Source organism: Petromyzon marinus, chromosome 39 (assembly GCF_048934315.1).
Source record: "Petromyzon marinus isolate PM22_M1 ecotype Great Lakes invasive population chromosome 39, UKy_Petmar_22M1.pri1.0, whole genome shotgun sequence".
NCBI lineage: Eukaryota > Metazoa > Chordata > Hyperoartia > Petromyzontiformes > Petromyzontidae > Petromyzon > Petromyzon marinus.
The window spans coordinates 10,945,963-11,018,051 of record NC_133705.1 but is presented as its reverse complement, the minus strand read 5'-3'; the positions used below and the strand labels follow the sequence as shown (position 1 = coordinate 11,018,051).

The 72,089-nt window shown below is 49.8% G+C and overlaps 3 protein-coding genes across 4 annotated transcripts in view; all 3 read right to left on the bottom strand.

Moving 5' to 3' along the window:
• Positions 1-4,424, bottom strand: part of AP2M1 (adaptor related protein complex 2 subunit mu 1) — a 22,067-nt gene extending 17,643 nt beyond the window's left edge. Inside the window, exons 1-2 of one of the 2 annotated variants that reach the window (XM_032968286.2) lie at positions 4,284-4,424; positions 2,173-2,293 (exon numbers count right to left, since the gene is read on the bottom strand). In XM_032968286.2, coding sequence (XP_032824177.1) covers positions 2,173-2,246 — 74 coding nt within the window. In that variant the 5' untranslated portion in view covers positions 2,247-2,293; positions 4,284-4,424. Of the gene's footprint in view, positions 1-2,172; positions 2,294-4,270 lie in introns of both variants that reach the window. The other variant, XM_032968285.2, reaches the window with a different exon arrangement.
• Positions 4,425-7,211: 2,787 nt separating this feature from the next.
• C39H1orf50 (chromosome 39 C1orf50 homolog) lies at positions 7,212-16,395 on the bottom strand. Its single transcript, XM_032968287.2, has 5 exons — positions 15,755-16,395; positions 13,183-13,298; positions 11,415-11,501; positions 9,952-10,083; positions 7,212-8,413 (listed from the first exon to the last, which is right to left on the bottom strand). The coding sequence occupies exons 1-5, from the start codon at positions 15,789-15,791 to the stop codon at positions 8,102-8,104; spliced, it is 684 nt and encodes a 227-aa protein (XP_032824178.1). The 5' UTR covers positions 15,792-16,395; the 3' UTR covers positions 7,212-8,101.
• A 3,982-nt stretch (positions 16,396-20,377) lies between these two features.
• Positions 20,378-67,424, bottom strand: LOC116950492 (solute carrier family 2, facilitated glucose transporter member 1-like). The gene is made up of 11 exons (XM_032968289.2): positions 66,138-67,424; positions 51,998-52,093; positions 47,182-47,342; positions 42,084-42,208; positions 40,986-41,101; positions 39,877-40,039; positions 37,416-37,603; positions 35,339-35,443; positions 32,402-32,503; positions 31,324-31,527; positions 20,378-30,680 (listed from the first exon to the last, which is right to left on the bottom strand). Exons 1-11 carry the CDS (start codon positions 66,162-66,164, stop codon positions 30,471-30,473), a joined length of 1,497 nt encoding a protein of 498 aa, XP_032824180.1. The 5' UTR covers positions 66,165-67,424; the 3' UTR covers positions 20,378-30,470.
• Between the last annotated feature and the right edge of the window lie 4,665 nt (positions 67,425-72,089).

Below are 72,089 nucleotides of genomic sequence, written 5' to 3'. Positions count from 1 at the left end.
CATCCTACAAAGTCCCGTCACAATGAAGAAACAGAAACAAAATAGACAAAACAAAAAGTTTTGCCCGCATTGAAACGGCTGTACGCCGTATGGACCCAAAACACGAAATTTCCCTGTACAAAAATACAGGTAAACCGTATGGGTTGACAAGTATGGAGCCACAGAGAGAGAGAGAGGGAGGGGAATTGGGAGGAGATGGAGGAGAGTTGAGAGGGCAGAGATGCGAGAGAACCCGGGTTGACAGGAGAGGCAATGTGAGGAGAGGCAGGAGAAGGGTTGTGAGAAGCGGAGAGTTAGGAGAGACATGGGTGCGAGTCAATAGAGGCGAGAGTGAAGTGTGGAGTGAGTGCAGTTGGGAGGAAAGTCAAGAGAGATGAGGTAGAGTGGGAGAAGGGAGCACTGCCAGACGCAGCCCACACGAATGGACTCCCGCAGTGCCAATGCAGGAAACAGGAGGCGTGTTGCCATGACAACTGACCATTGCAACACAAAGCCGGGAAAAGGGGGGCGGGAGCGGGAGGAGACGCCATCTCCGTGAGCTGCGGTGCTGCTGACTCTGCTCAGCTGTGACAGCCCAGCAGATTCTGGGGGTTGTTTGTGTGGGAAAACGACGGGAAGCCGGCAAAAACCCTGCCGCAACCATCAGCTGTTTCTGCATCAACGAGCACTGAAGCTGGCGACTCAAGTTTGACGAATTCCGGTCACGGCTAACATCAGTGGTGAGCAATTTCTGAATTGATCCAGCGCCGTGCCCTTCAACAACAAGAGGCACCGCGCGGCACGCTGAAGAATGGTCAAACAACCCGGTGGGGCCAGGAGACGTCAACCACCTCTCACCGGCATACGGGAGGTCATGGGTTCCATCTCGACGTTTAGATTTCCACTTCACTTCGCTAAATTCAAGCAATGGCACGAAACGTTTTTAAATTCCAGTAAGACCCCCGCTCTGCGCGGGGTTCTGGATTTCCGCAGTTCTGCATACTCGCGAGTCACTAAATGCCTACCAATTCCTTATTCGCCAGGCTCCAGGATCCGCGAGGGTACGTCACTGTGTGCCAGACCACCGACAGCGGGGAGGTGCGAGGACACAACGGTGTCACGTATGAAAGCGTCTGCTGCAAAGATTAGGCACAGACCCCCGTCGGTTGCCCGTTTAGTCAAGTCTCTGCTAATATGATAACAGCTGTGCGGGCATTGTTACCAAACATCCCTGCGTCTCCCGAGGAATCATCCTCCCGAATTCTTCACCACCACCAAAACCCTCCATCGTCATAAATAATACACATCGTTATTCACGTATCGCAGCCATTGCTATTAAACATTTACCATTTCACTACCTATGTTCACTTGTACCAGGAACGTAACCCCATCCTTCCCATCGGAACAAGGTTTTCCACGCTCGCCAACTCCGCATTCGCGAGTGCTTTCAAGAACGTAACCATCTCCCACCCACCCGCGGATCGAGAGAGGGTCTACTGAAACAGCTTGTACCGCCACGTGATCATCTATAGGAGGGTAACACGTGGGAAACTCCAGCCCCTGGGTGAGGGTCACTCGAAGGGACCTCTATAGGGCAGGGTTGATGCACTGCTTACGGGCAAAAATTCCAATCAAGACGCTCTGCCTTTTCTTTGGTTTTTCCGTTAAAGTCACGTAGGTAAAATAAAAGAAAACAATTAAATCACGACGTTTCGGAGGCAACACAAGCTTCCGTCTTCAGGTGGAACAGTCACAGCAAGATCGCTGCATCAAGACGGAAGCTTGTGTTGCCTCCGAAACGTCGTGATTTAATTGTTTTCTTTTATTTTATTTTACCTACGCGACTTTACCGAAAAAACCAAAGAGTATGAATCCTTGCAGTCACGAAAGCTTCAAATCTAGAACGCTCTGCCTAGTCAATTGGGAACAACACGACAACAACAGCAAAAAGGTGTCACTGTTGCTGTGTCACAGCTATCTAGAGTGCGTGAAGGGAGGCAGGGAGGGGAGGGAGGGATGAAGGGGGTGAGATAGAGGAGGGGGAGGGAGAAGAGATACAGAGGGATGGATGTGAAGTGAAATTATCGTGAATTCTAACCCTGGCCACAACCCAAGCCCTAGGAGGGAGGGCAGAGAGTAGGTAGGGATACAGAGGGAGGGGATGGATGTGAAGTGAAATCATCCCCAACTCACCCGATGTCATCTCGGTACACGCGGGAGATGAGCACCTCTCCCTTGTGGTTGTAGATGAAGAGGCCCCCAATCATCTTGGCTGATTACAGGGGGCTCCTCATCCACGCGAAGCAAACACCTCCTGCAAACACGGTGTGGGGGGGGGGGGTGTAATTGTTGTGGTTGGATGTGGATGAGTGGTTTGGTGGTTGTGGGGGGTGTGGGGCGGAGGGAGAAGGGGGCACCCTGCTTGACCAAGTCTCCTAATGTCGCCTGCAAAGCCGCTGCCGACGAAGTCGACTTGACGCAAATGGGGTTGGATAGGACCCGGGTCAGGATTGCTACCAAGCGGACATTAATTCTCAATCAACCTGGGTCTATCGAAACTGTCTTAGGTGCAGTATACAGGACCGCACTAGCGTTTCAACGCGATGTCACAAATACAACAAAAATTATTCCTTCCAACCGAACACCACATAGCGGGTAACCTCGTTAGCTGAGGAGGCCTGGTGAGTAGAGAGGGGACCTGGTGAGTAGAGAGGGGACCTGGTGAGTAGAGAGGGGACCTGGTGAGTAGAGAGGGGACCTGGCGAGTAGCGAGGGGACCTGGTGAGTAGAGAGGGGACCTGGTGAGTAGAGAGGGGACCTGGTGAGTAGAGAGGAGACCTGGTGAGTAGAGAGGGGACCTGGTGAGTAGAGAGGAGACCTGGTGAGTAGAGAGGAGACCTGGTGATTAGAGAGGGGGCCTGGTGAGTAGAGAGGGGACCTGGTGAGTAGAGAGGGGACCTGGTGAGTAGAGAGGGGACCTGGTGAGTAGAGAGGGGACCTGGTGAGTAGAGAGGGGACCTGGTGAGTAGAGAGGGGACCTGGTGAGTAGAGAGGGGACCTGGTGAGTAGAGAGGCGACCTGGTGAGTAGAGAGGCGACCTGGTGAGTAGAGAGGGGACCTGGTGAGTAGAGAGGGGACCTGGTGAGTAGAGAGGGGACCTGGTGAGTAGAGAGGGGACCTGGTGAGTAGAGAGGGGACCTGGTGAGAGGGGACCTGGTGAGTAGGGAGGGGACCTGGTGAATAGAGAGGGGACCTGGTGAGTAGAGGGGGGACCTGGTGAGTAGAGGGGGGACCTGGTGAGTAGAGGGGGGACCTGGTGAGTAGAGAGGGGGCCTGGTGAGTAGAGAGGGGACCTGGTGAGTAGAGGGGGGACCTGGTGAGTAGAGGGGGGACCTGGTGAGTAGAGAGGGGGCCTGGTGAGTAGAGAGGGGACCTGGTGAGTAGAGAGGGGACCTGGTGAGTAGAGAGGGGACCTGGTGAGTAGAGGGGTGACCTGGTGAGTAGAGAGGGGGGGGGACCTGGTCAGGAGAGGGGGGGGGGGACTTGGTCAGTAGAGGGGGGGGGGGACCTGGTCAGTAGAGGGGGGGGGGACCTGGTCAGTAGAGGGGGGGGGGGACCTGGTCAGTAGAGGGGGGGGGGGACCTGGTCAGTAGAGGGGGGGCCTGGTCAGTAGAGGGGGGGGGGACCTGGTCAGTAGAGGGGGGGGGACCTGGTCAGTAGAGGGGGGGGGGACCTGGTCAGTAGAGGGGGGGCCTGGTCAGTAGAGGGGGGGGGGGGACCTGGTCAGTAGAGGGGGGGGGGACCTGGTCAGTAGAGGGGGGGGCCTGGTCAGTAGAGGGGGGGGGGGACCTGGTCAGGAGAGGGGGGGGGGACTTGGTCAGTAGAGGGGGGGGGGGACCTGGTCAGAAGAGGGGGGGGGGACCTGGTCAGTAGAGGGGGGGGGGGGGGACCTGGTCAGTAGAGGGGGGGGGGACCTGGTCAGTAGAGGGGGGGGGGGGGGGGACCTGGTCAGTAGAGGGGGGGGGGGACCTGGTCAGTAGAGGGGGGGGCCCTGGTCAGTAGGGGGGGGGGACCTGGTCAGTAGAGGGGGGGGGACCTGGTCAGTAGAGGGGGGAGGGGGGACCTGGTCAGTAGAGGGGGGGGGGGGGACCCTGTCAGGAGGCCCGGGGAGAGGCCCCCCGGGCCTCCCGCGGCGGCCGCCATACTGGGCCCCGCCCGTCGCTCCCCGCGAGCGGCAACAGAAGGCGAGGGGAGAGAGACAAACAGAAACCTCCCGGCAGCCTGCACGCACCTCGGGCGCACACCTGAGGCTCGGGGCTAGGGAGCGAGCGGCGTAGGAGGAAGAGGAGTCGAGCGAGGCGGCGGCGGCGGCAGCAGCAGGAGGAGGACGAGGAGGAGGGGGACGAGGGGCGGGGGTGGACGCCGCTCTCGCCGCTTCCCTCAACGGCGGCGCGGCAGAGCACAAGTGGGGGGAGGGGGGGAGGTTGGACGTGGGCCCCGGATCCTCGCGATTGGTCCCGCCCGCGTCACGTGCCCCCTTTTCCGCAGTCACGTGACAAATGCCGCACTTCCGGCAGCGCGCGCGAACTTGGGCGTGAGGGGCGGGGCCGTATGAGGGGCGTGGGCCACGTGAGGGGCGGGGCCCTACGGGGGCGGGGTCATATAGGGCGGGGTCATATAGGGCGGGGCCTTTCTTAAACCACAAACTCGCCCGATATATATACTCTTTGGTTCTATCCGGTAAAGTCACGTAGGTAAAAAATAAAACAACAAAAATCACGACGTTTCGGCCACAACACAAGTGGCCTTCATTAGGTGAAGGGGACCGTACTGTCACGAGGACAGCGCCCGATATATTTTCTGAGACCTTGCAAGCCATTCACTGGTAAGACCACCTCTTCTGTACTTAACTCAGCTCACCTGGTATCGTCAATTGAGGACATCTCACTGTCCCCAGGTGATTTGCTCGTTAGTTTCGATGTAGTTTGTTTTTGTTCACCAAAGTTCCTGTGCCCAATTACCATTGCAATCACTGAAGATTTGGTCCAACAAGGATTGAATGCTGATTGATGTACCGGCCCTGGTGAGACACTGCCTCACCAATACATACTTCACCTGGAATGGAACATTCTACAAACTGAAGGCACCCCAATGGGTTATCCCTTATCTCCGGTTGTAGCCAATGTTTTCATGGAGAAATTTGAGACAGACGCAATCCTGGCATCCACTCTACGCCCGTCCTTGTGGAAGAGATACGTGGATAACACGTATGTCATCTGGCCACATGGCCGACCAGCTGTGAATCAATTCCTCAACCACATGAATTCCATACACCCAGCCACCAAATTCACCATGGAGGTGGAAAATGATGGCAAGCTACCATTTTTGGATGTTCTAATCGAAAAGATTAGAACATTCGATGGGACACTGTCTACAGGAAGGCAACTCATACGGATGCCTACATAAAACCTGACTCCCACCACCATCCATCCCAGAATTCCCTCATCAAAACTCTTATTTATGTTCCAACTTACGAACGGGTCTCAGGAACGAATTATGCTCGTAAGTCGAAGACTTATTGTTTATATATTTTATTGTTTCCCTTCAACGTGACTTTACCGAAAGAGCTAAGAATATGAATTACTGCAGTCACGAAAGCTTTAAATCAAAATTTAAGTCGAAGACTGTTCGGACATTCGTTTCATTTTAGTAGCTTAACATGTAAACGTAACAATGCGAGAGTCGTGGTGTGGTAGTTAGCGTGACTGATGCTATGAACCCGGCAACCCGAGTTTGATTCCCGCTCACGGCCAACACCGGTGACGATTATCTGAACCGGTCCTGGGCCTCCCCTAGGTCGACTCAGCCTCAAATGAATGCACCTATCTGTATTGTTTTTTTACCAAGTATGCACGATTGTCAAATAATTAATTAATCATTAGTTTGAATACATAGGCTTTCGCGACTAACATCCATAATACAGGTTTTATTTACGCGATCATCGTTACTTTGAATGCAAAGTCTGCTTTTGCTTCACGAATATAATCTTCCAGAATGAACACCGAATTCGGGACCCCAAACATCGGACACCTCCTCGCTTTGACGTTCCTCCAAGGCACTGGTGGTGTCACCATTAACTGCATCGGAACATTCACAGGCCCACGTGCGCGTCACCCTTCAAAAGGGGGAACAATTAAAGACACAAGCCGCACGTGTGGTCGTACAGCCCACCCTGGATCCACGTAGTAAACCGCTGTGTAGTCTGCACTCCTTCCAATGCAAGAACAGCAAAATGACACGAACTCTCACCTGAAGCCCTCTCATCGTGGCCAGCGATAGCAGCAACAGACATCCTAGACATTGGTTGGCATTAAGCTCCTGAGCCCTGCCATCGTGCGCAAGAAAAGAATTGTAATTTATCCTGGATAGCCTCACCGAGTCCCATTAACTCCCTTCGGAAGGTTGTCCTGCATTTGGATGTTCAACCAATTGTAGTCAAAGGATTATAATTATGCTCTGATAATATATTATATATGTAGTGCATTTCACGGAGACACACACTTGAACTTGGCAACTACATAACCGGGTCAGGTCAGTAACGTACTGCCTGACCGACGATTCCGGACATGACGACCGAAGGTCAAGGAGACGCAGCACGGCGGGTTGATTCCAGAAGGCAGACAGCCGCGATTGCTCTCGGTACTTCCCTTTAATGCTCCCGAGCGTGGCCTCGCTCCACCTTCGGCCACGCCCCCTTCTGGATCTTACCAGAAGGTTCTCGACAGAGCATCACGTGTCCCTCAAGTCACCCTTTGGGCCCCCTCGCTACCCTGTGCCGGTCACATGCCCTCTCGGGGTCACCCAGACTGTCATGTCCTCACATGCCCTCTCTCTGACCGTCATCAGAACCATGCCCTCTCGGGCACGCATCCATGCCATACCTACTCTGGTGCCAGAGGGGCTCAAGACGCAGCGTTACACTCTTGTGACAGTAGCTGGCGCAAAAGCCATAGCGACGCCATTAACGTCACTACACATTATCAAAGCATGTCTTGATTGCATGTTCACCACAAGTACGTGTGGTTAATACAGACTTGATTCCTTGCAAAAGGTATTTATTTGATGTTTGTGATGGGGCTCTCGAATCGTAGCAGATCAACAGTCCGACACCGACGATGCAGCCTTCTGACCTCTCCGGCGAACACCGAATTACACAAAGCACTTTTCGTCAGTTCGCACCGCGTGAATCTTCCATTTTTATTAGTTTTTCGTCATGAGCAATGTACGTAGGTGCAGCATTTTTATCGCTCAAGTTGTTGTACGCAGTGTATAATGTACCGTATATTTTATTGGACACTGAAATCGAGCATGGCTACTTTTTTCGTCATGTACATGGGGCCGATCGCTGGACGAGTGGCAGTCTTGGGAGCATTTTTTTCCAGTTTTGCCAGATCGACCCGGGACCGCTGAATAATGTTAGGGGCCGGACAATCACACCTCGGATAATCTATGATCTACTGTCATTTGATTGTAGGAAGATTGCCTGTGTAATGTGCCGCATATTATTGACGCTGCATTGTCTGCAGGTACTATGATGCACGACACACAGTTTAACACTTCTTTCAAGTACATGCACAACATTATCTCGGTACACCGCATGCACTGGCAGTGGGGGAGCGAGCGATGGCGCAGTGCTGACAGTGCACTGCGTCTATTAGCCGTGGCTAATGTCGGTGCGAAGTGATAGCCGAACCGTTCCTAGGCCAGGTCCGCCTTCGCCAAGCGACACTGACAAGCAGCCTTCAGGGCGGTCAAACACTCCCCCCCCCCCCCCCCCGCTGGCTAGCATGGTGTGGGAAAGCTTTCGGTCCACACTTCTTTTTTCCCATATAGGCCCAATGAAGCAGCAAATGTTAGTAGAGGTTCAGTACTATGGAACGGGTCACATTGCATAGTGGTGGCCCATTACTCTGCCATATTTAATAAATTATCTAATGTTAAATTACGTTTAAGATTAAAATTTTTAATTGCTGCCCGCCAAGGGGGCAAGCCAAAGAGCCGCAAAAGGGGGCAGCCAAACAGCCGCATGCGGCTCCGAAGGCGCAGGTTGCTGACCCCTGCTTCAGTCCAAGCAGGCACCTTTCTCCAAGGGCAGCCCCACACAAGGGACACCTCCAGGTCCTCTGGGCAACTCTGCCGAGGAGATCCCGAGCGGGTCCTCGTCGCCCGGGGACTGCAGAGACTTGAGTGGCAGCGGAAGCGACGATGTCGCCAGTGAGAGAACCGAGGGTTCGGCAATCGTGTGGGCCACGAGCTGCCTGAGCGACGAGAGTTTCCCCTCCTTCTCTTCGGCCTCGTCGGCCGGTGTCCACGACATGTCCGCCTGCAGTTTGAACGCTCCCAGGAAGTCGTTCGGGCAGCGCGATCCCCAGTCCTGTATGGCGCCGGTATAAAAAACAAAGCATTGGCGTGGAACAAAAATAATACCGGAATTAGAACGCCAACTTTTTTTATTCCATTGTTAAAATAAAAAAAATGTATTGTAAAAAAATAACTCCGCCAAATGCGTTTCCCCCTAATGTTGCCGTGTGGCGTCACGCCCCTGAGATCAAGAATCGAAGTTCGAGCTCTCAGAGTGGCGCGGAGCGACGAGACACCCACCCCCCCCGCACCACCACCCCCCCTGGCCGTTCTTCACAGAGGACGGTTCGCGGTAAACAGGATGCAAACAGAACTACTTCCGAGATCCACCTTCGCGTCATCTCTGTAGAGGGGCAGCACTCGACACTACCCCAGCCTGCTCTGCCACACGAGAGTAGTGTTTCGTCGCAGTGGCAATCAAACCGTTTGTGTTCATTCCCCGAGCTGGAATTGAGCAAAGATGGAACCGCAGAACCAAATTTTTACGCGATTTTTTTTTTGCGCGCAATCATTGGCCACCGGCCGAGACCACATCAATGTCCTACACTTGAGAACCCAGTTTAATCGCGTGGTGGCTGTAACCTGGGATCGAACTCAGGATTCTACTGGAGATCTGTGCAAAAGAGCTTCACAGCTCATCCGATTCCTCCTCCAGTCTAAATAAAGATTGTAAACAAAGACGTCTCAGCTTAGCGCTCCGACCTTTGAACCACCAGGCCACCACTACCGATACTTTTCTCCCGGCGGTGGGCGGAAGATGGCAGTACAGCAAGTGGGTTCGTTACAACCCATCTGTGTGGACAACGTAGTCTCGCTTCCGCTCACGTGTAAATGCCCCTTATAAAATGGAATTGGCTGAACGTCCTAACGGTGAAGGCTCTTGAAACAACTTGAGACGGACGACGATGCTTCTGATGACGTTGGTAATGCAACTGATAATGTCGGTTATGCTACTGCCGTTGATAGTAACTATGATGATGTCCAGTATGTATGCTGAACTTCTTTCACACCGTACGTAGCCAATCGTGCTAATCGGAGGTGCGGGGAAGGACACCAAACTAAACGCTAAACGAAATGAGTTTTCAACCTCCATGATTTAAGAGTGCCTTGCTCCAGTGGCTTCCAAATATCGGAAGGGCATTCTTGTCCATCCCCCGCATCTCCGATTTTTGTCCTTCCCCCGCACCTTCGATTAGCACGGTTGGCTACGTGCGGTGCGAAAGAAGTTAAAACATGCACACATACAGACGGCCGCAGAAGCGCACGTGAGAGCGCGCAATGCGGTAACTGTCTTTTGATATGGCTGATTATGTTATCTTATCATACATTTACATAGCGCCTTAACCAAGGCGCTGTACAGTGAAATAACTACAAGGTCATTGGCGCGATGAAACGTGATGATTGGACAGGATGTATGTAAAGAGAGGTGCTGGTGACGATGCGTGGAATAAACGAGATGAGTGGATCGATAGTGGGCGATCCTGCTGCTGCTGATGTTGATGCTGATGATGCTGCTGTTATCCTGCTGCTGCTGCTACTATTGGTTGTGACCTGAGGGGAGAGGATAGAGAAGTACTGCTGCCCGCTGTCACGCTGGTACAGGAAGTAGGTGTTGCCCGGTTTCTTGACGACGTTGCAGGCGGCGCGGTGCAGATCGGCGTCGCGCACCGTCTCCTCCAGCACCTGGCGGGATGGGAGATCATCGAGGTGAGTGGCAAGACACGAGCAACACCACCAATAGATGAGCAACACCACCAACACGGCCGACAGATGAGCAACACCGCCAACAGATCAGCAACACCACCAACAGATGAGCAACACCACCAACAGATGAGCAACACCACCAACAGATGAGCAACACCACCAACAGATGAGCAACACCACCAACAGATGGGCAACACCACCAACAGATGGGCAACACCACCAACAGATGAGCAACACCACCAACACGGCCGACAGATGAGCAACGCCAATAGATCAGCAACACCACCAACAGATAGGCAACACCACCAACAGATGGGCAACACCACCAACAGATGGGCAACACCACCAACAGATGGGCAACACCACCAACAGATGAGCAACACCACCAACAGATGAGCAACACCACCAACAGATGAGCAACACCACCAACAGATGAGCAACACCACCAACAGATGGGCAACACCACCAACAGATGAGCAACACCACCAACAGATGAGCAACACCACCAACAGATGGGCAACACCACCAACAGATGAGCAACACCACCAACAGATGGGCAACACCACCAACAGATGGGCAACACCACCAACAGATGAGCAACACCACCAACAGATGAGCAACACCACCAACAGATGGGCAACACCACCAACAGATGAGCAACACCACCAACAGATGAGCAACACCACCAACAGATGGGCAACACCACCAACAGATGAGCAACACCACCAACAGATGAGCAACACCACCAACAGATGGGCAACACCACCAACAGATGGGCAACACCACCAACAGATGAGCAACACCACCAACAGATGAGCAACACCACCAACAGATGGGCAACACCACCAACAGATGAGCAACACCACCAACAGATGAGCAACACCACCAACAGATGGGCAACACCACCAACAGATGAGCAACACCACCAACAGATGAGCAACACCACCAACAGATGGGCAACACCACCAACAGATGAGCAAAACCACCAACAGATGAGCAACACCGACTCGGGCAATGTATGAAACGACTTGAGAATGACGATGCTGCTGCTGTAGACTGTGTTGCAACGTACGATGATGATGTTGGAAATGCAACTGATGATGTCGTTGATGCTACTGCTGTTGATAACGACCGTGTTGATGATGTACGTATGTTGAACTTCCTTCACCCCGTACGTAGTCAACTGTGCCGCATCTGAGATGACTGGCAGGTGGCAGATCACGCACGCACGCACGCATGCACGCACGCATGCATGTGCTATTAACAACATAATTGGTTGTGAGGTCTCACGAGGCCGTATGGTGTCTCACCGTGCGCGCCTGCTCCTGGAGGTACCGGATGGTGTCGGCGATCACCGACAGCTTGTTGCAAGCGTTCGCGCGGATGAACTCGTCAGCCTGTGCAAGACAACAAGACAAAGATACCCCCGCTTAGCACTTAACAGAGCTGTTGGGGGCTAAGCGTGGTTAGCAGGCACCTATGAAAGGCCGGCATGGTTGCACGAGGTGGTGGTGGTGGTGGTGTGGCCAACACCACACGCGGCCCGCCTTTGTCTCTTCACTGCTGATGTTTACACGTGATATGTACACATCAGAACTGTGCCGAGTCGACCTAGGGGAGGCCCAGGACCAGTTCCAATTTGCCGCCGCTGTGATTGATCGTCAACGGGAATGGAAGTCGGGTCCGCCAGGGTCCATAGCGCAGCGCACTCCAACAGCTGCACCACCGCTCCCCACGTGTTTAGACCATAAGAATTAGGTGGGCAATTCAACCAATCGGTGGGGTCCGCGACGTGGGTCACGTGACCATCAGTGATTGCCCAGTCATGATGGACCGACACCAGAAGACAGTAGCGGCTACGCCTGCTGCTGCTACTGCTGTTGGTGCTCTTCCTGTTTTAACTATTGCTGCCACTACACGGACTCAGTCTCGAAGCCACTGGAGCTGTGCACTTTTAAATCATCGAAGTTGAAAACTCGTTTCTTTTTGTGTTTAGTTTGTTGTTCTTCCCCGCACCTCACGATTAGCACGGTTGGCTACATATGGTGCGGAAGAAGTTCAACATACATATAGTACATACATGATGTTAATCTGAGGATATGCAGTACATATTGCCGGCTGGATTAGCCACAGTTAATCAACATGTGAACCTACATAGGCATGACATTAAACAGTGTATTACTTGATAGTACACTTCCAAGCAGCACTAAGCCTGCAGCTATCAAAACGGTACAAATATTTTTATTTCTCTCAATTTCAATATATGGATTCTGGCTTAGCAATCATTGGAAGGATTTGATAAACCATTTCGGGTCTTAATTGATTGATCACGCTTACGGTGGCTTTCAGACCGTACCCATTATTTTTCGTCTCCCCCCTCCTCTTTTCCGAACATAGATGGACTCGTCCATCTGAACAAACTGTCAAATCGCTCTCCGTGGTGTTAACTTTAAAAAAACCTCCACTTTTTTCAAATGTTCTTGTTGTGGTTTTCACACCTGATGATGACTGCTTGTGTTGAAGTCGAAAAGTCATGAGAATTTTATTGTTTTATATTTTTATTATTTTATTGTTTCCCTTCTACGTGACTTTACCGAAAGAACCAAGAATATGAATCCCTGCAGTCACGAAAGCTTTAAATCAAAATGTTTTATTTTACTAGGCAAGGCCCGCTGAGCTCTTTTTCAGTATCTGCCTGGTCACAAATGAAAGCTCAACGAAGCGGCTTATCCATGTGGAAACCTCTCACCGACAAATGCTCTAAATTGTTTTTTTTTTTAATGCGGAGGGAAAAACCGGAGGACCCGGAGAAAAATCCACGTGACCACGGTGAGAGAAACAAGCAAACTCCAAATATACAGCAGCAGGCGTCAGGGTCGGAATCGAACCCACGACCTCCTGCATACCAGACGAGGTAGTTAACATCTCATAGCCACCGTGGCACCCAATTGCTGCTGCTGCTACTGTTGCTGCTACTCCTTCCTGCTGTGCTTCAATGACTGCTGCTACTACTGTACTACTCATCCTGCAACTGCTACTACTGTGTCCTGCTTCGACCACTGCTGCTGCTGCACACACCTTCTGCACCTGCTGCGCCAGGGCGACGAGGTCCATGGGGTCCCCCGAGCGGTTTGTGTGGTACGGGCTCACGAGCCGCACCCCACTGGGGCAGGCGGAGGTCTCCACCAGACGAACTGAGGACAACATCAACATCATTACCACCATCATTACCAACATCATCATCACCACCACCATCAATACCATCACGATATCAACACGAGTCGCACCCCACTGGGGCAGGCGGAGGGTCTCCACCAGGCGAACTGAGACACCCACAACATCACCATCATTACCAACATCATCATCACCACCACCATCAATACCATCACGATATCAACACGAGTCGCACCCCACTGGGGCAGGCGGAGGTCTCCACTCTATGGTGCAATGACATCGTTATTACCATCACCTTGAACATCACGATCGACATGACATCAATAACATCTAAATCATCATGAACAAGCGTCACACCCCACCGGCACACCAACGTCATCACGGTTGACATCACGCTATCATTATCATCATCATCACACAATGACATAATCGCTGTCATCGACAACACGAGTCGCACGCCACTGAGGCAGAAGGAGCCCTTCTGGGTCCAGGAGACGCACCGCGACCATGACCAACACCAAGCCATTCGCCACTAAGTGATGGTGACGTCACCACGGCGCCTGTGCCAGGTTAGGTGCACTTCGAGGCCACGTGAAGTGTCGAAGGCTCGCTGACCGGAGGTCTCAGGCCAGACCCAGCAGGTGCCATGGGTTGACCGACTGAGATGACCGGTAGATGCACCACCAGCTGTACCCCCTACACAGCACGCATACGACGACCGTGTGGAGTTCTACTGTCAACTGTAGAACACATCAGAAAGTGCTTCACTAGCACTGCAATATTAATAGTTGGGTTTTTTGTAACAAATATTCTATTCTTATTCCAGCCATTCTCTTATCCAACAATGAACGTCTTTTCCATGACATGTCGGTGATGGGTTGACATGGGGGGGGGGGGGCGTGGGTTGACCATACTTCACCACGCTGGTGGGTAAAGGGGAAGACGAGAGAGCAAGAGACCGGTTGGGATATCACTCCTCGCCACTCACGGCCACCTAGATCGGAAATCCAACTCGGGTGGGCCCAGGTTCAAAACCACTGCCCCGCCGTTCCACTTATGCAATTACAACTTTGGCACCTTTCTTGCCTATATCAAAGTATAAGAATAGGATTAAAAAATACATATATATATAACTCAGTGAGCCTTAGCTGGTAAAATAAAACAAGTTGTTCGTTTTGTCATCCCTATGAACACAGCTGGCACTGTGCACTGATTGACAACTCTGTGGTGAACATGCAAACAAAAACGTGCTCTGATCACGTGGCATTGTCTATGGAAACTGATTGGTCCACACCAGAGACAGCGGCCTTCTTGAGGGCCTCGTCGCAACCAGTGTTAGACCAGAGGACAACGCCGAAAGGCGAACAGCAGCACAAGGACAATGCCGCTACCTGGGAATTTATAGCTAGGGGTGAGCATGCAAACAAAAGCATGCTCCTTGCAAAAGGTCCCTGTTTGGCGTTTGAACATCTTAAACGTCCCCTGTAGTATTGACAGAAAGGGTAAAATCCCTATTATTGTACTTAACACCATTGCATGTACATCATTGGACGTCCTTAGCCAGTACAAAAATATAATAATAGGGTTTTTCCCCTTTTTCTGGCAACAAAACTTAAACCTTTTTCTCTTTGGTTCTATTCGGTAAAGTCACGAAGGTAAAAAATAAAACAACAAAAATCACGACGTTTCGGCCACAACACAAGTAGCCTTCTTCAGGTGAAGGAACAGAACTGTCGGGACGACAGAGCTTCAATGAACGCTGCTAAGATTCGTAGACTCGTAGCGCCGTGATTTTTCTTGTTTTATTTTTTACCTACGTGACTTTACCGAATAGAACCAAAGAGTATGGATCCTTGCAGTCACGAAAGCTTCAAATCTAGAATTAAACCTTTTTTTTTTACAAGGATTCATGTCTGCATTAACCACAATACTTGCAGTGAAAACGCAAACAAAAAGAGATCAGGCTCTAAAGAAAAGCTGTCTCTGGTGTGGACCAATCAGTTTCAAGGACAATGAAAATATTATCAGTGTGTTTTTTTCCCTTGCGTTTTGACTGCAAGTATTGTGGTTAATGCAGACATGAATCCTCCTAAAAAAAGGCTTCAGCTTTGTTGCCATAAAAAAAAGGTGGAAAAACCCCTTTTATTACCATTGCATGCATTTATTTGCAGTGACTTGCATACCCTTTCCTATACTTTGCACCCCACATCGCTGTTTGTTGTCGTTGTTCTAACGCGCTGACCCACCCACCACCCCCACCTCGCCTCGACTGGATATTCCGCGTGAAAAGAGCTTTGCAGCTCATCGGATTAGTCCAGGCTAAGGACACCGATTCCCTCGCAACGCTGCTACCCTATCGGTGTTCGCAGCACGGCGATACACGAATCGCCGATGCTGGCACGTGATATTATAACGACAATAACAATATTATTACGAGCGTCGGAGTTAAAGCTTTGTCTTATCAAAGGAGTCTCACCTGTCGCGGCTTCGGCTTTCGTCGATTCCAAAGCCATAGGTGAGGTTGCCGATGAGTGTTTTTTAGTTGTAAAGGTAACGTTCCCTTGACTTCTTGGCGAAATAACAACCCGCACCAACTCGAGACTCGGCAGTGTTAGGGACGACCGATGGCTAATAAACGCGAACTCCGTGGAACATTGGATTCCTGTGTCCGCGCGCGTGGCTAGACGTTTCGGGACCTAAACCTAACCTGTGGCAGGAACGCCAAACCTATGCGCACACCCTGTACAAAAAAAAAACTTGCGTGCGATTTTAATTGTTCGGAGGGCAGAAGGAACGCTTCGTGACAGCACTACATTAGCAGGAGGACGAGGATAACAATCGAACACAATTGATTATTAAACAAGACTTGGCGCAAGGACTTAGTTGTTGTGTAAGTTCGGTACAGTCCGCTGTACAGTAGCAAATGTACTATTAAAACACGTTCAACAATTCACGTTAAAAGTGCGTGGGTGACTGTGCGCTTAACCGTACTATGTAACTGTGTTGCAAACTTTGGTTGTGCTATCGCAAGCGTTGTTGCATTGAATTGAACTAGTATGCATAGCCAATACCAACTCTGACACAATCCAAATGAGCTAAGGACCCCAGCGACCGTTGATTTCATAAAAACCTCGCTTCACATTTACCACTACGTATAAGTACAACGGCCAATCAACTGAGCGATGTTTTTTTTGTTATAGCCAATCGCGGCCAAGCTCACGACTTATCTGTATTAGTAAATATAATTATAATTATACTCGGGATTGGGATGAGGTGTCTTTGTAGGTGCCTGTGTGAGGTGTTGAGAAGTGTCTTTGTAGGTGCCTGTGTGAGGAGTTGAAATGTCTTTGTAGGTGCCTGTGTGAGGTGTTGAAGTGTCTTTGTAGGTGCCCGAGTGAGGTGTTGAAGTGTCTTTGTAGGTGCCCGTGTGAGGTGTTGAAATGTCTTTGTAGGTGCCCGTGTGAGGTGTTGAAATGTCTTTGTAGGTGCCTGTGTGAGGTGTTGAAGTGTCTTTGTAGGTGCCCGTGTGAGGTGTTGAAATGTCTTTGTAGGTGCCCGTGTGAGGTGTTGAAATGTCTTTGTAGGTGCCTGTGTGAGGTGTTGAAGTGTCTTTGTTGGTGCCTGTCTGAGGTGTTGAAGTGTCTTTGTAGGTGCCTGTGTGAGGTGCTGAAGTGTCTTTGCTGGTGCCTGTGTGAGGTGTTGAAGTGTCTTTGTAGGTGCCTGTGTGAGGAGTTGAAGTGTCTTTGTAGGTGCCTGTATGAGGTGTTGAAGTGTCTTTGTTGGTGCCCGTTTGAGGGGTTGAAATGTCTTTGTAGGTGCCTGTGTGAGGTGTTGAAGTGTCTTTGTTGGTGCCCGTGTGAGGTGTTGAAATGTCTTTGTAGGTGCCTGTGTGAGGTGTTGAAGTGTCTTTGTAGGTGCCCGTGTGAGGTGTTGAAGTGTCTTTGTAGGTGCCCGTGTGAGGTGTTGAAATGTCTTTGTAGGTGCCTGTGTGAGGTGTTGAAGTGTCTTTGTAGGTGCCTGTGTGAGGAGTTGAAGTGTCTTTGTAGGTGCCTGTGTGAGGTGTTGAAGTGTCTTTGCTGGTGCCTGTGTGAGGTGTTGAAGTGTCTTTGTAGGTGCCTGTGTGAGGTGTTGAAGTGTCTTTGTAGGTGCCTGTGTGAGGTGTTGAAGTGTCTTTGTAGGTGCCTGTGTGAGGAGTTGAAGGGTCTTTGTAGGTGCCTGTATGAGGTGTTGAAGTGTCTTTGTAGGTGCCTGTGTGAGGTGTTGAAGTGTTTTTGTAGGTGCCTGTGTGAGGAGTTGAAGTGTCTTTGTAGGTGCCTGTGTGAGGAGTTGAAGTGTCTTTGTAGGTGCCTGTGTGAGGTGTTGAAGTGTCTTTGTAGGTGCCTGTGTGAGGTGTTGAAGTGTTTTTGTAGGTGCCTGTGTGAGGAGTTGAAGTGTCTTTGTAGGTGCCTGTGTGAGGTGTTGAAGTGTCTTTGTAGGTGCCTGTGTGAGGTGTTGAAGTGTCTTTGTAGGTGCCTGTGTGAGGAGTTGAAGTGTTTTTGTAGGTGCCTGTGTGAGGTGTTGAAGTGTCTTTGTAGGTGCCTGTGTGAGGTGTTGAAGTGTCTTTGTAGGTGCCTGTGTGAGGTGTTGAAGTGTCTTTGTAGGTGCCTGTGTGAGGAGTTGAAGTGTTTTTGTAGGTGCCTGTGTGAGGTGTTGAAGTGTCTTTGTAGGTGCCTGTGTGAGGTGTTGAAGTGTCTTTGTAGGTGCCTGTGTGAGGTGTTGAAGTGTCTTTGTAGGTGCCTGTGTGAGGTGTTCAAGTGTCTTTGTAGGTGCCTGTGTGAGGTGTTGAAGTGTCTTTGTAGGTGCCTGTGTGAGGTGTTGAAGTGTCTTTGTAGGTGCCTGTGTGAGGTGTTGAAGTGTCTTTGTAGGTGCCTGTGTGAGGTGTTGAAGTGTCTTTGTAGGTACCTGTGTGAGGTGTTGATGTGTCTTTGTTAGTGCCTGTGTGAGGTGTTGAAGTGTCTTTGTAGGTGCCTGTGTGAGGTGTTGGAAGTGTCTTTGTAGGTGCCTGTGTGAGGTGTTGAAGTGTCTTTGTAGGTGCCTGTGTGAGGTGTTGAAGTGTCTTTGTAGGTGCCTGTGTGAGGTGTTGAAGTGTCTTTGTAGGTGCCCGTGTGAGGTGTTGAAGTGTCTTTGTAGGTGCCTGTGTGAGGTGTTGGAAGTGTCTTTGTAGGTGCCTGTGTGAGGTGTTGAAGTGTCTTTGTAGGTGCCTGTGTGAGGTGTTGAAGTGTATTTGTAGGTGCCTGTGTGAGGTGTTGAAGTGTCTTTGTAAGTGCCTGTGTGAGGTGTTGAAGTGTCTTTGTAAGTGCCTGTGTGAGGTGTTGAAGTGTCTTTGTAGGTGCCTGTGTGAGGTGTTGAAGTGTCTTTGTTGGTGCCTGTGTGAGGAGTTGAAGTGTCTTTGTAGGTGCCTGTGTGAGGTGTTGAAGTGTCTTTGTTGGTGCCTGTGTGAGGTGTTGAAGTGTCTTTGTAGGTGCCTGTGTGAGGTGTTGAAGTGTTTTTGTTGGTGCCTGTGTGAGGTGTTGAAGTGTCTTTGTAGGTGCCCGTGTGAGGAGTTGAAGTGTCTTTGTAGGTGCCTGTGTGAGGAGTTGAAGTGTCTTTGTAGGTGTCTTCTTTAGCAAAATAATTTCTTTCAAATGTTAAAATTCACCAAGGAAAGAAAGAACAAAAACACACAGAAATAATGTCATTCTTTGGGTCTTTCGGTAAAGTCACGTAGATAGGTTTATTTTTATTATTATTTTTATACCTATGTACGTCACTTTACCGAAAGACCCAAAGAATATGAATTCCTGCAGTCACGAAGCTTTAAGTCAAGAAGGAATAATGACAGTAGATATAATATTGATTTAAAGAATAAACAATTAAACAGTTTTTATGCCAGTGTTAAAATAAGTGAAACAACTAGATGTGTCCTGACTTTTGGGTCACCCTGTTTTGTTGTATTGTACTATGCGCCACATCTACTGTATGCTCTATGGCCTATGCCCTATATTTGCAGTATAAATTTGTTTCAAATGTCGTGAAATTTGGACCGCGACACCAGCACGCAATGACCCCACTCGTTTATAACGACGTCGCGGGATCTTTAACGTCCATCGTGAGTGAATCGGGTGGCGGGGGGTAGTTCAGTATTAAACGGTTAATGCACAGCCCGCAGTATTAACTAGGGCGGCCTGCTGCCCGATTCGAACTGGGAACTTCTCTGCAACAAGCGGCCGAACACATTGCCGCTGGGTAGTCACAACAACAACAACAGCACATCTGATTAGCACGGTTAGCTACCTATGTCACAACGGCGCTTGCGCCAGGCTAGGTGCACTTTGAGGCCACGTGAAGTGTACGAAGGCTCGCTGACAGGAGGGGGTCACGGGACAGACCCAGCAGGTGCCATGGGTCGGCTGACTGAGATGACTGACAGATGCACCAGCCGCACCCCCAACTTTGCCAACTCGCTGTATTTTATTCGCCCGGCGCTCCGCTCGTTGTTGTGAGCGTCGCTCCTCTTGTTGGAGGGCGACTGCTACTGCCGCCGCCATTCTGTTGTGGTGACATCACCACGGCGCCTGTGCCAGGCTAGGTGCACTTTGACGCCACGTGAAGTGTCAAAGGAGGTCACGGGACAGACCCCAGGTGCCATGGGTTGACTGGCTGAGATGACTGATGCACCATCTGTGCTCCCCACTGTGCCAACCCGCTGTGTTTTAGCCGCTCGTTGTTGTGAGCGTCGCTCCTCCGCCCTCCGTTGTTGTTGGAGGGCGACTGCCTCCAACTGCCCAGTAGCAGCGTCCTTCACGAGCCTCCTCCACAGAGGCCGATCTTGAAACCGCTGGTACCAGTCATTGGCAAGTCCACTCAGCTCCATGTCCTCCTGTACCGCCTCAGCCCATCTCTTCTGTAGCCCGTGTCGTGTCCGTTTAGCCCCCCTCTATCCAGATAAACAGAATCTGTTTAGGCATGCGGTGGCTGCAGGCATGCGGTCTACGTGAACAAGCTTACTCAGCATCGCCTGCCGACGATCTCAATGATGATGGGACTGTTCGGATCTTTCAAGTCACACACAGATACATACTACAACCAGACTCGTTTTAATAATAAGTGATATAACACATATATTTTAACCAATAATACTGCATATACAACTCCACTTCGCAGCTAAGAAACATGGGTACTGTATTATTACTGTTATTAATATTCCATTTCCATATAAAACCTTAATTTTAAGTTTGCAACGACAAAAAAAATGCAAACTCCCCTAACTACATCGCCGTGTTGTACGCCATCAACAGCGGATCTCCAGAGAGAGAGAACTGCCACCGGCCATGGGAATGTGGAATTTCCACCGCTGGAGCAGGGGCCGCGCAATTATTTCCCACTGTAGCAATTGTTATCTTGCGCATGTGCAGCAGTACGTTCGGGAGCTCCATGCCAATGTGGGGGTATTCCTGTTGTTGCTGCTGCTGCTGCTGGCCACAGCGAGAGAGAGGGCTACATCAGAGGGAGAGAGAGAAGAGAGTTCGTGTCTTGTCCTTTGTTCTTCCTCCTCCTCCTCCCACTCATCATCCATTGAAGAAGTGCACACCACAGTGGGTTTGCTGTGCGGGTCCGTAGCCTTTTTCCACAATGGCACGACTCTGTCTTGTCTTGAATGTATCTCTATGGGTCTCTATATGTCTCTGTGTGTCCCTATGTATATCTATGGGTCTCTATGGGTCACTATGTATCTCTATGGGTCTCTATATGTCTCTATGTGTCTCTATGTATATCTATGGGTCTCTATGGGTCACTATGTATCTCTATGGGTCTCTATATGTCTCTGTGTGTCCCTATGTATATCTATGGGTCTCTATGGGTCACTATGTATCTCTATGGGTCTCTATATGTCTCTATGTGTCCCTATGTATATCTATGGGTCTCTATGGGTCACTATGTATCTCTATGGGTCTCTATATGTCTCTATGTATATCTATGGGTCTCTATGGGTCACTATGTATCTCTATGGGTCTCTATATGTCTCTATGTGTCTCTATGTATATCTATGGGTCTCTATGGGTCACTATGTATCTCTATGGGTCTCTATATGTCTCTATGTGTCTCTATGTATATCTATGGGTCTCTATGGGTCACTATGTATCTCTATGTGTCTCTATGTGTCTCTATATATATATCTATGGGTCTCTATGGGTCACTATTTATCTCTATATGTCTCTATGTGTCCCTATGTATATCTATGGGTCTCTATGGGTCACTATGTATCTCTATGTGTCTCTATATATATCTATGGGTCTCTATGGGTCACTATGTATCTCTATCTCCTTGCGGATGGCGATACGTCCAGGAGCTGGATGCCAATCTCGAGGTCCTGCTGCTGCTGCTACTGCTGGCCACGACGAGAGAACTTCAGTAGAGAGAGAGAGAGTGAGTTCGTGTCGTGCCGCTGTCCCCTCCTCTTCCTGCTCCGTTAAAGGAGCGTAGGACCACAGTGGGTTTACTGTGTGGGTCCGTAGATTGGTTTTCATAGCCACTGGGCGCTCTATTACTGAAGCCTGCCTTTAATTTATCTCGACGAGTCTGTGCATGTCTGTGAATCTCTACGAGTCTCAGATCATGCGTATCTATCTCTGTGAGTGAGTGTCTATGTATATCTGTCAGTGTGTATATCTACGAGTCTCTATGAGTCTCTGTGTAGCTCTATGTGTCTCTGCGGGTTTTACATATGGTTCCGGTAGTGGCTGATGGCCACAATCGCACTCCTCTGGCTTGACTTTAATTAATCTCTCTATAAGTCTATATGGGTATCTATGTGTGTATGTTGAACTTCTTTCGCACCCTACGTAACCAACCGTGCTAATCGGAGGTGCGTATTGTATGTAAAAATAAATCTAATGTATGTCATTATATATTATTTAAAAACAAAAGTTTTCCTGTATGGCGCGCGGGCGTGTATCTTATTCATCTCTAGAAGTATCTGTGTATCTCTGTGGGTCTCTATGGGTTTACTACACAGTACATAGTTAGGGTTGTATGCCCAGAGTCCCACTCCTACTACTGTGGGCTTGTCTTTAATGCATCTGTATGGGTATCTATGTACGGTACCAATGTGGGTGTCTATGTATTTCTATAAGCCTTTGTATATCTCTATAAGTCTCTGTGTATCTCTATAAGTCTCTGTGTAGCTATACAAGTCTCTGTGTATCTCTATAAGCATCTGTGTATATCTATAAGTCTCTGTGTATCTCTATAAGTCTCTGTGTATCTCTATAAGTCTCTGTGTAGCTATATAAGTCTCTGTGTATCTCTATAAGTCTCTGTGTATCTCTATAAGTCTCTGTGTATCTCTATAAGTCTCTGTGTATCTCTATAAGTCTCTGTGCATCTCTATAAGTCTCTGTGTAGCTATATAAGTCTCTGTGTATCTCTATAAGTCTCTGTGTATCTCTATAAGTCTCTGTGTATCTCTATAAGTCTCTGTGTAGCTATATAAGTCTCTGTGTATCTCTATAAGCAACTGTGTATCTCTATAAGTCTATGTGTATCTCTAGAAGTCTCTGTGTAGCTATATAAGTCTCTGTGTATCTCTAGACGTCTCTATGTATTTCTATGAGTCTCTGTGTATCTCTATAAGTCTCTGTGTATCTCTATAAGTCTCTATGTATCTCTATAAGTATCTGTGTATCTCTATAAGTCTCTGTGTATCTCTATAAGTCTCTATGTATCTCTATAAGTCTCTGTGTATCTCTATAATTATCTGTGTATCTCTATAAGTCTCTGTGTACCTCTATACGTCTCTGTGTATCTCTATAAGTCTCTATGTATCTTTATAAGTCTCTGTGTATCTCTATAAGTCTCTATGTATCTCTATAAGTCTATATGTATCTCTATAAGTCTCTGTATCTCTATAAGTCTCTAAGTATCTTTATAAGTCTCTGTGTATCTCTATAAGTCTCTTTGTACTTCTATACGTCTCTGTGTATCTCTATAAGTCTCTATGTATCTTTATAAGTCTCTGTGTAACTCTATAAGTCTCTATGTATCTCTATAAGTCTCTATGTATCTCTATAAGTCTCTGTATCTCTATAAGTCTCTATGTATCTTTATAAGTCTCTGTGTATCCCTATAAGTCCCTATGTATCTCTATAAGCATATGTGTATCTCTATGTCTCTGTGTATCTCTATAAGTCTCTGTGTATCTCTATGTCTCTGTGTATCTCTATAAGTCTCTGTGTATCTCTATCAGTCTCTATGTATCTGTATAATTCTCTGTATCTCTATAAGTCTCTGTGTATATCTATAAGTCTCTGTGTATCTCTATACGTATGTGTGTATCTATATAAGTCTCTGTGTATCTCTATAAGTCTCTGTGTATCTCTATAAGTCTCTGTATCTCTATGAGTCTCTGTATCTCTATAAGTCTCTATGTATCTCTATAAGTATCTGTGTATCTCCATAAGTCTATGTGTATCTCTATAAGTCTCTGTATATATCTATAAGTATCTGTGTATCTCTATAAGTATCTGTGTATCTCTATAAGAATATGTGTATCTCTAGAAGTCTCTGTGTATCTCTATAGTCTCTATGTATCTCTAGAAGTCTCTGTGTATCTCTATAAGTCTCTATGTACATCTATAAGTCTCTATGTATCTCTATAAGTATCTGTGTATCTCTATAAGTCTCTGTGTATCTCTATAAGTCTCTGTGTATCTCTATAAGTCTCTGTGTATCTATATAAGTCTCTATGTATCTTTATAAGTCTCTGTGTATCTCTATAAGTCTCTGTGTATCTCTATAAGTATCTGTGTATCTCTATAAGTATCTGTGTATCTCTATAAGTCTCTGTGTATCTCTATAAGTCTCTATGTATCTCTATACGTCTCTGTATCTCTATAAGTCTCTATGTATCTTTATAAGTCTCTGTGTATCCCTATAAGTCTCTGTGTATCTCTATAAGTCTGTGTGTATCTCTAGAAGTCTCTGCGTATCTCTATAAGTCTCTATGTATCTCTAGAAGTCTCTGTGTATCTATATAAGTCTCTGTGTATCTATATAAGTCTCTATGTATATCTATAAGTATCTGTGTATCTCTATAAGTCTACGTGTATCTCTAGAAGTCTCTGTGTATCTATATAAGTCTCTATGTATCTTTATAAGTCTCTATGTATCTATATAAGTCTCCGTGTATCTCTATAAGTATCTGTGTATCTATATAAGTCTTTATCTCTATAAGACTCTATGTATCTCTATAAGTATCTGTGCATCTCTATAAGTCTCTATGTATCTCTATAATTATCTGTGTATCTCTATAAGTATATGTGTATCTCTATAAGTCTCTGTGTATCTCTATAAATCTCTATGTATCTCTATAAGTCTCTGTGTATCTCTATAAGTCTCTGTGTATCTCTAAAAGTATCTATGTATCTCTATAATTCTCTGTGTATCTCTATAAGTCTCTGTGTATCTCTATAAGTATCTGTGTATCTCTATAAGTCTCTGTGTACCTCTATACGTCTCTGTGTATCTCTATAAGTCTCTATGTATCTCTATAAGTCTCTATGTATCTCTATAAGTCTCTGTGTAGCTATATAAGTCTCTGTGTATCTCTATAAGCATCTGTGTATCTCTATAAGAATCTATATATCTCTATAAGTCTCTGTGTATCTCTATAAGTCTCTGTGTATCTCTATAAGTATATGTGTATCTCTATAAGTCTCTGTGTATCTCTATAAAAATCTGTGTATCTCTATAATTCTCTGTGTATCTCTATAAGTCTCTGTGTATCTCTTTAAGTATATGTGTACCTCTATACGTCTCTGTGTATCTCTATAAGTCTCTATGTATCTCTATAAGAATCTGTGTATCTCTATAAGTCTCTGTGTATCTCTACACGTCTCTGTGTATCTCTACATGTCTCTATGTATCTCTATGGGTGTCTATATATCTCTGTGTGTCTCTGTGGGTTCACCACGCGGTCTAGAGTTAGGGTCGCGTGCTCACAGTCTCACTCCCACTACCGTGGGGCTTTGCGTGTTATCATTTCCTAACGTCCCGTCGACGTTCTGACGCATGCGGGCTGGGCTCGCAAGTAAAGTTCAACTGCTGCTACTGCTGCTGCTACTACTGCTGCTGCTGCTACTACTGTTATTACTGCTGCAGCGTTGGCAGTGGTGCACAGAGACAAAACGTCAACAACAACAACAAAAACAACAACACTCAATACATCCGGCAATAAAACAAACACAAGTGGCCTGAAAGAAGTAAAAACACAATTCCGAGCATATACTTCAAAGCATATATGAATAGGTAGTAGGCAACGTTTCGGCCAATGAACAACCTTCTTCTTCTTCTTCGGGAAATTGGCCACGTGCTATGAAGGTCCATCGTCCGAAACGTCGACTATTACATTTTATAGGTTCTCGCCCTCCACCCTCATCAGCTTTTAAGGCCACGAATATATCACCAGCAGGCGGCATGAAAGTACAGCAAACTTCGTGCGCAGTGCGATAAACAAACAATGATCATCGATCCAGAGGTGGCGTGCACTAGGTTCGACTCCGTTTCCCGGTGCTGCTATCGATTTAAATACCTTAATCTGTCTGTATGTGTGTATATATATATGTGTACGTCTCAAAAACCCTCTGTGGTACATCCCAACAAGGTAGCAAGCTGAAATTTGGTGAATAGGTAACTTTTAGGACACAACAGGAAAAATAAGAAAATCCGAGATTTGCCATTTTAAGGCCGCCAAGCATCGGTTTTAAGTGCCCTATGGGGCCGTCCATAAATGACGTCACGCGATTTTGGACGATTTTTGACCCCCCCCCCTCGTCACACGGCGTCACAAAAAGTCAGACCCCCCCCCCCCTCAAATATGACGTCACAAAGCTCTGCCCCTCCCCCCCTCAAAGAAATAAAACTTGCTTCAAATCGCTTTAAACTATTGTCATTGTAGTGCGTATTTAATGTGGCGCTGCACTCTGTTGTAGGAGAAAACATTTATTAAAAAGTCTATTTAATTAAGTACAACGTGTTGTCTATATTTATTTAAAGTTGCGCATTTTGACGTGACGTCACATTTCTCAACCCCCCCCCCTCCTCGTCACACATCGTCACAAATGTTTGACCCCCCCACCCCACCCCCTAGGTGCGTGACGTCATTTATGGACGGCCCCTATAAACTAAAGAGTATGGATTCCTGCTTCAAATCAAGATTTCCCATTAAACATGTTTGTTCAAGTGGTGCCATTCACAAACCGTTCAAGATATGAGTGCGGGTTTTTTCGTTTTGATAGACCGTTAAACAGAAAAGAACATTAAAACGACAACTATTGTTCTATCCTTCATTATTTTTTTGATATTTAGGATTCAAGCGGTTTTTAACGAAAAAAAAATCTGAATTTTATGATGTTGAAATTTGCATAATTCGAAAACGGTAAAATATCGGAGAGACTCCCCTTATAGACTTTTAAATTAATCAATGGCTGTGTCAGGTGGTGGCGGGTTTAACAACACATTTATATTTATATAATCTAACCCAAAAACCTCTATAATGGATAATTGGTCGCGAAATCTGACGCTTTAACATCATCACTTTGCCACTCCCCGAATGATTGAGTCAGCACCTTTCCCCCCTCCCCCTCTCTCTCTCTCTGAGTGGTTGATGTAACAATCATTTTGCCACTTTCTGATTGGTTGAGTCAATTCCTTTCCCCCCTCCTCCCCCCCCCTCTCTCTGATTGGTCGATTAATCACTTTACTCCCCCCCCTATCTCGCTCTTCCGATTGCCTGGTTTGTCAATGACCCTGCTCTCCAATTGGCTGGGAATAGTCTACTGCTGTGTGGGTAATTCCCCCAAATCTTTCAAGAGGTCTGGCCAGTGTGAAAGCGTCAAATAAATACCACTCTGGTAATGGGGGTTGGATCTTTAGCTTCTTCCCGCGGCCGGCAAATCCGCCAGCAGTGGTGCGAGAAGGACATTTTCAGGGTGAGCGCCTTTACCCTGTGTTGTACTTTGAATCGAAAACCATTTCTATTTTGTATTTGATTCTAAATGTGGAGGGAAAAAACCGGAGGACCCGGAGAAAAATCCACGCAACCACAGAGAGAGACGCAAACTCCAAATATACAGCAGGCGTTCGGGTCGGGATCGAACCCACGACCTCCTGTATACCAGGCGAGGTAGTTAACATCTCGACACAGTGGATGGCACCCCCATACCAACTGGCGCGGGGCAAAGCAATCGCAGGGTTCCACCTCCAGCTACCACCACCACCACGTGTTGTGGTGGTGGCTGTATACAATACCCCTCCACCCCCGATTCTTCACCAAACCCGCAATGACCAGCAATGGTGCAGTATGGCTAAAGACAACCGCATCCACCACAGCCCCACCCTCCCACAAAAATATATCGTGAAGCGGAAGATTAGCGAGCGCTGGAAACCACGATTTGCAAATTGTGTGAATTGTAACTTTGATCCTTACCCGTGCAGTATCGATAGTTCAAGTTTAATGCTCAATTGTGTTGTCTCGGTGCGCTCTGGGACTGTTCTTGCCGTTGTTTTGCTGCTTTTCCCAAGCTTATGTAACTTGAACTAAAACAGGGGGCTCCTCCACTTACGGTCGAGTTAGGTTCCACAAGTCTCTGTTCGTAACACATTGTACAGCATGTACACTAAACGCATGGGGATGGCTTTTGAAGCTGTATGATCTCCGGTAGATGTAGATGCCACTGGTTCTACGTGTTCTGTAGATGTAGATGCTACTGGTTCTTCAAGTTGTGAAGATGTAGATGCCACTGGTTCTTCGTGTTCTGTAGATGTAGACGCCACTGGTTCTTCATGTTCTGTAGATGCCACTGGTTCTTCACCTTCAGCAGATGTAGATGCCACTGGTTCTTCATGTCCTGTAGATGCCACTGGTTCTTCATGTTCTGAATATTTAGATACCACTGGTTCTTCACGTTCTGCAGATGTAGATGCCACTGGTTATTCACGTTCTGCAGATGTAGATGCCACTGTTTCTTCACGTTCTGCAGATGTAGATGCCACTGGTTCTTCACGTTCTGCAGATGTAGATGCCACTGGTTCTTCACGTTCTGCAGATGTAGATGCCACTGTTCCTTCACGTTCTGCAGATGTAGATGCCACTGGTTCTTCATGTTCTGCAGATGTAGATGCCACTGGTTCTTCATGTTCTGCAGATGTAGATGCCACTGGTTCTTCACGTTCTGCAGATGTAGATGCCACTGGTTGTTCACGTTCTGCAGATGTAGATGCCACTGGTTCTTCACGTTCTGCAGATGTAGATGCCACTGGTTCTTCACGTTCTGCAGATGTAGATGCCACTGGATCTTCACGTTCTGCAGATGTAGATGCCACCACCGCCATCTATTGCACGGCGGTTGAACTGGGACATACGGACAGGTTTGTTAGTATCTCTGAAAGTTCGTAAGTCGAATGTTCCTAGGTCGAGGAGTCCCTGTGTATGCCATCTATTTTACGTGTTTATTTTTAGTGATTTTCTTACCTTTGCCAATACTTTGCACCTCCTGTCGTTGTGTGTGTCTGTTTGTAACGTTTGTTGCCGTTGCAACTTTCTGACACCCGTGCCCCCCACTGGACACCCGTGCGTAAAGAGCTTCACGGCTCATCGGATTCCTCCAGGGATAAATTAAAAACAAATATTTCTGAGGTTGCTGTTCGGATCTCGCCCTCGAGACGGGGAACTCTTCCCGTCGGCGCGTCTGCATCACATGCTCAAGGTGAACTTTGTTATTCCAGCTAAAGGGTTTAGTAGCGGCCGCGGTCGGACACCGTGTAGGTACAGCTACTAAAGGTTGGTTTACGAACGCGTCTCTTCGCGATATGTGCATACCGGTCTGTGTACGTGCCTGTAAATAATAGCAACGTGTACATATATACACACAACGTTATGTGTGTATATATATGTACACAATATGGGGTCATAGACGCCCCCCGCCCTGTATAGCTTGTGCAAACTATTCGGGCGAGTGCCGTTAACGAGCACCTGTTAAAGGCGAGGGGGTTGTGAGGCCAGCACCACGCACGGCCGCCTTCGTATCCCCGCTCGCGGTCCTACGCTACAAAGCTGGCGAGCCGAGTTCGACTCCCCGCCACGGCTAACGTCAGTGGCGATTCACATCTCACATCGGTCCTGGGTCTCCTCCCAAGTAGACTCGGACTCAAATGAGCAGCTGGTGCGGTGTGTAAACAACAGGGGAGGGGAGACAAAGGCGGCCGGGCGTGGTGCGAGCCACACAACTCCCTCGTGTGTGCAGTGCCGGCCTTCATAGGTGTTGCTGGCTAACAGCACTTGCCCCGACAGTCTGTTACAGGCTATAAGGGGGGGGGGGGTCTTTGTCTTTGCGTGTGATATACTGTTTGCTTCTATATATGTGTGTGTGTGTCTATGTTTACGTGATTACACGTGTGTATTTATGCGTACTTATATAGGACTGGCCACACCACCTCCTCGTGTACCGTCCCAGCCTTCACAGGTGCTGCTCGCTAACAGCACTTGCCCCAACAGTCTGTTACAGGCTATACGGGGTATCTTTGTCTTTGTGTGAGTCTGAGAGACTTGGGACTCGGACTGCAGTTTGCACGTCTCGTGCGTGCGCGTGTATCCATATATGTGCATGCGTGTGTGCATGTGTGTAAGTGTTAAGGGGGATATTTGTCTTCGTGTGAGCGAGTGAGGGTGTGTGAGTGAGTGAGTGTGTGCATGAATGAGTGAGTGTGTGCGTGTGCGTACAAGTGAGTATAAGTGTTAAGGATATGCGGGGGATATTTGTCTTTGTGAGTGAGTGCGTGAGCGAGTGTGTGAGCGAGTGTGTGAGTGAGTGTGTGAGTGTGTGAGTGAATGAGTGTGTGAGCGAGTGTGTGAGTGAGTGAGTGTGTGAGCGAGTGAGTGTGAGTGTGTGAGTGAGTGTGTGCGTCTGAGTATGTGTGTGAGTATTTGAGCGAGTGTGTGAGTGAGTGAGCGAGTGAGTCTGACTGAGTGTGAGTGAGTGAGTGTGTGAGTGAGCGAGTGTGTAAGTGAGTGAGTGTGTGAGCGAGTGAGTGTGTGAGTGAGTGAGTGTGTAAGTGAGTGAGTGTGTGAGTGAGCGAGTGTGTAAGTGAGTGAGTGTGTGAGCGAGTGAGCGAGTCGGCTAGACTTGAGACTCGGACTGCAGGCCGTGGGCCTCCTCCTTGTCATGGGGCCTCGTGCCGATGGAGGCGGTGGCGGCGTCCCCCCCGAATGCGGCCGCGATCTCCTCGAAGCTGCGGCCCTTTGTCTCGGGCACCTTGAAGTAGGTGAAGAGGCAGAAGAGGGCGAGCAGCACCACGAAGATCACGAACACGTAGGGGCCCGTGAGCTCCTGCAGGGACACACCAACAACGTCATCAGCATCACCAACGTAGTCGTCGTCAGCATCATCATCATCATCAGCAGCAGCAGCATCACCAACATCGTGGTCATCATCATCATCACCGCCACCAACATCATCTTCAGCCGTCGCTGCGAGGTGCGAGCGTTGCCGCTGCGCTTCCACCACCTCCCTGGCCGGTCAAAATATTCTTCTCAGCGCCGCCAACAACGCCACCTATGCGTTAAACGATGACGACGACGATAATGACGATGATGATGATCACGACGACGACGACGACGATGATGATGACAAGGATGACCATAATGATGAGGACAATGACGATTATGACGACAATAATGACAAAGATAGCGATGGCGGCGATGACGACGACATCGACGATGACGACAACGATAACGACGACGACGATGAAGATGATGAAAACGATGACCACAATGACGACGATTATGACAATGATGGCAACGATAATGACGATGACGATGAAGATGATGAAAACGATGACCACAATGACGACGATTATGACAATGATGGCAACGATAATGACGACAACGATGACGACGATGACGACGACGACGACATTGATGACGACAATGACAGTGACAGCGAGCGAGAGTAAGTCCCCGCGGTGGCCCACCTCGATGTACTGGAAGCACATGCTGACGAGGAAGTTGGCCGTCCAGTTGACGCAGCCGGCGATGGCGATGGCAGCGGGCCGCGGGCCCTGCGAGAAGAGCTCAGCCACGATGAACCACGGGATGGGGCCCGGGCCGATCTCAAAGAGCGCCACGAAGCCGAAGATCGCCACGATGCTCACGTACGACATCCACAGCAGGGTTTTCTGCACACACGAGGCCGGTGAGTGGTTGGGGGGGGGGGGGGGGGTGCGGAGGGGGGTTTAAGGGGTCGTGGTTCAAGGGGGTCACGGTTCAAAGGGGGTCAAGGTTCAAGGGGGTCATGGCTCAAGGGGGTCACAGCTCAGGGTGGGGGTTGGTGGGTCACGGTTAGGGTTAATGAGTCAGGGTTAGGGTTGGTTGGTCACGGTTAGGTTTAGTGGGTCAGGGTCAGGGTTAATGAGTCAGGGTTAGGGTTAATGGGTCAGGGTTAGGGTTGGTTGGTCACGGTTAGGTTTAGTGGGTCAGGGTTAGGGTTAATGGGTCAGGGTTAGGGTTGGTGGGTCAGGGTTAGGTTTAGTGGGTCAGGGTTAGGGTTGGTGGGTCAGGGTTAGGGTTGGTGGATCAGGGTCAGGGTTAATGGGTCATGGTTAGGGTTGGTTGGTCACGGTTAGGTTTAGTGGGTCAGGGTCAGGGTTAAATGAGTCAGGGTTAGGGTTAATGGGTCAGGGTTAGGGTTGGTGGGTCAGGGTTAGGTTTCGTGGGTCAGGGTTAGGGTTGGTGGGTCAGGGTCAGGATTAATGGGTCAGGGTTAGGGTTGGTTGGTCACGGTTAGGTTTAGTGGGTCAGGGTCAGGGTTAATGAGTCAGGGTTAAGGTTAATGGGTCAGGGTTAGGGTTGGTTGGTCACGGTTAGGTTTAGTGGGTCAGGGTTGGTGGGTCAGGATTGATGGGTCAGAGTTTAGTGATTGCATTAGCATCATAGTTAGCCTTGTGACCGGGGTTAACATTTACCCTAACACATGACCCTAACCTTGACCCTAACCTTGACCCTAATCCTGACCATGACCCCGCCGCCGTGTGGCCGCAGCCACCACCGCACCTGCAGGCTGAGCGCGATGGTCATGATGATGGCACAGACGCCCATCCCTGCCAGGCCCACGAGGTGCAGCGTGCGGCGCCCCGCCCGCTCCACCAGGAACAGCTGGCCACCGCGGGGGGGGGGGGGGGGTGGAGGAGGGGGAGGGAGAGAGGAGGGGGGGGATGGAGGAGGGGGAGGAGGGGGGGAGGGAGGGAGAGGAGATGGGAGAAGGGGGAGGAAGGGGAAGAGGGGGGAGGGAGAAGGGGGAGGAGGGAGAAGGGGAAGAGGGGGAGGGAGGGAGGGAGAAGGAAGGAGGGAGGGAGTGAGGGAGGGAGGAGGGAGGGAGGAGGGGTAGGAGGGGGAGGGGGAAGAGGAAATGGATGAGGAGAACGAAAAGGAGGTGGAGCAGGAGGAAGTGGAAGAGGTGAAGGAGATTGAGAGGCATGTATAGGAAGTGAGGAGGGGGGCGAGGAGAGAAGGATGAGGTGGAGGAGGTGAGGTCATAATAAGCATCGGGAATAGATTTAGGATCGGATTGAATGGTGCCAGGGGGAATCAGTTCGATTCACAATGGACGTGTGGGAGACACTAAGCTGACACTGCAGAGAACCTAGGTTTGAGCCCTGGGTCTGGGTGTTCATCTCTCACTCTCTGTCTATCTCTCTCTGTCTCTCTTTCTCTGTCTCTGTATCTCTCTATCTCTCTGTGAGGTTCACAATGACACTGTCAGATAGACGGAACCCTGGGTCTGTGTGTGTGTCTCTCTCTGTGTGTCTCTCTCTGTGTCTCTCCCTCTCTCTGTCTCTTTCTCTCTCTCTGTGTGTCTCTCTATTCCTCTGTCTCTCTTTCTCTGTCTCTCTCTTTGTATCTCTCTGTCTGTCTGTGTCTCTGTCTCTCTCTCTGTGTCTGTGTCTCTGTCTCTCTCTCTCTGTGTCTCTCTCTGTCTCTCTGTGTCTGTGTCTGTCTCTCTATATGTCTGTGTCTCTCTCTCTCTATCTCTCTGTGTCTGGTGTCTCTGTCTCTCTCTCTCTCTGTGTGTCTGTGTCTCCGTCTCTCTCTGTGTCTGTGTCTCTGTCTCTCTATCTCTCTGTGTCACTGTGTGTCTGTGTCTCTGTCTCTCTCTCTCTGTGTCTGTGTCTCTGTCTCTCTCTGTGTCTGTGTCTCTCTCTCTCTCTGTGTCTGTGTCTCTGTCTCTCTATCTCTCTGTGTCACTGTGTGTCTGTGTCTCTGTCTCTCTCTCTGTGTCTGTGTCTCTGTCTCTCTATCTCTCTGTGTCACTGTGTGTCTGTGTCTCTCTCTCTCTCTCTGTGTCTGTGTCTCTGTCTCTCTATCTCTCTGTCTCTCTCTGTGTCTGTGTCTCTGTCTCTCTCTCTGTGTCTGTGTCTCTGTCTCTCTATCTCTCTGTGTCACTGTGTGTCTGTGTCTCTCTCTCTCTCTCTCTGTGTCTGTGTCTCTGTCTCTCTATCTCTCTGTGTCACTGTGTGTCTGTGTCTCTGTCTCTCTCTCTCTCTGTGTCTGTGTCTCTGTCTCTCTCTGTGTTTGTATCTCTGTCTCTCTCTCTCTGTGTCTGTGTCTCTGTCTCTCTATCTCTCTGTGTCACTGTGTGTCTGTGTCTCTGTCTCTCTCTCTGTGTCTGTGTCTCTGTCTCTCTCTGTGTCTGTGTCTCTGTCTCTCTCTGTGTCTGTGTCTCTGTCTCTCTATCTCTCTGTGTCACTGTGTGTCTGTGTCTCTGTCTCTCTATCTCTCTGTGTCACTGTGTGTCTGTGTCTCTCTCTCTGTGTCTGTGTCTCTGTCTCTCTATCTCTCTGTGTCACTGTGTGTCTGTGTCTCTGTCTCTCTCTCTCTCTGTCTGTGTCTCTGTCTCTCTCTGTGTCTGTGTCTCTGTCTCTCTCTGTGTCTGTGTCTCTGTTTCTCTATCTCTCTGTGTCACTGTGTGTCTGTGTCTCTCTCTCTCTCTCTGTGTCTGTGTCTCTGTCTCTCTCTGTGTCTGTGTCTCTGTCTCTCTCTCTCTCTCTCTGTGTCTGTGTCTCTGTCTCTCTATCTCTCTGTGTCACTGTGTGTCTGTGTCTCTGTCTCTGTGTCTGTGTCTCTGTCTCTCTATCTCTCTGTGTCACTGTGTGTCTGTGTGTCTCTCTCTCTCTCTCTGTGTCTGTCTCTCTCTGTGTCTGTGTGTTTCTCTCTCTGTCTCTCTGTGTCTGTGTGTCTCTCTCTCTATGTCTGTGTCTCTCTGTCTCTCTGTGTCTGTGTCTCTGTCTCTGTCTCTCTCTCTCTGTGTCTCTGTCTCTCTCTCTGTCTGTGTCTCTGTCTCTCTATTTCTCTGTGTCACTGTGTGTCTGTGTCTCTGTCTCTCTCTCTGTGTCTGTGTCTCTGTCTCTCTCTGTGTCTGTGTCTGTGTCTCTCTCTCTCTGTGTCTGTGTCTCTGTCTCTCTATCTCTCTGTGTCACTGTGTGTCTCTGTCTCTCTCTCTGTGTCTGTGTCTCTGTCTCTCTCTGTGTCTGTGTCTCTGTCTCTCTCTGTGTGTCTCTGTTTCTCTATCTCTCTGTGTCACTGTGTGTCTGTGTCTCTCTCTCTGTGTGTCTCTGTCTCTCTATCTCTCTGTGTCACTGTGTGTCTGTGTCTCTCTCTCTGTGTCTGTGTCTCTGTCTCTCTATCTCTCTGTGTCACTGTGTGTCTGTGTCTCTCTCTCTGTGTGTCTCTGTCTCTCTATCTCTCTGTGTCACTGTGTGTCTGTGTCTCTCTCTCTGTGTCTGTGTCTCTGTCTCTCTATCTCTCTGTGTCACTGTGTGTCTGTGTCTCTGTCTCTCTCTCTGTGTGTCTCTGTCTCTCTATCTCTCTGTGTCACTGTGTGTCTGTGTCTCTCTCTCTGTGTGTCTCTGTTTCTCTATCTCTCTGTGTCACTGTGTGTCTGTGCGCGTGAGGTCCACAATGGCCGTGTCAGAGGCCGCGGCGGTGTCTCACCGACACGACGGTGAAGGCGACGTTGACGGCGCCGGCGCCGATGGTGGCGTAGACGGGGTTCGGCACGCCGGCGTTGGTGAAGATGCTCGTGGAGTAGAAGAAGATCTGCGACGGAGGGAGACCGACATCGTCATCTTCGTCATCGTCGTCACCGTCATCATCGTCACCGTCATAATCGTCATTGGCATTGTCATCATCGTCGTCATCACCATCATCGTCACCGTCGTCATCGTCGTCATCATCATCGCCATTGTCATCATCATCGTCATCATCATCGTCGCCATCATCATCGTCATCGTCACCATCATCGTCGTCATCATCGTCACCATTGTCATCGTCATCATTATCATCGTCATCATCATCATTACTGTTGTCATAATCAGTACTGTCGTCATCATCATTACTGACATCATTATCATTACCGACATCATCATCATCATTACTGTCATCATCGTCGTCATCAACATCATTATTGTGATCATCATCGCCTCTGTGATCATCAGCAACGGCAATCGATTTCATTGGCGTCATCGTCATCATTGAACCGTCATCATCACGACACGGCGCTGATAACACCGCCGCTGTGATGGTTGACGCTGCGCTGGCTTCGTGCCCTCTTCTCCACTTCCACACGCGAGGCTCACACCGCACATCGTCATGGGGCGCCACGGTGGCTAGGAGATGTTCACTACCTCGCCTGCTCTACGGGAGATCGTGGGTTTCGAGTTTGCGGTGTCTCTCTCCCCGTGGTCGCGTGGACTTTTTTTTCCCCGGGTCCTCTGGGTTTTCACCCTCCATATTTAGAATCAACATCAGCACGCGTTTCGAGAGTATTGTATGTATGTATGTATTTTTTATTTTAAAAAAAATCGCACTGCTATTAGCCACCGGTGCTAATCAGAGGGTGCGGGGGAAGGACAACAAACTAAACACAAAAAGCACTTCTCAAGAAATTAGTTTTTTAATCTAGGCGATGATTTTAAAGGGCATCATAGCTCCTAGTGCCATCCTAGTATCGGAAGGAAGAGCGTTCCCGAAGCGGCGCACCTGAAAGCTCCGTGCGATGGCGATGCAGTGACCCACCACCGTCTTTGTTCGGTGGCTGAGCCAAAATCCTCTGGGGCTGCTGCGAGGATGGCCGGGAGCCCGCGCGGCGATGCTTTACGCTCCCCGGCAAGATCAGCGGCGAGCTACTGTGGTTCATTTGTGGCGAGGACTTTGTCGCGTAACGAGTGCGACCCTTACACAAATGACGAGCCACTTCGTTGAGCTATTCCGGTGAGCTGGCAGGATGTTAACAGGCAAGGGCTTCTAGATCGACGCAAAAGTTGCATAATGCACAGCTCAAGTGAGCCTGACTCTGCTGGTGAGACACTGCGTGTCGAAGCCGGTCCTTGACCGTCAGCATCTAAGCAGTTCACCAGGAGTGTTTGAAGCGAGCCTGACTCTGCTGAGATGAGACACTGAGTGCTGACGATTATCTGAACCGGTCCTGGGCCTCCCTTAGGTCAACTCAGCCTCAAATGAGTACCTGGTGCGGTGTGGAAAAACATCCCTACTGGAGAGACAAAGGCAGCCGGGCGTGGTGCTGGCCACCCACCCCCTCGTGTGCCGTGCCGGCCTTCACAGGTGCTACCCGCTAACAGCACTTGCCCCAACAGTCTGTTTAGATTACTTAAGATTTGTTGGCTGCTATAAATTTGCACATGATGAGCCACTTCGTTGAGCTATCATTTGTGGCCAGGTCACTTCTGAAAAATAAGCTAATAGCTCAGTGGGCTTTTACTTGGTAAGATACCAAAAATGTAGATTTTTTTAAAACATATATTTGTTAACTTATTAATTTACCCTTTCCTCTACTTTGCGCTCCTGTCGCTGTGACGTTCTCTGAACAAAAAAAGAGCTCGGTAGGGCTTACCTGGTGAATATCTTTAAGTTTAACAACAAAAAAAAAGAACCGGTTGGAAGTTTGTTTTTTTCCGTTCAGTTACCGTCGCCGTCATCGTCGTCGTCATCCCCGCTGGGCCTCCCGCGCGCTCCTAGCGCGCAGACGGAAGGGCAGAGCCCCGCCACTCACGGCGTTGATGCCAGAGAACTGCTGGGACAGGTGCAGCACGACGGAGACGAGTAGCGGCTGGCGGTAGGCGCGCGAGCGCAGCAGCGACAGCACCGAGACGCTCTCCTCGCGCTGCATCTGCCGCTGCTCCTCGCGCATCTCCTGCATGTCGCGCTCCACGTCGCCCGTGCCGCGGAGGCGCACCAGCACTGCAGGGCGGCGGAAAGCGAGAGAGTGTGAGAGGGAGGGGGACGGAGAGAGGGATAGAGAGAGGGAGAGAAAGTGAGAGAGTATGAGAGAGAGAGGGAGAGAGAGATAGAGAGTGTGAGAGAGAGGGACGGAGAGAGAGAGACTTTTTGACTTTTAAACAACTTTTATTGCTGCCAGCAGCAACAGCACTGCAGGCGATTCCGATATGAAACACAAAGTCACCAGCAAACAAACAAACAAACGCTATAAATCCACGCACTGTGGCGTTAAATGCGCCACGAACAACACGAAAGAAAAGTCACGTGGTGGTTGTGCTGGTCATCGCGCACGCCACGGTGACGAGCGAGTGTTTCAGAAGGTGAACACGTGGGGTGCCGCCCACGCTGGTACAGAGAGGGGCTTGTCCGGCCCCCCAGCGTTCGAAGAAGATGCGCTGCACATCACCGACACGTGTGTGTGGCACGTGGCGTGCTCCAGCCGGAGCCGCGCCTTAAGCAGGCCTCTGAACACTGGAAGCAGCACAGAGCAGCCGTCAGTGTCACCTTGCAGCGTCTTTTTCCTCGTTCTGTACACCGCCATCTTCGCCTGAGCACAGGCGAAGTTGGCGAGGTCATGGCGCTTGTTAGCCAGGTAAGGCACCACCCCATATACGAAGCTGCTGTTGTAGAAGGGCACCCCCAAGTTTCCTGAAGATGTCCTCCAAAAGGCGGAACATTGGGTTGAGGCGCTGGTAGTGTAAGTACCGGTGGGGCAGATCCTCCCTGGCACCGCAGGAAATGCACCAAGTCTGTTACCCCCTGGCGAGATTCGGCTGAGCCACACGGCCGATGGCAACGTGCAGTGTGCCAATCTCCACTGGAGGTCACCACAGCGTTTGGCTACGGGAGACTTGGACATTTGTTTCCACTGGGGGGCGGCCGCAATGAGGGGGCAGAAATGGTCTCTCCATTTTTAGTGTGAGAGAGAGAAAGAGCGAGAGAGACGTTTGACTGTTAAACCACTTTTATTGCTGCCAGCAGCAATAGCACTGGAGCCGATTTCGATACGAAAAAAGTCATTAATAGCAAATAACCAAACACAATAAAAAGAACGCGCTGCGGCACGTGGCGCTGGACACACGCCACGCACGACGCAAAAAAACATCACGTGGCGGTCGTCGCGCACGGCACGTCCCACGACCGAGCAACGTCAGAAGGTCAAAGGGAGGGTGCCATTCATGCCGGTACAGAGGTCTTTTCCGGCCCCCCAGCGTTCGAAGAAGACGCGCTGCACATCACCGGCACGTGTGTGTGGTACGTGGCGTGCTCCAGCCGGAGCCGCGCCTTGAGCAGGCCCCTGAACACTGGAAGCAGCACGGAGCAGCCGTCAGTGTCACCTTGCAGCATCTTCTTTCTCGTTCTGTACATCGCCAACTTCGCCTGAGCACTGGCGAAGTTGGCGAGGTCATGGCGCTTGCTAGCCAGGTAAGGCACCACCCCATATACGAGGCTGCAGTTGTAGAAGGGCACCCTCAATCTCCTGAAAATGGTCCCCAAAAGGCATAAGTAAGGGCAGATCGTCCCTGGTACCGCAGAAAGCCACACGGCCTATGGCAATGTCCAGTGTGCCAATCTCCACTGGAGGTCACCGCAGCATTTGGCTACGGGAGACGTGTACATTTGTTTCCACTGGGGGGCGGCCACAATGAGGGGAGATAAATTATCTCTCCATTTTGTGTCCAACAGGTCGGCTAGGTCCACGCACCTGCTGTGGGTGCGTGGACACAACTACTTTGCTTCATCAAAGCCTATGTATTTATTAATAATATACATTTATTATCGATTGAGAACCAAAGGCGTGCAAGGCTGCAGTGAAGGTTAAGAACCACTGCTCTAGACGCTACCCGTGTGCCTCAGTCTTTGTTCGGCCCTGCGTGCATCATCTCACGCGTTACTGTGGACTGTGCTTCACTCCCTGCAATATATTATTATTATTATTATTTACGATAACGCGATTATTCCACAATGCGGTGTTCTTCAGGAGCTGCAACCACTCCCACCGTGTTGCCGGAGAACTGGCTGCAACGTGTGCTGGTGTTGTTGTTGTTGTTACGGTGGAGGGACGGCCATGGACAGGAGACCTCCGCTGCTCACGTACTCGCTCCGAGACAGACCGCACGCGGGCCGTCAGGGTCGGGGATCGAACCCACGCCACCCTCCTGCGACACCGCTCGAGGCCGTTCGTATCACCTGAGCCGCCGCCGGCGCCGCCGTAGGAGGTCGCCACGTCTCACCTTGGCGCGCCTCCTTGTCGAGGCCCTCGTTGATGAGGAGGTAGCGAGGGCTCTTGGGGCAAAAGGGCAGCACGGCGAGCTGGGCCACCGAGGGCACCATCGTGAAGCCGAGCAGCAGGGGCCACAGCGACTCAGAGCCCAGCAGGGACTCCATGCCCAGCACCTGCAGCGCGCGGACGACAGCCACGGCACGGGGGCACAAAAGGTAAAGGTCCCACCCCAACACCCCTCTCCCACCGTGTAGCCCACGCTGGCTGTTGGGGCAAGTGGGCCGAGTAAAGGCCGTGGCACGGCACACGCCTTTGAAGGGGGGTGGGGAGCAGGTGGGGGCGCCACGGTGGCCAGGAGATGTTAACTACCTCGCCTGGTGTACAGGAGGTCGGTCCCGACCCTGACGTCTGCTGTATATTTGCAGTTTGTTGCGTGTGTTGCTCTCTCCCCGTGGTCGCGTGTATTTTTCTCCGGGTCCTCCGGTTTTTCCCTTCACATTTAGAATCGACATCACGTGTTTGGAGTATTGGGCTGCTATATATTTCCACATTACAATAAGCCACTTGGTTGAGCTATCATTTAGTGATAGCCAGGTGGCTTCTGAAAAAGAGCTACACAGCTCAGTGGGTCCTTACCTGGTCAAATAAAATTCAAAAAGTTAAATTTATAGTTTCGGATGGGAGCAGAGTTAGTGAGGTGCAGAGTGAGTTGACGAGGTGCAGAGTGAGTAGACGAGGTGCAGAGCAAGTGGACGAGGTGCAGAGCGAGTAGATGAGGTGCAGAGCGAGTGAAGTGCAGAGTGAGTTGATGAGGTGCAGAGTGAGCGAGTGGACGAGGTGCAGAGCGAGTGAAGTGATGAGGTGCAGAGCGAGTGGACGTAGGTGCAGCGCGAGTGTGTTGACGAGATTTAGATTGAGTGGGTTGACGAGGTGCAGAGCGAGTGAGGTGCACAGCAAGTGGACGAGGTGAAGAGCGAGTGAGTAGACGAGGTGCAGAGTGAGTAGACGAGGTGCAAAGTGAGTAGACGAGGTGCAGTGTGAGTTAATGAGGTGCAGAGCGAGTTAATGAGGTGCAGAGCGAGCGAGTGGGCGGGCTGCTGCACCGCCGTCAAGCCTTGCCTGAGCAAAGAGGATGCCGATGACGACGGCGAGCTGGTGCAGGGTGCCCAGGGCCCCTCGCAGCTCGGTGGGGGACAACTCCCCAATGTACATGGGGACCAGGCCCGTGGAGAGACCTGCACCACCACCACCACCAGAGCCACCACCACCACAGCCACCACCACCACAGCCACCACCATCAATATCTCCATCGCCACCACAGCCACCACCACTCCAGCCACCACCACCAATGTCAACACCACCACCATCAATATCTCTATCATATCACGGGACCTCCCTTTCCAGTATAAAAATATACCAATAGGTTGTACCCTTTCTGGCAATAAAACAGATGTTAAAATGTTGAAACACCAAACTGAAACCTCTTTCAAGGAATCATGCCTGCATGTTCACCACAAGTACATGTGGTTAAAGCAGATGTAGTGGGTTCACTGAGAGACACACACTAACTCAGGAGGCAACACGTTTATTCTATGGACCACAACGGGATAACTACATAAACCATGTCAGTACAGTCGGCACACTGCCTGACCCACTATGCCGAGCACGAAGACTGAGGACCGAAGGCCCAGTGGAAGACGCAACACGGAGGACTCCATTCCAGCAGACAGTCTCGACCCAGCCTCGGGACATCCCTTTAATGCCCCCCAGCGTGGCCTGGCTCCGCCCTCGGCCACGCCCCCTTTTGGAACCTACCGGAAGGTTCTGGGCCATACCCCACGTGTCCCTTCTGTCACCTTTGGCCCACATCCTTACCCTGTCCTGTCACGTGCCCTTGCCAGCCAACCGGGCTGCTACATCCTCAGATGCCCCCTCTCTGCCAGCCACCAGCACTACGCCCCCTACGGACATGTTCCATGACATTGCATGCCCTACTAGCAGAGAGGGCTACTACACTCACAGTTCCCCTCTCTATCAGTAACTGGCGGTAGGCGCCGTAGTGACCCATTTTATGTCACTACACAGACATGATCTCCATCACCATAACCACCAATGTCACGTCCACCACCACCACCAACATCATGACAATTACCACCTCCACCACCGACCTTAACTCCACCCTCACCACCCTCACTACCACTCACCACCGCCACTCACCGCAGTAGAGGCCCACGATGAGTCTGCCTGCGACGAGCGTCTCGTAGGAGGAGGCGGCCTTGGATATGGCCATGAGGGTCCCGCCCAGCAGCGCCAGCGCGTTGTTTGCCATGAGGCAGTTACGCCTGCAACACCACCATCACCACCACGACAATTACCACCACAATAATTACCACCACAACAACAATTACCGTAACAACAATTACCACCACAACAACAATTAACACCAACACAACAATTACCACCATAATAACAACAATTAGCGCAACCACCACCATTACAACAATTACCACCACAACAATTACCACAACAACAATTACCACAACAACAATTACCACCACAACAATTTTCCACAACTACAATTACCACCACCACCATCACCACAAGAACAATTACCACCACCATAACAACAATTACCACCACCGTAACATCGATAATTACCACCCGCACAAAAATAATTACCAGCGGGCGTTCGACACTTCACATGGCCTTAACGTGAACATAGCCTGGCACTAGCGCCGTGGTGACGTCATCGCCACTTTGTGACGAATGGCAGGCTGCTGTTCTTGTTGGTGAGGTGGTGAGTCGGCGAGGTGGTGAGGTGGTGAGAAGTGAGGTGGTAGTTGTTGAGAGTTGGTGAGAGTCGGCGAGGTGGTGAGGTGGTGAGAAGTGAGGTGGTAGTTGTTGAGAGTTGGTGAGAGTTGGTGAGGTGGTGAGGTGGTGAGAAGTGAAGTGGTAGTTGTTGAGAGTTGGTGAGAGTTGGTGAGGTGCTGGGCGAGTCAGGAAGGACGCCCCCACCTCACTATCCCCCCCACCCACCCCCAGTCACGCGGGAGTCACAAAGGTCACAGGGGTCGAGGGATGGCTCCTTATTGCTCAACCGTGTTACGTACACTGATTAATTGGCGATTGCTGCTTACTCAGAGAAGGAGTCGGAGGCGCTGCTGCTGAACCTGGAGCGTGCCACTTAAGAGGCGGAGACTTCCAATCAGCCCCAACCAAAACGAAGCCCCTGCCTGGGTGTGTTGTGTCATCAAAGACTGCACCCCACGCAACTCCCCATTGGCGATGGAGCAGTTGTGTGGAGAGTGGAGAGGTGTCCATACTCGGCCAGTGTGAAAACTTGATTTGAAGCTTTCGTGACTGCAGGAATTACTCTCTGGTTCTTTTGGTGAAGTCACGTAGAAAGAAAATGAATTAAATTGAATGCGACGTTTCGATTGCAACACAAGCAGTCGTCATCAGGTAGAACTAAATTTGAGAGAGAGACAAAACACAGACATGGAGACACACATACAGACAGACAAGCAGAGAGAGACAACACAGAGACACACAGAGACACACAACATAGACACACAGAGAGAGACAACACAGAGACACACAGAGAGAGACACAACATAGACACAGAGAGACACACAACATAGACACACAGAGAGAGACAACACATAGACACACAGAGAGAGACAACACAGAGACACACAGAGAGAGACACACAACATAGACACACAGAGACACACAACATAGACACACAGGGAGACACACAACATAGACACACAGAGAGAGACAACACAGAGACAAACAGAGAGAAACACACAACATGGACACACAGAGACCAAATGCCTCTCTAAGGCCACGACACAGATGCATTGGGTCTCTGCCTATCTTGTGTGTCTCTCTGTGTGTCTCTGTGTTGTCTCTCTCTGCGTGTCTGTCTGTATGTGTGTCTCCATGTCTTTGTTTTGTCTCTCTCTCAAATTTAATTCTACCTGATGGCCAGTGTGCTTATGACCAGCTCCGGATTGACAGCAGAGGTCTCACTCCGAATTAGTTGAGCGGCATTATCCTTTCATTGGCCGTGTGGAAGCTACGTGGTCTGTCGCTCCACACGAAGCTCCGGGTCTTCTCGGCCACAGTCATACCCACCCTGCTCTATGCTTGCGAAACGTGGAGCCCCCTAATTGAATATCTGCCCCGGTTAGAAACATTCGTGCTGGCCTGCTTACGATCCATCCTGGGTTTAAACAGACTGGATTTTGTGAGGAACTAATAAATCCTTGGAAGGCCTGGACACAGTCCAATCAGTGAGCGCCTCCGGCAGGCAAGGCAGCGTTGGCTGGGTCAGTTAGCCTGCATGCCCACCCACCGCATGCCCAAACAGCTTTTGTTTGGTCGGATAGAGGGAGATAAACGGGCGCGGCATGGGCTAGAGAAGAGATGGAGTGATGTGGTACAAGAGGATGTGGAGCTGAGTAGAGTTGCCGATAACTGGTACCAGCGGTGTCAAGATCGACCTCTATGGAGGAGGCTCGTGAAGGACGATGCCACTGGGCAGTTGGAGGCAGTCGCCCTCCAGCAACAACGGAGGGCAGAGGAGCGATGGCTTACAACAACGTAGCAAATCGGCACAGTAGGGGGCACAGGTGGTGCATAAGCCAGTCATCTCAGTGGGTTAACCTATAGCACCTGGGGTCTGTCCCGTGACCTCCTGCCAGCAGCGAACCTCAAAGTGCACCTAGCCTAGCACAGGTGGCGAGGTGACGTCGCCGCTACTTAGTGGCGAATGGTGGCTGCTGCTGCTGCTGTTGCTGTTGTTGTTGTAGTTGTACAGGGGTCATAGAGGTCACCACATTCCACGGGGCGGTAGGGGTTACCGCTCATGGGTCTCAGGACAGTAAAAATAAGCAGCAGAAGCCTCCTTCCCGCGTCTGTCACTCCACATTAAAAACAAATACATGTGTGCTGTGCATATATATATCATCCCAGCAGCCACACAGCCTTATGGGAGGCGCATCACTTCAGCGGGATTGGTTCAGTCCGGGTAAAAAAAACCCTGGACCGGTTTCGACACAACTAGGTCTCCTCGGCACAGCCAGGCTTCGCTCCAATCAATGCTGGTGAACTGCCAGAAGCAAGGGCTTCTAGATCAACGCAAAGTTGTACAATGCACAACTCAAAAGTTGCATAATGCACAGCTTAAGTGACTGCATATGAGACACTGAGTGCTGATGATTATCTGAACCCGTCCTGGGCCTCCCCTAGGTCAACTCGACCTCAAATGAGTACCTGGTGCGGTGTGTAAAAACATCCCTACTGGGGAGACAAAGGCGGCCGGTGCGTGGTGCTGGCCATCCATCCCCTTGTGTGCCGTGCCGGCCTTCACAGGTGCTACCTGCTAACAGCACTTGTCCCAACAGTCTGTTTAGATTACTTAGATTTGTTGGCTGTTATAAATTTACACATGATAAGCCACTTCGTTGAGCTATCATTTGTGGCCAGGTCGCTTCTGAAAAATAAGCTATATAGCTCAGTGGGCTTTGCCTGGTAAGAAAAAAAAATGTGTTTTTAGTGATTTCCCTACCTTCCCTGTCGTGTTTTGGTATTGTTTGTTTTTGTAACTTTCTCGCTGATGCCCCATACTGAACATGTGTGCAAAAAGAGATTTGCAGCTCATCGGATTCATCCCAAATGAAGATTCTGATTCCGTGAAGGCTATTAGGGGGTTGGGCGAGGCTCTTTGTGTTTTGGGTCTCGGGAATGTGCCACCTCAAGGTGGCACTGGGGAATGTGGTGGGACAGGGGCAGTGGGAGTGGGGGGGGTCGTGGTTGTGGTGGAATCACGTGGGGGTGGGGAATGGGTGGGGTTGTGTTCAGGGTAGGATCACGTGGGGGTGGGTAGTGGGTGGGGTGGTGTTCATGGTGGAATCACGTGGGGCGTGGCAGTGGGTGGGGTTGTGTTCAGGGTCGGATCACGTGGGGGTGGGTGGGGTGGTAGAGGCCGACCGAAATTCGGTTTCGATTTCAGCGCCGAAAGTTGGCAAATGCTTTCGGCATCGTTTCTGTTTCGGCCGAAGCCAACAAGTTTACTTTCGGTTTTATTTCGGTTTCGGCCGAAAGTAAATTTTTAACTTTCGGTCCGGTTTCGTTTTCGGCGGAAACCAGAAATTCAGTTTCGGTCGGCCTCTAGTTCAGGGTAGAATCACGTGGGGGGTGGGAGTGGGTGGGATGGTGTTCAGGGTAAAATCACGTGGGGGTGGGAGTGGGTGGAGTGGTGTTGAGGGTGGGATCACGTGGGGGTGGGAGTGGGTGGGGTGGTGTTGAGGGTGGGATCACGTGGGGGTGGGAGTGGGTGGGGTGGTGTTGAGGGTGGGATCACGTGGGGGTGGGAGTGGGTGGGGTGGTGTTGAGGGTGGGATCACGTGGGAGTGGGAGTGGGTGGGGTGGTGTTGAGGGTGGGATCACGTGGGGGTGGGAGTGGGTGGGGTGGTGTTGAGGGTGGGATCACGTGGGGGTGGGAGTGGGTGGGGTGGTGTTGAGGGTGGGATCACGTGGGGTGGGGGGGGTTCTCGACATGGAGTTAATTTCAGCCGGTTGGGTGTGCCACAGGATAAAAATGTCAGTGCCGTACCCGGCACACCACATCCAGTATGCGTCTTGCTCTGTGCTGTGGCTGCCGCTACTACTACTGCTGGTCGCGTGCCACCTACTCCCGTCCTACCAGTCACCTGCTGAGTGTGTAGCTGAGTCACCTGTAGCTGAGTCACCTGCTGTGTGTGTAGCTGAGTCACCTGTAGCTGAGTCACCTGTAGCTGAGTCACCTGCTGAGTGTGTAGCTGAGTCACCTGTAGCTGATTCACCTGCTGTGTGTGTAGCTGAGTCACCTGTAGCTGAGTCATCTGTAGCTGAGTCACCTGCTGAGTGTGTAGCTGAGTCACCTGCTGAGTGTGTAGCTGAGTCACCTGTAGCTGAGTCACCTGTAGCTGAGTCACCTGTAGCTGAGTCACCTGCTGTGTGTGTAGCTGAGTCACCTGCTGTGTGTGTAGCTGAGTCACCTGTAGCTGAGTCACCTGCTGTGTGTGTAGCTGAGTCACCTGTAGCTGAGTGTGTAGCTGAGTCACCTGTAGCTGAGTCACCTGCTGAGTGTGTAGCTGAGTCACCTGTAGCTGAGTGTGTAGCTGAGTCACCTGTAGCTGAGTCACCTGCTGTGTGTGTAGCTGAGTCACCTGTAGCTGAGTCTGTAGCTGAGTCACCTGTAGCTGAGTCACCTGTAGCTGAGTGTGTAGCTGAGTCACCTGTAGCTGAGTGTGTGTAGCTGAGTCACCTGCTGTATTTGGAGGTGAGCGCCCCCACCATGAGGGCGCTCACCATGCCCCCCACAGCGAAGATGGCGACAGAGAGGGCCCAGACCGCGGTGAGCGAGGAGGGAGGCATGGCCACGCCATGGCGACCCAACCACGTGGCATTGTAGAACCTGCGGATGATCTGCAACACGCGCAGAGCCACGCGCACAATGACACAAACATCACCCGTGTAGCCTTAACAGCCTCTAGGGGCAAGTGCTGTTAGCGAGCGCCTACAAAGGCCGAAATGGCACACGAGGGGGTGGGTGGCCAGCAACACGCCCGACCGCCTTTGTCTCACCAGTGGCGATGTTTACTACACACCGCACCAGGTACGCATTTGAGGCCGAGTCAACCTAGGTGAGGCCCGGGATCGGTTCAGAAAATCGTGACTGGTGTTGGCCGTGAGCGGAAATCGAACCCGTGTCGCCGGGTTCAGAGCACAGCGCGCTAACCGCTACACTACCGCTCCCCACAGTGACACACACAGTGACACACACAGTGATACAACAACAACCGCCATTCGCGGTGACGTCACCACGACGCTTGTGCCAGGACATGTGCACCTTGAGGCCACGTGAAGTTTCGAACGCCCGCTGGCAGGTGGTCACGGGGCAGACCCAGGTGCCACGGGTTGACTGACTGAGATGACTGGCTGATGCACCACCTGTGCCCCCTACTGTGCCAATCTGCTGTGCTTTAGCCACCCGGCGCTCCGCTCGTTGTTGTGAGCATCGCTCCTCCGCCCTCCTTTGTTGTTGGAGGGCGACTGCCTCCAACTGCCCAGTAGCATCCTTCACGAGCCTCCTCCACAGAGGCCGATCTTGACACCGCTGGTACCAGTCATCGGCAAGTCCACTCAGCTCACGTCCTCCTGTACCACATCACTCCATCTCTTCTCTAGCCCGTGCCGCGCCCGTTTAGCCCCCTCGATCCGGCCGGAGGGACCTTGACCAGATCTTTCAAGGATTTGTGAGCTCCTCACACAATCCAGTCTGTTTAAACCCAGGATGGATCGTAGGCAGGCCAACCTAAATGTGTTTAACCGGCGAAGATGTTCCATTAGGTGGGTTCACGTTTCGCAAGCGTAGAGAAGGGAGGGAATGACCGTGGCCGAGAAGACCTGAAGCTTAGTGCGGAGAGACAGACCAGGCAGCTTCCACACAGCGTTACGCAACCGATGAAAATATATTGCCGCTCGACTGATTCGGAGAGAGACCTCTGCTGTTAAACTGGAGCCGGTCATAAGCACACTGCCCAGGTATGGGAAACTCTCCACTCTCTCCACAACTGCCCCATCACCGATTGGGAGTTGTGGGGGTGGAGTGTCCGATGGTACAAAGTACCCAGGCAGGTGCTTAGTTTTGGTGGGGCTGATGGTGGCACGCTCCAGTCTCAGCAGCAGCGTCTCCAACTCCTCCTCTGAATGAGCAGCTATTACCAAATTATCCGCATACATAACGTGGTTGAGCAATAGGGAGCCATCCCTTGACCGCACCCGGGCATCGATCAACCTCCCATTATATCTGTACCCAAAGGAGATTCCCCCGGTACAGCTATTGAAGGCTTCACAAACTACGTGGTCAAAATAGATGTTAAATAATGTGGGAGCCAGAGGACATCCCTGTCGCACCCCAAGGTGTACAGTTAATGGCTCTGACTCCCGGCCACGTAATTTTACCCGGGCCCGCTCACCATCATGAAGGTCCTTAATGATCGTGAGCAGAGGGTCAGGGACTCTAAAAGCACGAAGAACAACCCAGAGCCCAGGCCCACTGATGGTATTATAGGCCTTGAACAGGTCAATAAAGCAGAGATGTAGGTCTTGTTGGAATTCCCTATACCTCTGCTGTAGCAGACGGATAAAAAATATGGCATCTGTGCAGGAGCGCGCTTTCCTGAAACCGCATTGGGGCTCCGCAAGCCTCTCCTCAGCGTGCCTGGCAAGGCGATGTTGAATAATCCTTGCCAGGACCTTTCCCGGCACGCTGAGGAGTGAGATGCCCCTGTAGTTGTTACAGTCTGTGCGGTCCTCCTTCTTAGAGAGGGGGACCACCAGGGCATCCTTCCAATCCTGCAGAACCCGTCCAGTGGTCCAGACTGTTGTTATGATGTCATATAGGGCAGTCTGTGCACAAACGCCACCCTCCCTCAGCATTTCGCTTGGGAGATCATCTCTGCCCGCTGCCTTTCCTGGTCTCAGACTCCGGATCGCCTTCAGTACTTCCTCAACAGATGGTACTTCAGCCAGCCACTCACAGGGGGTGAGTTCTTCCGATATTTGAGGCACCGCAGCCTCAGCAGGGTCATCCTCACTTTGTGCCACGATGTTTTCCTGGCTGAGGGATTTTACCTCCCCAAATGACCTCACAGAAATGTTCAGCAAATCTGCAAACCTGTTCCTGGGGGTCGGAGATTGGATCACCGTTTTTTCCCCTAATGATGGTAATAGGTGTGGCGCTGCAGGTTACTTTTTTGATGGAGTTAAATATAGATTTGTGATCGCGGGCCACTGAGGCAGACTCAATCTCCTCAGCAACCCGTGACCACCACCCATCCTTGCAGCGCCTCACGGCTCTACGAACCGCCCAGCGAAGGCTGCGGTAAGCCTCCTCATTCTCTGACGTGGGATTCTGTGGCCAATGACAGTGGGCCTGTCGCTTTTTCTCAACCATCCTGAACACCTCCTCTGTCAGCTAGGGTCTCTGGGGAGGTCTGAACCGCGTACCCAAAGCAGCCATTGCAGCTGCATGAGTCACAGTCCTAAACCTCGCCCATTTACCCTCGATCTCAGGAGGAGTGGGAGACGATGCCATTCCCAGCCACAAGCGATGATGAAATTCTAGCTTGAAACTTTCATCAGATAGCTGAGACCAGGCCACTTTAGGTTGGAATGGGGTCCTGGGTGTACACCCACCACCGGAGTGGAAGAATGTCAGGCGCATCTTACAGATGACTAGTCGATGGTCAGAGGGCAGATCAGCTCCACGGTAGATCCTGGTGTCAAAGACATGGGCTCGCATCCGCTGGTCCATCATTATGTAGTCCAGCAGATGTTCTTGCTTGGACCCGGCATGCATCCATGATGTTGTGTGGATGCGCCGATGCCGGAACAGCGTTTTGGTAATTACAAGCCCATGGGCTGCCCAAAAATCTAGCAGCCTCCTACCGTTGTTATTGAGCTGATCTGGCCCATGCCCTCCAATCACTCCAGACGAGGTGTCAGCATCATGACCAACTCGGGCATTGAAGTCACCCAACATGATGGCTCTATCCCGAGGTGCCACTTTAGCCAGCACCTGTGACAGGAGGTCATAGAAGGCATCTGACTCATTGGCTTTGCCTGCATCCCTCCACGGATGTTCGTCTTCGGTGGGGGCATAAGTAACCACGACCACCACTTCTCACCTCCGGTTGATGGGAAGGCGAGCCCAAAGTAGCCTGGGGCTTACAGCTTCCCACACCTCACTGCCACGCTCCCACACCCCCTTCATTCTTTTGTTCAAAAGACGAGCCACACCCTGTTGTTTGGCAGTCTGCTGCCCCGAGTAGAGGACTGTCCACCCCTCATGGTGGCAGGAGCCAGAACCGGTCCACTGGACCTCCTGAATGCCACAGAGATCCAAGCCCTACCGGTCCAGCTCCCGATAGAGGAGTGGCAGCCTCTACTCCGCAGTGAGCGTTCGAACATTCCACGTGGCCATCCGTAGTGGCTTTTCGTTGTGACGCACACAGTGACACACACACAGTGACATACACACACAGTGATACACACAGTGATACACAAACTATGACGCACACAGTGACACACACAAAGATAAAGACAAAGATCCCCCGTATAGCCTTAACAGACTGTAGGGGCAAGTGCTGTTAGCGAGCACCTCAGTGACACACACACAGTGACACACACACAGTGACACACACAGTGATACACACACTATGACGCACACAGTGACACACACACAGTGACGCACACAGTAACACACACAGTGATACACACACAGTGACGCACACAGTGACACACACACTATGACGCACACAGTGACACACACACACAGTGACGCACACAGTGACACACACAGTGACACACAGACACAGTGATACATACACTATGACGCACACAGTGACACACAGACACAGACACTCCACGTCACTCTATAGAACCTCCAGATGATCTGACAGTGATGACGATGATGATGACGATGGTGAGGTTAATGATGACGCTGATGATGACGTTGATGATGACGATGGTGATGATGCTGATGATGACGATGGTGAGGTTGATGACAAAGATGATGGTGACGTTGATGATGACGATGGTGAGGTTAATGGTGACGATGATAAGGTTCATTATGACGATGATAACGAAGATGATGACGATGGTGAGGTTGATAATGACGATGGTGATGACGTTGATGATGACGATGGTGAGGTTGATGATGGCGATGGTGAGGTTAATGATGACGATGGTGATAATGATGACGTTGATGATGATAATGACGATGGTGAGGTTGACGATGACGATGGTGAGGTTGATAATGACGATTGTGATGACGTTGATGATGACGATGGTGAGGATGATCGTGACAACGATGACATTGATGACGTTGATGATGATCACAATAGTAATGACGTTGATTGTAATGATGCTGACGACGATGACGATCGTGATGATGATGATGCTGATATTGATGATGACAATGGTGATGACTTTGATGATGCTGATGATGACGGTGGTGAGGTTGATGACAAAGATGATGATGACGATGGTGACGATGATGACGATGTCCTGCCCACCTGCTCGGGAGCGTTCGTCACGCCGATGTTGTAGCCGAACTCAAAGGAACTGAGCACGGCGGCGCACACGGAGACCAGCAGCGGCGCCGTCAGCTGCTGCTCGCCATAAACAACAACAACAACATCAGCAACATTATCAACAACATTACAACATCATGAACAACATTATGAACATCTACACCAACATCAACAACAACATCCTCAACATCGACAACATCATCATAACATCATCATACCAACATCATCATCAGCATAAAAACATCATCATCATAACAAAATCATCATAACAACATCATCATAATCATAACAATATCATCATCATACCAACATCATTATAACATCATCATCAACAATATAACCGACAACATCATCATCATAACAACATCATCATCATAACATCATCATCATCATAACATCATCATCAACAATATAACCGACAACAACATCATCATAACAACATCATCATCATCATAACATCATCATCATAACAGCATCATCATCATAACAACATCATCATATCATCATCAACAATATAACCGACAACAACATCATCATCATCATAACATCATCATAACAACATCATCATCATCATAACAACATCATCATCATCATAACAACATCATCATCATCATCATAACAACATCATCATCATAACAACATCATCATAACAACATCATCATCATAACAACATCATCATCATAACAACATCATCATCATCATAACAACATCATCATCATCATAACAACATCATCACCAGCGGCGCTCGCCAGGCCTGCGCTACGCACCAGGAGCCCGTCGCGAAGTCACGAGGGTGAAGCTCTTCAGAGAGACAAAATGCAAAGTCGAAGTCGAACCAGCCGACGACGTCCAGGACACGGTTCGGACAATCGCCACCACTGTTGGTGACCGTGAGCGGGGACTCGAACTCGGTTCGCCGGGTCGCCGGCACAGCGCGCTAACCGCTACACCACCGCTCCACGAAAGACAAAGAGCCCCCGTATAGCCTGTGACAGACCGTTGTGGCAAGTGCTGTTAGCGAGTAGCACCACCCACGAAGGCCAGAACGGCACACGAGGGGGTGGGTGGCCAGCACCACGCCCGGCCGCCTTTGTCTCCCCAGGTGCCACCACCGGTTATCTGAACCGGTCCTGAGCCTCCCCTAGGTCGACTCAGCCTCAAATGAGAACACTGGTGCGGGTGTGTAAACATCGCCACTGGGGAGACAAAGGCGGCCGGGCGTGGTGTTGTCCACCCACCCCCTCGTGTGCCGTACTGGCTCGCTAACAGCACTTGGCCCAACATTCTTGTAAGGCTACACGTGGGGGTCTTTGTCTTTGTGTATCTGTTTCGAGCAAAGCAACAAAAAAATTCCCCCACCCCCCACCCCCCAAATGAATAAATAAATAAAAGATGACTTCTGTAGCTGAATAATATTATCTGTGAAAACGAGAGAATCATTCTGCAAGCGTCGCACCTTCAGGGAGGTGAGGCACGGGGGCCCCCTTCACCCCCCGTGGTGCGGATGAAAGGGTGAGCCCCAAGAGCAGATGGGATTCCTTATTTTTCGTTGTTATTATTGTCGTCATCGTCGGTTGTTGCTGTTGTTGTTATTATTATTCTCAACGTCATCCCGCCTTCCTTGGCGTAGGGAAAGCCCTCGCAGTGTCTCGAGGCTTTGTTTACAGGAGGGTCCTGCCAGATTTGTGTTTTCCTCGCTGCCGTGCGATCAATCGCGGCTGCGGCGGCTTGGAGATGTTGACTACCTCGCCTCGTGTACAGGAGGTCGTGGGTTCGATCCTTACCCTGACGATGCCTGCTGCTGTATATTTGGAGTTTGCGTGTCTCTCTCTCTCTCTCATCATCGTCACGGTGGCCAGGAGATGTTAACTACCTCGCCTGGTGTACAGGAGGTCGTGGGTTCGATCCTTACCCTGACGATGCCTGCTGCTGTATATTTGGAGTTTGCGTCTCTATCTCATCATCGTCACGGTGGCCAGGAGATGTTAACTACCTCTCCTGGTGTACAGGAGGTCGTGGGTTCGATCCTGACCCTAACGCCCGCTGCTGCTGTATATTTGGAGTTTGCTGTTTCCTTCTCCCCGTGGTCGCGTGGATTTTTCTGCGGGTCCTCCGGTTTTTTGCTCCACATTTCGAATCAACATCACGCGTTTAGAGTCTTTGGCTGATATAAATGTCCACGTGATGATAAGCTCACTTCGTTGAGCTATAGTTTGTGATGGCCAGGTCGCTTCTGAAAAAGAGCTACGTATCTCAGTGGGGTCCTTACCTGGTGAAATAAATAAATAAATATATAGTTCAGTTAGGAGTGATTTGCAGGAATTTGTTTTGTCCAGCATTGGCATGCGCTTTTGGTCGATATGCGGTTACACTACGCGTGGGTTCAGCTAACAAACTGTAGGGGCAAATACTGTTAGCGAGGCCGACACAACCTTCATAGGTTCGTAGCGCAGCACACTAACCACTTCACTACCGCTACACTACACACACTCACTACACACTCACACACTCACTCACACACTCACGCACACACTCACGCAACAATAACAACAACCGCCATTCGCCACTAAGTGTCGGTGACGTCACCACGACGCTTGTGCCAGGCTATGTGCACGTCGAGGCCACGTGAAGTTTCGAACGCCCGCTGGCAGGAGGTCACGGGGCAGACCCAGGTGCAACGGGTCGACTGACTAAGATGACTGAGATGACTGGCTGATGCACCACCTGTGCCCCCTACTGTGCCAGCTTGCTGTGCTTTAGCCACCCGGCGCTCCGCTCGTTGTTGTGAGCATCGCTCCTCCCCCCTCCAATGTTTTTGGAGGGCGACTGCCTCCAACTGCCCAGTAGCGTCCTTCACGAGCCTCCTCCACAAAGGCCGATTTAGACACCGCTGGTACCAGTCATCGGCAAGTCCACTCAGCTCCACATGCTCTTGTACTACATCACTCCATCTCTTCTCTAGCCCGTGCCGCGCCCATTTAGCCCCCTCGATCCGGCTGAACAAAAGGTTATGTGTTTCCCCTCTCTCGTAAATTTAGCTCTTCTGTACCTGATGATGGCTGCTTGTGTTTCAACCGAAACATCGTACGCTATTATGTTATTTTATTATTTTTTATTTATACGTGACTTTACCGAAAGAACCAAAGATGAACAAAAGCTGTTTAGGCATGCGGTGGCTGGGCATGTGGGCTACATGACCCAGCCAACACAGCCTTGCCTGCCGGAGGAGCTCATTGATGGGACTTTTTTCAAATCTTTTAAGGATATGTGAGCTCCTCACACAATGCAGCCTGGTTAAACCCAAGATGGAACGTAGGCAGGCCAGCCTAAACGTTTCTAACCGGCGAAGATGTTCCATTAGGAGGGTCCACGTTTCGCAAGCGTAGAGAAGGGAGGGAATGACTGTGGCCTAGAAGACCCGAAGCTTCGTGCGGAGCGACAGACCAGGTAGCTTCCACACAGCCTTACGCAACCAATCAAAAGATAATGCCGCTCGACTGATTCGGAGTGAGACCTCTGTTGCCCACGATGTTTTCCAGGCTGAGGGAGTTCCCCTCCCACAGGACCTGACAGAAATACTCAGCAAATCTGCAAACCTGTTCCTGAGGGTCGGAGATTGTATCAGTGTTCTTTCCCCTAATGATGGTAATAGGTGTGGTGCTACAGGTCACTTTTTTGATGGAATTAAAGAGCGAATTGTGATCGCGGGCCATTGAGGCAGACTCCATCTCCTCAGCAACCTGTGACCACCACCCATCCTTGCAGTGCCTCACGTCTCTTCCAACCTCCGAGCGAAGGCTTTGGTAAGCCTCCTCATTCTTTGACGTGGGATGCTGTAGACGGTGAGAGTGGGGCTCTCACTTTTTCTCCACCAGCTTGAACACCTCCTCTGTTAGCCAGGGTCTCTGTGGAGGTCTAGACATGTACCCAAGGCAGCCATTGCAGCTGCATGAGCCACAGTCATAAACCTCGCCCATTTCCCCTCGACATCAAGAGGAGTGGGGGACGATGCCAACCCCAGCTGCAAGCGATGATGAAATTCTCGCTTCCAACTTTCATCAGCTAGCTGTGACCATGCCACTATGGGTTTGAATGGGGTCCTGGTTATACACCCACCACCGGAATGGAAGAATGGCAGGCGCATCTTACAGATGACAAGTCGATGGTCAGTGGGCAGATCAGCTCCACGATAGGTCCTGGTGTCAAGGACATGGGCCCGCATCCACTGTTCCATCACTATGTAGTTCAGTAGATGTTCTTGCTTGGACCTGGCATGCATCCATGATGTTGTGTGGATGTGCCGGTGCTGGAACAGCGTGTTGGTAATTACAAGCCCATGGGCTGCACAAAAAAACTTGTAGCCTCCTTCCGTTGTTATTGAGCTGATCTGGCCCAAGTCTTTCAATCACTCCAGAGCAGGTGCTAGCATCATGACCAACTTGGGTATTGAAGTCACCCAACAAGATGACTCTATCCCGAGGGGCCCCTTTAGCCAGCACGTGTGATAGGAGGTCATAGAAGACATCTGACTCATCGGCCTTGCCTGCATCCCTCCACGGATGCTCGTCCTCGGTGGGGGCATACGTAACCAGGACCATCACTCCTCGCCTTCTTTTGTTGAGAAGAAGAGCACTCTCTGTTGTTTGGCAGTCTCCTGCCCCGAGTAGAGGACTGTCCACCCCTCATTGTGGCAGGAGCCAGAGCCGGTCCACCGGACCTCCTGAACACCACAGAAATCCAGGCGGTACCCGTCCAGCTCCCGAAAGAGGAGTGCAGCCTCTCCTCCGCAGTGCGCGTTCGAACATTCCACGTGGCCATCCGAAGTGTCTTTGTGTTAATTATTTCTGCTCATGTGTCTGTATATGTGTCTCCGGTTCTGTGTCTTATCTCTCTCTTAAATCTAGCAATCTTTAGAAGAACGTAATCAACCAGGTAGGGTCTTGACTGTTATGTTAGCCGACTATCTGCGCTGTATTCCATTATATTTCTAAGTTTACTAGGTTTGTTTCTCTTCCAGTTGTACCTGCATGATGATTGCTCGCGTTGCAATCGAAACGTCGTATGATATTAAGTAATTTGTTATTTTTTATTTCTACGTTACTTTACCGAAAGAACCAAATAAAAATTCCTGCCGTCACAAAGCGCCAAATCAAGTATGAAAAATGGCTCTTTGTTGTTTGTGGAGGAGCCCCGAGGGTAAGGATTCAGTCTCCTGGCTCCACCAATTGGGGTTTGGCCAGGAGGCGTCATAGACGCCTGTCCCCCCGGGGCAGTTTAGTGGTAGTTAATCACACACTCACTCACGCACACATACACACTCACTGACACACTCACTCACACACACTCAAAAAACAAATAACAATGTAGCCTGTAACAGACTGTAGGGGCAAGTGCTGTTAGCGAGCACCTATGAAGACCAGAACGGTGCACGAGGGGGTGGGTGGCCGCACTACACCCGGCCGTCTTTGTCTCTCCAGTGGCGATGTTTACACATCGCACCAGGTACTCATTTGAGGCTGAGTCAACTTAGGGGAGGCCCAGGACCGGTTCAGATAATCGTCACTAGTCTTGGCCGTGAGCGGAAATCGAACTCGGGTCTTCGGGTTCGTAGCGCAGCGCGCTAACCACTACACCACCGCTCCCCACACACACACTCACTGACACACACTCACTGACACACACTCACTGACACACTCACTCACTGATACACTCACTCACTGACGCACACTCACTGACACACACTCACTCACTGACACACTCACTCACTGACACACTCACTCACGCACACTCTGCAGAACAGGGGGGAAGGAAGGACGTACAACAAGTGCACGCAAAAACTGCGCGCCGAGTTCGGGAATCGAACCCAGGCCCGTGTGGCCACCTCAAAGAAGTGGGACCAGCTGTTGAAACAACTCTCGTGGTGGGTAGCGGTTGGTGGAGGAGAGGTGGCAGGGGGGAACGGAGCCCGTTTATCAAATATTTCTACAAAGATGAAACGCCTTCGATCGTGGAATTCTGGGGGGGGGGGGGGGGTGTTGACTCAGCCCATTATCATCACCATCATCCCTCCGGGGTCGATACACAATGAGTATAAATAATCATCATTACGAGCATCATTAATTAAATTAACATGATTTACATGTAATCTATGAACTCAACAATTATTTGGATTTAAGCTATTTTTGTTATTTTACCAGTAAAGGCACCGCTGGACTATGTAGTTCTTTTCCTTTTAGAAGCGAGTTGGCCACAAATGACAGCGCAACGAAAGTGGATTATCGTTTTGTGTAAATCTATGGCAATAGCCAAATACTCTGAACGCGTGATGTTGTTGATTCTAAATGTGGAGGGGGAAAAACCGGGAGACCCGGAGAAAAATCCACGCGACCACGGAGGGAGAGAGGGACACCGCAAACTCCAAATATACAGCAGCAGCAGCAGGCGTCAGGGTTGGGATCGAACCGACGACCTCCTGCACACCAGGCGAGGGAGTTAACATCTCTCCATCGCAACAAAATCACCCAGAACGTGGCCGGTCTCGCCAGATCTCAGGAGCTAAGCAGTTGCTGAGCCTGGAGAGCGCATTGCACGGGGAAGTTAACGGTGGTTGTCCTACTGATGATCGTGACGATGATGACGATGACTCTCGTCGTAATGATGATGATGTTGAGATTGTTGCTGTTGACTGTGATCATGACGATGTTGAGAATGTTGCTGATGACTATGATGATGATCATAATATTGTTGAGAATATTGCTGATGACTATGATCATGATGATGGTAATGATGTTGAAAATGTTGCTGATGACTATGCTCACGATGCTGATGTTGAGAATGTTGCTGATGACTATGCTCACGATGATGATGTTGAGAATGTTGCTGATGACTATGATCATGATGATAATGATGTTGAGAATGTTGCTGATGACTATGATCATGATGATGTTGAGAATGTTGCTGATGACTATGATCATGATGATGTTGAGAATGTTGCTGATGACTATGATCATGATGATGATGTTGGGAATATTGCTGATGACTATGATCATGATGATGTTGAGAATGTTGCTGATGACTATGATCACGATGATAATGTTGAGAATGTTGCTGATGACTATGATCATGATGATGATGATGTTGAGAATGTTGCTGATGACTATGCTCACGATGATGCTGTTGAGAATGTTGCTGATGACTATGATCATGATGATGATGTTGAGAATGTTGCTGATGACTATGATCATAATGATAATGATGTTGAGAATGTTGCTGATGACTATGATCATGATGATGATGATGTTGAGAATGTTGCTGATGACTATGCTCACGATGATGCTGTTGAGAATGTTGCTGATGACTATGCTCACGATGATGCTGTTGAGAATGTTGCTGATGACTATGATCATGATGATGATGTTGAGAATGTTGCTGATGACTATGATCATGATGATGTTGAGAATGTTGCTGATGACTATGATCATGATGATGATGTTGGGAATGTTGCTGATGACTATGATCATGATGATGTTGAGAATGTTGCTGATGACTATGATCATGATGATGATGTTGGGAATGTTGCTGATGACTATGATCATGATGATAATGATGTTGAGAATGTTGCTGATGACTATGATCATGATGATGTTGAGAATGTTGCTGATGACTATGATCATGATGATGTTGAGAATGTTGCTGATGACTATGATCATGATGATGATGTTGGGAATGTTGCTGATGACTATGATCATGATGATGTTGAGAATGTTGCTGATGACTATGATCACGATGATGATGTTGAGAATGTTGCTGATGACTATGATCATGATGATGATGATGTTGAGAATGTTGCTGATGACTATGCTCACGATGATGCTGTTGAGAATGTTGCTGATGACTATGATCATGATGATGATGATGTTGAGAATGTTGCTGATGACTATGATCATGATGATGATGTTGAGAATGTTGCTGATGACTATGATCATAATGATAATGATGTTGAGAATGTTGCTGATGACTATGATCATGATGATGTTGAGAATGTTGCTGATGACTATGATCATGATGATGTTGAGAATGTTGCCGATGACTATGATCATGATGATGTTGATAATGTTGCTGATGACTATGCTCACGATGATGCTGTTGAGAATGTTGCTGATGACTATGATCATGATGATGATGTTGAGAATGTTGCTGATGACTATGATCATAATGATAATGATGTTGAGAATGTTGCTGATGACTATGATCATGATGATGATGATGTTGAGAATGTTGCTGATGACTATGCTCACGATGATGCTGTTGAGAATGTTGCTGATGACTATGCTCACGATGATGCTGTTGAGAATGTTGCTGATGACTATGATCATGATGATGATGTTGAGAATGTTGCTGATGACTATGATCATGATGATGTTGAGAATGTTGCTGATGACTATGATCATGATGATGATGTTGGGAATGTTGCTGATGACTATGATCATGATGATGTTGAGAATGTTGCTGATGACTATGATCATGATGATGATGTTGGGAATGTTGCTGATGACTATGATCATGATGATGATGATGTTGAGAATGTTGCTGATGACTATGATCATGATGATGTTGAGAATGTTGCTGATGACTATGATCATGATGATGTTGAGAATGTTGCTGATGACTATGATCATGATGATGATGTTGGGAATGTTGCTGATGACTATGATCATGATGATGTTGAGAATGTTGCTGATGACTATGATCACGATGATGATGTTGAGAATGTTGCTGATGACTATGATCATGATGATGATGATGTTGAGAATGTTGCTGATGACTATGCTCACGATGATGCTGTTGAGAATGTTGCTGATGACTATGATCATGATGATGATGATGTTGAGAATGTTGCTGATGACTATGATCATGATGATGATGATGTTGAGAATGTTGCTGATGACTATGATCATAATGATAATGATGTTGAGAATGTTGCTGATGACTATGATCATGATGATGTTGAGAATGTTGCTGATGACTATGATCATGATGATGTTGAGAATGTTGCCGATGACTATGATCATGATGATGTTGAGAATGTTGCTGATGACTATGATCACGATGATGATGTTGAGAATGTTGCTGATGACTATGATCATGATGATGTTGAGAATGTTGCTGATGACTATGCTCACGATGATGCTGTTGAGAATGTTGCTGATGACTATGATCATGATGATGATGATGTTGAGAATGTTGCTGATGACTATGATCACGATGATGATGTTGAAAATGTTGCTGATGACTATGATCATGATGATGATGATGTTGAGAATGTTGCTGATGACTATGATCATGATGATGATGTTGAGAATGTTGCTGATGACTATGATCATAATGATAATGATGTTGAGAATGTTGCTGATGACTATGATCATGATGATGTTGAGAATGTTGCTGATGACTATGATCATGATGATGATATTGGGAATGTTGCTGATGACTATGATCATGATGATGTTGAGAATGTTGCTGATGACTATGATCACGATGATGATGTTGAGAATGTTGCTGATGACTATGATCATGATGATGTTGAGAATGTTGCTGATGACTATGCTCACGATGATGCTGTTGAGACTGTTGCTGATGACTATGATTATGATGATGATGATGATGTTGAGAATGTTGCTGATGACTATGATCATGATGATGATGTTGAGAATGTTGCTGATGACTATGATCATGATGATGATGTTGAGAATGTTGCTGATGATTATGCTTACGATGATGTTGAGAATGTTGCTGATGACTATGATCATGATGATGATGTTGAGAATGTTGCTTATGGCTATGATCACGATGATGATGATGATGTTGAGAATGTTGCTGATGACTATGATCATGATGATGATGTTGAGAATGTTGCTGATGACTATGATCATGATGATGATGTTGAGAATGTTGCTGATGACTATGATCATGATGTTGAGAATGTTGCTGATGACTATGATCATGATGATGCTGATGTAAAGAATGTTGCTGATGACTATGATCATGATGATGATGTTGAGAATGTTGCTGATGACTATGATCATGATGATGTTGAGAATGTTGCTGATGACTATGATCATGATGATGTTGAGAATGTTGCTGATGACTATGATCACGATGATGATGTTGAGAATGTTGCTGAGGACGATGATCACGATGATGATGCTGATGATGTCGAGAATGTTGCTGATGACGATGATCATGATGATGACGATAATAATGATGACAATGCTGCCTGTTGTTTATTATGCACTGTGATTACTGTATGGACGTGACCAGCCCCTTGACCTTTGCACCGCGACTCAGGGTCCGCGTAAACACCATCGCTGTAAGCCAGCTAGCCACTCCTCTAGATAAAGGAGCTCCCGTCACAGCAATGTGGAATTGACAAGAAAAACTGCACCTTCCAGAGAGACTACAATGCGCGTTCCTCGGGACATACTCGGCTCTGCCACGTGAATGTCGAATTGAAAAGGAAGCGGATTTCGAACCCCGTTGGGAGACGTCCGCTGTGGTTGTTCTATGGTGTACTGGCCCCCGGCATGGGAATGTGGAATTTCCACCACTGGCTCAAACAGAGCCGTAAAAAACTCGTTTGAGCAGAAATACTGTTTGTTGTGTTTTTATTCTGTTTCAATGTAATTAGTACGTCATCTTGCCAGTTAACATCACCATCATCAGCACGATTATAATCATCATCAGCACCAGTGGCATTCGCACCATCGTAACATTCATCATCAGCAGCAGCAACAACAGCGTAATCACGTCATCATCACGTTCGTTATCGTCATCAGCACGATAATTATTATCACATTCGTCATCATCATCATCAGCAGCAGCGGCGTCATTATCACATCATCACATTAATCATCATCATCAAACATGCGATGATCATCAACACTATCATAAAATTCATGACCATGTTGCATCGTGTCCATCTTCATCCATCACTCACAATCATCATCATCATCATCATCAGCAGCAGCAGCAGCAGTAGAAATCATCGTCAACACATTCAGCATCGTATTTAGAAATAAAATTAAACAAATCACGACGTTTTGATCGCAACACAAGCAATCATCATCAGGTGTGAAAAGCACAGCAAGAAAAAAGATTGCTGCAGCGGGCTGCGGTTTTCACACCTGATGATGATCGCTTGTGTTGCAATCGAAGCATCGTGATTGGTTTTATTTTATTTCTAACTACGTGATGACTTTACCGAAATAACCAAAGAGTATGGATTCGTGCAGTTACGAAAGCTTCAAATCAATACTATCATAACATTCATGACCATGTTGCATCGTGTCCATCTTCATCCATCACTCACAATCATCACCATCATCATCAGCAGTATAAATCATCGTTAACACATCCAGCATCACCACTCCCATCGTCTAGTCGCGAGATCCGCTGGGTCACGAACAGCGGCAATGTCTATAGCCCGGCCCCTGTCATAGGAACGTCGATTTCCCATCTTCAAGACTTCCCAAGGCCGCTCTCGTGCGTGCACAGATTGAAGTGCCCGTTAAACATGCACGACGGAGAGGGGGGGGAATGACGGTCGGAATGTCATTGACTGTTACAGGACAGCCGGCCGGTTCACGAATCATTACCAGAGGTCGGACCAACCAGGCGATGCGTCAACGGTGTGTTAGCCGACTCTCCTCTGCGTTGCATTGCATTACATTTCCAACAATTTGCTGAGGTTGTTTTCTCTAACTGCCTACTTCTGCCTCTAAAAATGTACCAGGCTCTCATAGGTCCATTCGCTGTTTCTCTCTACCCCGGCCGCTTCGGGGTGGATTTCCACACAGCTCTCTCAATTTTCTTTTTTTTTACCAGACTTGCTGGGTCTGTCTCTCCCCCCTGCCGCCGCGGGGTGGATTTCCACACAGCTCTCTCATTGACATGCTTATTTCTCTGCTCCAGCAGACCCACCTCTCTCTCTCTCTCTGACCCCCCCACCCCCTCTCTCTCTCTCTAATTAAGGCCGAGGTCGGATAGGTAACGAAGTCTCCGCGCATTTTTCAAAGCGACGTACATATCTCATGTTCTTAATGATTACAATGGCCAAATTAATGAACACGTGACATTTGTAGCGCGAAGCGAGATACTACTCACACGACGTCAAAACACACGTGTCTGTGTGTATACAGTGAGGGAAAAAAAGTATTTGATCCCCTGGTGATTTTGTACGTTTGCCCACTGACAAAGAAATTATCAGTCTATAATTTTAATGGTAGGTTTATTTGAACAGTGAGAGACAGAATAACAACAACAATCCAGAAAAACGCATGTCATAAATGTTATAAATTGATTTGCATTTTAATGAGGGAAATAAGTATTTGACCCCCTCTCAATCAGAAAGATTTATGGCTCCCAGGTGTCTTTTATACAGGTAACGAGCTGAGATTAGGAGCACACTCTTAAAGGGAGTGCTGGCCACCCACCCCCTCGTGTGCCGTGCCGGCCTTCACAGGTGCTCGCTAACAGCACTTGCCACAACAGTCTGTGCAGGCTACACGGGGGATCTTTGTCTTTTTTTACATATATAGTGAATGTACATACTCAACATATACACGGGTGTTGTTTTGCCGATACACGGTGACGCTGTGGTGTGTGTCGGTTCAGCATTGGAGGGGTGGGGGGGGGGAGAACGTACAAACTCCACGCATAACGCTCAGAGACACAGAACCCTCACTCCGTATCGCCTCTCTACGGACTGTTGGGGCGAGTTGCTTCTGAGTGCGGGCACGGCGCACGAGGGCGTTGGGCGAGTGGGTGGGTGGCCAGCACCACGCCCACCACGCGTTACACACCAACAACAACATCAGCCACCGCCGCCGCCATTCTCTTGTGGTGACATCACCACGGCGCCTGTGCCAGGCTAGGTGCACTTTGACGCCACGTGAAGTGTCGAAGGAGGTCACGGGACAGACCCCAGGTGCCATGGGTTGACTGGCTGAGATGACTGATGCACCATCTATGCTCCCCACTGTGCCAACTTGCTGTGTTTCATCCGCCCGGTGCCCCGCTCGTTGTTGTGAGCGTCGCTCCTCCGCCCTCCGTTGTTGTTGGAGGGCGACTGCCTCCAACTGCCCAGCAGCGTCCTTCACGAGCCTCCTCCACAGAGGTCGATCTTGACACCGCTGGTACCAGTCGTCGGCAAGTCCGCTCAGCTCCATCTCTTCTGTAGCCCGTGCCGAGCCCGTTTAGCCCCCTCTACCCAGCCAAACAGAAGCTGATTGAGCGTGCAGTGGGCTGGGCATGCGGGCTACGTGACCCAAGCCGACGCAGCCTCGCCTGCCGGAGGAGCTCACTGATGATGGCACTGTGTCCAGATCTCTCAAGCATGTGTGGTGAGCTCCTCGCACAATCCAGCCTCGTTAAGCCAGCCTGGTTTGCCAGGGCAGCCTCAGCGTTTCTAACCGGCGCAGGTGTTCCTTTAGAGGCGGTCCACGTTTCGCAAGCGGAGAGAGAGAGTGAGGGCACACGACTGTGGCCGAGAAGAGACGAAGCTTCGTGTGGAGCCACAGGCCAGGTGGCTCCCGCACCGCAGCGTTACGCAGCCGTTGAAAAGACAATGCCGCTCCACTGATTTCAGAGTGATACATCCACTGGCCCAGGTACGGAAACGACTCCGATCTGTCCGCAACTGCCCCACCGCGCAAGGCAAAGATCTCCCGTATAGCCTTAACAGACTGTCGGGGCAAGTGCTGTTCGCGAGTAGCACCTATGCAGGTCGGCACGGCACACGAGGAGGTGGGTGGTCAGCACCACGCCGGGCCACCTTTGTCTCCCCAGCGGCGATGTTTACTACACATCGCACCAGGTGCTCATTTGAGGCTGAGTCGACCAAGGGGAGGCCCAGAACCGGTTCAGATAATCGTCACCGGTGTTGGTGTTGGTGGCCGTGAGCGGGAATCGAACTCGGGGCCGGCGGGTTCGTAGCGCAGCGTAGCGCTAACCGCTGCGCCACCGCTCTCCCCACGTAGACACACACACACACAGAGAGAGGACAATTGCGTTCACACAGACACTCGTGCAGGGACACGCGTGTCTAAGTGCGATGGGAACTCACGCTCTTGTTGGCTGTCTTCCCAGGCATCGTGGAGACACGGCTGAGACACGAGACGCAGAGACGCCGAATCCCCGTGTCTAACCGACTCTTCGTCGAGGGGCGAAGCCTTGCCTGCCTGTCTGTCTGCAGCACGTGTCTGTCTGCGTGCTATGCGTATGAATGACAGTAAAGACACACTGCCCTCGTGTGTTTATGTATGATTTGTCTATGTGTGAGTGTCTCTGTTGTCTATGTGCGCTTGTCCCTGGCAGTAGCAATACTTGCGTCGGTTTCAATGTCTCTCTGTGAGCGTGTGTGTCTATGTTTACGGCTGAATGTGTGTATGTTGGTCTGTGCGTGTCTCTGTGTGTTCATGTCGATATGCACGCTCATCTATGTGCTGGTCTTTCTGTCTGAGTCTACGTGCCCATATATCTACGCGTGTGTGTGTGTATGTATTGTTTGTGTCAATGTGTCTTTATCTGTGTATGAAATATCTATATGTGTGTCTTTATGTCTGTATCCATGTGTCTATGTGTGTATGTCTCCTAGTCTTTGTGTCTGTGTGTGTGTCCACTCTGGGTGTATCTGTGTGTGTGTGTGTCCACTCTGTGTGTGTCCACTCTGTGTGTCAACTCTGTGTGTGTGTCCACTCTGTGTGTGTGTCCACTCTGTGTGTGTGTGTGTGTCCACTCTGTGTGTCCACTCTGTGTGTGTGTGCCCACTCTGTGTGTCCACTGTGTGTCCACTCAGTGTGTGCCCACTCTGTGTGCTTACTCTGTGTGTGTCCACTCTGTGTGTGTGCCCACTCTGTGTGTCCACTCTGTGTGTCCACTCTGTGTGTGTGTGCCCACTCTGTGTGCTTACTCTGTGTGTGTGCGTCCACTCTGTGTGTTCACTCTGTGTGTGTGTGTGTCCACTCTGTGTGTTCACTCTGTGTGTGTGCCCACTCTGTGTGTTCACTCTGTGTCCACTCTGTGTGCCCACTCTGTGTCCACTCAGTGTGTGCCCACTCTGTGTATCCACTCTGTGTACTTACTCTGTGTGTGTGTGCCCACTCTGTGTGTGTGTCCACTCTGTGTCCACTCTGTGTCCACTCAGTGTGTGCCCACTCTGTGTGTGTGTCCACTCAGTGTGTGCCCACTCTGTGTGCCCACTCTGTGTGTGTGCGCGTTCACGCGGGAGCTTGCAGAGCGCACGGTGTACAAACCACAACCCCCCCCACACACACACAGAGCACACACAGCAGCAGCAGCTCTCTCTCTCTTGACTGCGATTGCTGCAACCAACTGGACACGCGCGCGCAGCACGGCGAGTTTATAAGGGTCGCGTGTGACTGACCCCGACACACACTCCCTCCCTCCCTCCCACTTCACTGAGATTCCCATCACTGCTCACAGATCCCACGTCAACCAGCGATCGCACCGACCCCCCCCCATTCGAACCGATACGACGGGGACCTCAATGTTGCCAGAGGTATTAAGTTTGATACAAATTACAAAGGCTGGAGCGCAGTCTTTTTGGCTTATTTTCTGAGCGGTGAGGGCGGGCGGAACTTAGGCCGATAAGAACAGAACATGCAGGGTAAACGCCGAGAACTGGGGGAGGAAAGGCCAGTTTACTCTCTCACTCAGTTGCTCACCCACCCACCTACTCACTCAGCCACTCACCCACCCGCTCATTCACCCGCCTACCCACCCAGCCACTCACCCACCTATTCACCCACTCAGCAAACTACTCACGCGCCCACCTACCTATTCGCCCACTCGCTCACCCACTCACTCATCCACTCTACCTACCTACTCACTCACTCACCCACTCAACTACTCATTCACCCTTTCGCTCACTCACTCACCCACCCCCTCGCTCAGAACCTGAAGGGCAAAAAGGCAGAGCTGGGGGGGGAAAGGCCAGTTTACTCAATCACTCACTCACTCGCTCACCCACCCACTCACAAACTCACCTACTCACCCACTCACTCACCCACTCACTCACTCATTCACCCACCCACTCACTCACCCACCTACGCACCCACTCACCTACTCAACTACACTCACCCACTCAACTATACACCCACCTACTCACTCACCCACCTACTCACCCACTCATTCACCCACTCACTCACCCACCTACGCACCCACTCACCTACTCAACTACACTCACTCACTCAACTACACACCCACCTACTCACTTATCCACCTACTCACCCACTCACTCATTTACTCACTCACCCATTCACTCAATCACTCAACTACTCACTCACCCACTCGCTCGCTCACTCACTCACTCACCCACTTGCTCACCCACCCACCCACTCACTCACCCACTCACCCACCTACTCACCCACTCGCCCACCCACTCAACCACTCACCCAATCGCTCGCTCACCCACCCGCCAAACTCGCTCAGAACCCGCGCGAGGGTGAATTTCCAGACCTCAGGTGTTGAAGGGCAGTGTAAAGAGGTGCATTTTCAAGACGGGACTTGAACAGATCCAAGCGCTGCTCCGCGTGCTTGAACCCATGGGGAGCTTCACGGCGACGAAAGGCCGACAAGCCCATCAACAGATCAATTGGCCTCCCAACTCCCGAGCGGAGAAGGCGATCGCCGCTGATCTCGAGTGGGTTGTCGAAGCGGAATACCGCGCGGCTTATCCCGTTCAAGTGCCCCTGGTGCCACTCGCTCCGCGCAAAAGTGCTCGCCACCGATGAACCACGGCAGCTTTGGGCGATCGCGTCGAGGGGCACGAGGCGGCACCGTCACTCGACGCGGCGGTCACTCCACGTGGCGCGTTACTCTCGGGATGCGCTTCCGGTGGGCCGTCTGGAACGCTCTTCGTCTCGACATTAGGAAGGCACCGGGAGCTGTGATGCACTTTTAAATCGTCGTGTGGGATTGACGAACTCGTTTGTTGATAGAACTGGTTGTTGTTGTGTTTAGTGTCAACACTCACACGCCACACACACCATACACACCACAAACACCACACACACCACACACACCACACACCACACACCACACACACCATACACACCATACACACCATACACAGTACACACCATACACACCACACACCATACACACCACACACACCACACACCATTTACACCATATACACCATGCACAACACACACCACACACACCACAGACCATATACACCATACACACCACACACACCACACACCATACACACCACACACACCACAGACTATACACACCACACACCATACACACCATACACACCACACACACCACACACACCGCAAACGATATACACCATACACCCCACACACCATACACACCATACACACCATACACACCACACACCACACAAACAATACACACCACACACCATACACCACACACACCATACACACCACACACCACACCATACACACCATACGCCATACACACCATACACACCAGCCGCCATACACACCATTCACCATACACAACACACACACCACACACACCACACACCATACACCATACACACCACACACCACACACCACACACCATACACACCATACACCATACATACCACACACCATACACACCACACACCATACACCATACCACACAGACCATACACACCATACAACCATACACACCACACACCATACACCATACGCAACACACACACCACACACACACCACACACACCACACACCATACACATCACACACCACACACCATAAACACCATACACACCACAAAGACCATACACACCATACACACCATACACTCCACACACCATACACCATACACACCATACACACCACACACCATACACCATACGCAACACACACCACACACACACACCACACACACCACACACCATACACACCACACACCATAAACACCATACACACCACAAAGACCATACACACCATACACACCATACACTCCACACACCATACACCATACACACCATACACACCATACACACACCACACACCACACACCATACACACCATACATACCACACACAATAGACCGTACACACCATACACACCATACACCATACACACCATACACACCAAACACCATATACACCATACACACCATACACACCATGAACACCATAAACACCATATACACCACACATACCACACACACCACATACACCATACACACCATACACACCACACACCATGAACACCATACACACCATATACACCACACACACCACATACACCATACACACCACACACCATACACCATACACACCATACACACCATACACCATATACACCATACACACCATACACACCAAACACCATATACACCATACACACCATACACCCCATGAACACCATAACACCATATACACCACACATACCACACACACCACATACACCATACACACCATACACACCACACACCATGAACACCATACACACCATATACACCACACACACCACATACACCATACACACCACACACCATACACACCATACATACCATACACACCATACACACCATACACCACACACATCATACACACCATATACACCATAGGCCATATACACCATACACACCATACACACCATACACCATATACACCATACACACCACACACACCACACACACCATATACCATACACACCATACACACCACCACACACACCATACACACCACACACCATACATAGCATACACACCATACACACCACACACCACACACCACACACACCACATACACCACACACACCACATACACTACACACAACACATACACCACACACACCACATACACCATACACACCATACACACCATATACACCATACACACCATACACCACACACACCATACACCACACACACCACATACACCACACACACCACATACACCACACACAACACATACACCACACACAACACATACACCACACACATCATATACACCACATACACCACACACACCACACACCATATACACCACACACCCCACATACACCATACACACCACACACCACACACACCATACACCACACCCACCATACACACCACATACACCACACACACCATACACACCATACACCACACACACCATACACACCATACACACCACACACACCATACACACCATACACCACACACCACATACACCATACCCACCACACACACCACACACACCATACACCACGCACACCACATACACCACACACAACACATACACCACACACAACACATACACCACACACACCATACACACCATACACACCACACACACCATACACACCATACACCACACACACCATACACACCATACACACCATACAGACCATATACACCATACACACCACACACACGATACACACCATACACCACACACACCATACACACCACACACCACACACACCACACACACCACATACACCACACACACCATTATTTGTCGCGTTCAGTTTGTTTGTCAAGCTCAAGGCACCCTTCTGCACCTTTGGCTACGCGTACGGTGCGAAAGAAGTGCGACGAGTCAGGCCGGCAGCAGCCTCGCGTACATCACGAGGCATCGCGTCCGTCGCACTGACCATGACAAGACGCGCTTTAGACAAATAACGTGCGCATTGTACCTGGGACTGATCGGCCTAAGCCGGAGGGAGGGTTCCTTCTAAATCAGGATATTCGTTGACACCGGAGGAATCCGATGAGCTGTAAAGCTCCTTCTCACGGATGTCCGGTCGGTGCGGGTGAGAACTTCACAACAACAAACGGCGCCGACAACCCACGACGGCGGTGCACAGTACGAGAAAGGTAAACACGTGACTCAGATGCATAAAAACGAAGCCGTCCCCATCCTACGAGACAAAGTTCACCGAGGTATGAACTTTTTTGTTTTCAACAGTGACCTGGCCGCAAATTGATGGCTCAACGAAGTGGCCCATCGCTTGGACATTTCTGAGCAGCGAATTAATCTAAATAGAGCAGAGAACGCCGAAATGCGACCAGTGCAAGCACAATGCAAAC

Coding starts and splice junctions, on each gene's coding strand:
- C39H1orf50 (XM_032968287.2), bottom strand. CDS start 15,791: ATGGCTTTGGAATCGACGAAAGCCGAAGCCGCGACAG. Junction 10,084..11,414: donor TCCAGGAGCAGGCGCGCACG/GTGAGACACCAT, acceptor CCATCCCGCCAG/GTGCTGGAGGAGACGGTGCG. Junction 8,414..9,951: donor TCTCTATCCTCTCCCCTCAG/GTCACAACCAAT, acceptor GGCGCCATACAG/GACTGGGGATCGCGCTGCCC.
- LOC116950492 (XM_032968289.2), bottom strand. CDS start 66,164: ATGCCTGGGAAGACAGCCAACAAGAGC. Junction 47,343..51,997: donor TGACGAACGCTCCCGAGCAG/GTGGGCAGGACA, acceptor CGCGTGTTGCAG/ATCATCCGCAGGTTCTACAA. Junction 40,040..40,985: donor TCGGCATCCTCTTTGCTCAG/GCAAGGCTTGAC, acceptor CGCGCGCTGCAG/GTGCTGGGCATGGAGTCCCT.